Consider the following 60,948-nt stretch of genomic DNA (forward strand, 5'->3'; position numbering starts at 1 on the left):
GCAAAAAGCATTCGGTTGGGAATGTTTAAAGCATAATACGTACCAATATTTCTTACGCCTTGGAACAGGTCCCGTTCATTCCATATAGCAAAAGTTGCAATGAAATTGCAGCTGTGTTTTTCCCGCATGTCCAAAGGGACCCTCGTGCTTTCATGTTCAAAATAAACAAGCGTGTTTCTTTCTTTCGAGTCTAAGTCTGGAAAGTCCCGTGTAGAAAATAAACGTGCCACAAATTTACAGAAACCTCTGCGAATTCACGTAAAAGATAAGCAAACGCAACTTCTGCGACGTTCAAATCTAACTCAGGGAGCTGCCACCGCAAGTGAGAACCCCTGAGAAACAAACATTTTTTTCTGTAAGCCTCTTGCTAGAAGTTTCTTCCACGAAAATATCCAAAATAAATCTGTCTCTTTTCCCATGTCTTCCTTCGTTTCTCTTTCTATCTGCTTGCCTCTATTTTCTACATCTTTCAGTATAGGAACACTTTTTGAACACATTTAAAGCACTTTTAAACATTAAATATTGATTGATTTTCAAACGCAATAAATGTTTACTAAACTTTTTTCTTTCCATTTATTCTTGTTATGCAAAGCAAGACAAATGTCATTCTCATTTAAGTTAATTACTTTATACAGTAAATAAAAACAAGATTTAGTACAGATATCACGGGGAAATATATCGGGTATGTGTGTGTTTATAAAGCGTTCTTTACATGTCTAAAGTGTCCATTCTCCGGAAACACATCGCAATATGGTCACGGATTCTCAACAAATAGTTCAAAAATGTAATAACATATGTCTACATTACATTTAACAACATAATACTGTATCTACATAAAAATGAATATCAGCCATCTACAAACAACCAAAAATTGTTGGTCAGTACGCAATTCTCCAAACATGCTTCCAGAATACTAAACATCTTTCAAGTTTCCATTCAGTTATAAAGATTCGAGCAAATTCCGCAGTTAGTTTCTGCACTAAACAATCATAAATTTATTCAGGTTACATCTCGAAAACAATCTATGAACTCCGCCAAATCATTTTCCATCATTGGCGGCGTTGAGGGAAGTCACCATGCATTTCTAAAAAAAATTCTGACTTTTTTCGTAACTAGTCGGATATTTTCGTGTAAGAAAAAGGCACCTTGTTCAAGAAAGTATCGTATTTGGTTTGGATCCTACGTATCTATAGCTATAGTACCACAGTTCGCTGTTCCCCAATGTTTGAGATCCTATCGTAAAAACTGTTTGCTTCAAGCATAGAAATGTGTACACCCGTAATAATAATAATAATAATAATAATAATAATAATAATAATAATAATAATAATAATAATAATAATAATGTATGTATAATTAATGTGAAAACTTGTGTTGCCCACGAGACGAAACAGACACACACACATTTCAAACAATATAGAGTTTGGTTATCCATTAGACAATTCTCAATTCACTTTTCCCTTTACTGATAAATAAAGCATACCCAAACTTATGGTATGTCAATATATTTTTTCGATTCATAAACAACAAAATTATTCACAAAATTCAGGGGTGTTGCGGGTCGCTATACCCGTCAACCAATCTTTTCAAAAAGCAGATATCTCTATTGCGTGGGACACGGTGGCTCCATGTTAGTCTTCTCCGGTTTGAGACATATGGTGGCTCAGTGGTAGACCGCTTACCTCTGGTGCGTTGGGGTGCATAGTTCGATCGTAGCCCGCGTCAATTATTTTCATAACAAAATATATCCTGCCCTTACAACAATATTTTGAAAGTGTAAACTATTGTTATTAAAATATATGAAAGCACTTGTTAATTGTTATAATAATAATGTAAAAAACTTACGTTGGTTTTTATTTTCTCCTCTTGAAGTATACACACAGACACAAATGCAAATGTCACTATGTACACACAGGTAGGAGAAATAATATTAAAAAATAGGAAATATCTTGGTTTTATATTTATTTATTAAATATAAAAGGAGGCAGCAGGGAGTCTGGAACCATTTTCACATTAGTTTAAAAGAGAAAAGGAAAAGGAGCATCAATGTCATTGTGTTCAAAATTTCAATGCAAAAGCAGATTTATTAAGGGGGATGTCCGCGTTTTGGTAGCTTACGAGAAATTTACCAACTTACGCTTGGCTATTGCTTACAGGAGTTTAATTTTTAATCGGTAGATGTGTATAGAAGTTTGGCATCTCTGTATTAATTTTTCCTCTCTATATTGTCTTTTACGCATATGGCATGGGCTCAAATTTTTAGCACAGCTTTAATGGTTTTTGTATCTTTTTCATGGATACTACTGAAGGGATACTTTTAATTTTTATACCATGCAATCTACAGTAGCTGGTAAGGTCACCAAACTAGGATTATTTCTCTAGGTTGCATAAAAAGCGAATAATTATTCGAAGAATTTTAATGATGCATTTTTTTATATTCGCCAAACATTAGTTGAGAGAAATAAAGGAGCTATTCCGCAATTCTAGTTCAAAAAAAATGAAATGAAATCTTTGTTTTACGTCCCACGGTTATGCCGGTTAGGCTAAAGGAGACGGTGATAATGAGAGATGAGTGAAATGGTGGAATGAAGAAGGTGGGAGGAAACGGGAGAACCCCGAGAAAACCCACGAGCACGGTGTTTGTCCACCACAAAGTTCACTTGGCGGGGGCTGGGATCGAACCCGGGACCCCAAGCACCAGAGCAATTCTAGTTCAGTAAATAGAGGTACATATAAGTAAGATTTGTGCAAAATTTGGCTACGTTAGCGCTAATAGGTTTTGAGAAAATGCTACATGAATGTCCAAAAATTCAATTTTGAGAAATTTTAAGTTGAACATTTACAATGGATTTTCATCAATAAAGCCGATCTCAATATTCAGAAAGTACCATAACCATATTCTTAATCTTCGTCAGTGTCTTCTTCATGTTTCCTACACATTCTTATCATCATTCTTGATTCCTTGTTAAGTTCAGCATTGCCAACTCAGATTTTGTTATGCGTTTTCTGTCCATGTCTCATAGTAGTTTGGAGGTTATTCACCGGTTGAAATTTCTATCTTTTCCAGAACATCAGTTCTTATTTCACGGCCGCTATTAAAACACAGAAAAGCATCATATACTGCATTGTACGATTTTAGAACCTGCAAATGTGGATTAAGTGCATCGTTGCCATGTCAATGCATTGAAACTTTCATTGGAGATTTGTGTTTTCCCATGGAAACATTTTCCTAGAAGGGTGGGGTCCGCAAGAGCTCTGTAGATAAGTTTGATAGCATCCATCACTGCAGCAGGCAATGGATGCTTATACTCATAATGTTTTCCAGTCGCTTCTGGTCTGTTATACCCACACCAAAATGTTCTACTTTGGGACAATGAATAGTTATGAAAGTAAGTTGCCCACATAACTTTCTTCATCTCCTGAAGGTTACCAACGTGATCCCTGATTGCTTTCCTACAATTTACCTGTAAGCTATCAATTTTTTGCTCTAAGTTTACTAACTCAAACTAACAAGAAAAACAAAGAATTGTGAACGCAGAACAGTAAACAGTGGTGAGCAAAATGATGTGTAAATTCTTTTCGGAATGATAAAGCAAAAATTTATTTACTACATTACTGCAAAAGACTGGGATAATCAAACGAACTGGAATGGACTTCAAAAAGGAAATAGGTATATTTAAGCCTGAAAATAGAACGGAAGCACACAATAATTTGAATTTCTCGAAGAGAATCTGATATCTTATGAAAATGAAACTTCCCGCAATAAAACTTCAAAGACTGTAGATTCTGAAAATGATACTTTTCGAAAATCGAAAATTTTGACCCAAACATGTCCCCCTTAATGTCAGAAAATAACCATCAAACTTCAAAAAATAATGTGATTTCAATTGCACAGACGCAATTGTATACGTAGTTAAACACCTAGCGGATTTTTTATTGAAATAAGAATATAACCAACATAATTTCATATATGGGTTGTAAAAGTACCTTTTTACAATACAGTTCCAATTGCACAGACATTTCATTGTATTCGGAGGCTAATACCTAGCGGTTCTATTGGTCTAACATATTATTCAATGAATGGCAATTGGCAGTAAAGAGAGGGCGGGAGGAATATGGCATCTATCCATCCCGTCATCAACACTTAAGGATACAAGGGGACCAATAAATTCAAATCTCCGCCTTCTTCCAGCTGTCCTCACACAGCTCACAAGGAAAAGAGCAGGGGGCAGGAGGCAGAAACTTCAGTTCAGAGAAAGGATTATTGGCAGACAGAAAGGTGATCAATCGCGGGAAAAAAGAGAGAGAGGGTGCATTCGCCTGTTTACAAGGTGGAAAGTGTGGCCAGTGAGGGGAAAGAGCTAGGAAAAGAATGGAATCATCCATTCACTCACAGGTGAGGGGAAATGATTGATAAGTGCCTAGATGAACAATCCTGTGTATCGGTTAGTGGTGGGTGTGGCTAAGAAGGTTTCTCTGCGCTCCGGTGGATGATAGAATGGCCGGGCTCTGTACAGAGCCAATTCAGAGAGAGCTGGGCTATAAATAAGAGGACTGCATCGCAGTTTCTGCTAAAAGAACTTTTTTCACGTCTCGCAGCGAAAAACAAATAAATAAATATTCATTCCTTTTCCTTCCTTTCCTAATAGGATCCTGGAATCTCATATATCGGGGACATTTTATTCCTGTTTACACATTTTTTAATATTTTCAGAACAATTTGAACATATTTGCTATTCGACTTGCATAGGAATTTTTCAAAGTTCGCAATCTACGATTGTTCAGAGATTCCATAAGAAGCAAACTGTGAAAGATGGAATTTTTCTAAGTTCACAACATTTCAACATCAAGTTTGTGTAACAAACGAAAAATTCATAAGCACAACTTCCTATAGAAGCATTCCATTAAAAAATCATTGGGAACCATGGGAAATCCATCGATAATGCGGAATGCTGACAAGCAATGTTTCAGGGCCTTCTTGTATGATGTGATCATATTAATTATTTTTAATTTGATCATACTTTTTAAATTTGATCACAATTTTAGCACGCTCACACATAGTGTTCGAGTAATTAACAGAGATCGCGTTTCAAGGATTATAGCAGACTTCTGATGGTCTGAGACACATTTTCAATTTATTATATCATAACTAAAAATTATTTTTCGATTAAAAAATCTAGTAGAATCAAGTTTCACACAGCAAAGAGGACATTCGACCCTTGCAGGGTCCACCTCATCCCTTCTAACGGTCGGGTAATACATCTTTACGCCCCTAAGACCTCCTAAGGGTCTGTCCGAACACACCTATCTTATACAGAAGATCGTATAGACGGCAATAAATCAATTAATCAAGTTGTATTGTTGACGACTGTCACGTCTTACTCTACTGTACCACTGCACATTTGTCCAAGAATAAAGCGTGGTTACTAGATTTTTATGGAATAAAGGTGTGAAAACGATTGATATTTATCGGAGGATGAAGGCAAAGTATGCGAACGCAAACTAAAAGTCTACGAGTGCTGCAAGAAATTTACAGAAGATACGACTTCGTTGACTGAGGCTTCCTATCCGGGTCAGCCTCGTCGAATTGTGATAGAGGAGTCTATTGCCCAGCAGATTCGCTTATTCAAGAAAATTGACTTGTGACCCTAGCTTAAATGGCTTCCTTGCTAAATATGAGCTTCGGTTCAGTACAGCACATAGTACATGACGAACTTCGCTACAGAAAAGTGTACGCCACTTGGGTTTCTCAACAGCTGACAGAGGAACTAAAAGGTTGTCGGATTGACACATGTCAAGAGCTGCTGAGGCGTTATGAAGAGGAGGATGAGGACTTTCTAGCTCAAATTACCACTGGCAATGAAAGTTGAGTATACCATTTTCAACCGGAGATGAAACATGCAAGCAAAGAATGGCGACATTCTTCTTTGCCTAAATCGAAGCCCTCTGCAGGGAAATTCATGTTGACTTCATTCTGGGATAAAAATGGTTATATTCTGAAAGACTACATGCTCCCACATACCACAATAGCTAGCACCACCCACACCAATTTTGTTAAGAATCATTTGAATCCAGCAATAGAGCACAAAACGAAGAAGATTGCTCTGCAGGTATTTTCTGCAACATGATAATTTCTGCTCTTCCAACCATGAAAACCATCGACGACCTACGTTTCAACTACCTCCCTCATCCACTATACTTCCAAGATTTTGTACCATTAGATTTACACATCTTTTGTCCATTAAAGGAGGAAAGAAGTTTAAGTCTGATGAAGGTGTTCAATCGGTGATGCATGAGTGGGTACAGCATCAACCAAAAATATTTTTTCTTACTCGGTATTGAAGCACTTCCTATCTGATTTCGTAAGTGCAATAAAGTGAGAGGGGACTATGAAGAAAAATAATGTACAAGCAAATATTCTTCTTGCAATAAAATAGTGGGGAAAAATTACTTGTTTTTATTCGATTCTCCCTCGTAGAACTAAAGTTAGATTGTGCCATTTTAAATTAAAAATTGTACTTCCTTCAAAATTATCTTATGGACCCATCCGAAACTCTAAAATTCACATGTGGGCAGTCCTGTTCTTCTTATAACTAAGTTTTATTAGTGCTCAAGGAGTGAAGAGTGATTTTGGAAATACAGCTAGACTTTCTTCTAGAAAATTTTGTTACAAGGGAAAATTAAAAAAAAAAAGTGAGGGGGTTGCAATTGGACATTAATCGCAAAAGAACGTTCCCTGCACAAGAGTGACATGTAATCGCAACTTCAGTTACATTTGGTTCATGGGCTGGAGCAGTTGGCTATCTCTGAGAGGTTTTGACCTCCCTAAAAGTGTGCCTGAAAACACTAATATTGCATAGAGTAAGATAGACATACAGAAGGCATCGAGGAACGATAATCATGGAATGTCGACACACTATTAGACTAAATATGTTAAAAAGAAGTTTTCTTTTAAATTTGTAAGTGTTTTGTGCAAAATTGATACAAATGTTTCGTAACTTTAAAATACAGAGATTTGTTGCTAATTGAATTAATGATTATAGGATTTGCTTATTGTTTATTTTTGGTAGAAAGACAATACTACTTTAGATGCTTTTTGATTATTATTGAACAACTTACATAGAGAAGAAGGTTACAAAATAATAAATATAGCAATTATAAATTTTAACAATCTACGCCCGTCATGGAGGAAGATTTCCATGCACGAACTTCTTATGTGTTGCTTCTTAGCATAATTAATGAAGTACTTACAGGAAAGTATAATGGTATAGGCTGAGGTCCATTACTGACAAGGATTCAAGTTAAAAGTTGACTCACGACACCCGTTCTGACTGATTAATTAACTGATTCAATGACTGACCCAATGACTGACCCAATGACTGACCCAATGGGTTTCTCGTAAATTGCGTACGAAGATTTACACTTGCCTATATTACTTTGATCATGTGAATAAGATATATCAATTAGTATACTCTCATCTTTGGATTTTTTTGTTAAAAGCTAATAATATTGTAAAATTTATTTTCTTTTTTTTTAAAAAAAAAATGAATATAAATTTTAAAAGGAATATGACATATCTCTCCTGATTAGTTCCAATAAAAACGTTTTTGTTCTTCTAAAGAAGTTTCAATTACAATGAAAAACTACTACGCTGCTCAACATTTTCTATTAGTTAATTACCTCTGGTCACGTCAAATATTAGTACTTTTACTAATTTCAGTTATTATGCTAACCAGTATTTACAAGATACAACCAGAATTTGAGCTATTTACGTTAACGTACTTTTTTAAAATAGAAGATGCGACTGTTTTCTTTCAGTTCACTTCTTATTTTGTTCCTATGCTTCTTCGTAATGATTAGTAAAAAGAAGAAAAAAAGAAAAAAAGAGTGCATCCGTAGAGGGAATAAAAATTAGAAGTTGTTGCAAATGTCATTGAAGTAAATGATATGATGGCTTCCGTGACAAACATACATTTTCTATCTCTAATTCAAAAGAGTTTTTTTTTTTTTTTTTATCTACAATATACTACTACGTCCTCTTAACTTTTCATTCGTTCTAGAAAGAACTTTTAAAAAAATCAAATTAAATTCATCACGCTATCCGGAAGCATCAAAGAGACATCCATTTAATGGTTTATTAAGGACCAATTCTATGACCTTTTGATAAATTTTCAGTGTATTAACTGACAGATGTAACTATCAAAGCTTTTGTATCTGATATTATTAATTATCTATTATTATCACATAATGATAGAACATATCCACTAATAATTTCTCTTCAAATCTGTCTTTCATTAACTTGCCAGAACAACGTAGTAGAACTGTTAGAAACTGACCGCATAAATATGAAAACTACAATATCAGTTGCCATTTTTCAGTAATAGATAAACAAATCTTTAGAGTATAAATCTTAGAATTTGCCTACTCACTTACGGTATGTGGTTTGGGGACAAAACCTTGCGGCGACAATTTCGCGGACCAAAAACTCGCCTGGCCAGAACCTCGCCACCCAAAACCTCGCGGCCCAAAATCTTGCCAGGCCAAATCTCGCCTGACTAAAATCTTGCCGGGCCAGAACCTCACCTGGCCAAAACCCCGTTCCCCAAAACCTCGCGGGCCAATATCCCGCCTGACCAAAACATCGCCACCGAAAACCTTGCGTCCCAAAATCTGGCCTGGTCAAATCCTCGCGGTCCTGATTTCGCGACACAGTATCTCGCCTGCCCTAAACTGCGCGGGACGTAATCTCGCCTAGGAAGAAATGTCGTCAGTATAAAACCTCGTTACGACGATTTCTTCGATGTAAAATGTTCTATATATTGCTCTATATATACTGTATATTTAGGAATAAAGAAAGAGGAAGGAAACGGGAATACCCCGAGAAAACCCACACATACGGTGCTTTGTCTATTATTATTATTATTATTATTATTATTATTATTATTATTATTATTATTATAAAACCAACATTTTGTACTGCTCTCAAAAAATTATAATGTCGTACGTAAAGATAGAAATTTGACATTAGCAAAGGGTGGAGGTTGTATGGCCATAGTAAGAAACAAATACTCGTATGAAGTAATAAATCCTCCAGATGAAACACTTGATGCTATAGTAACTCAGGTTTTAATCCCGGAAAATAAACCATTATTATTGTGCTTGCACCATACCAGATTTACCGTTAACGAATTTTACTAATTATTCTGACTAGCTATGTACGTTTCTACTCACAAAAAACTGTAATGTTATAATTTTAACGTAGGTGGGCTACCCGAAATATAAGTAATTATTAAGAAAAAAGCTGAAAAAATTCCAGTTAAATCAATTGAATAGGTCATATGGCCCCTTTAAGAAGGATAGAGTATCAGACCTACTGTTAACCAATATGGGAAATAATTCAATAATATTTGAAATTCCACCGTTAACAAAAATGAATTATTTCCATCAACCTTTTTTATTTGAATGGAAAATAACAAAAAATGATAATTATAACTTTGGGAACATCTCAAATCAAACCAGAATTTATGATTTTAAAAATACTAATTTTCTAGGTGTATATAATGGAATTAAGGAAATGGATCAGATAGATACAAAAGAGTAGTGATATTAATGAATTGACCAATATATTGTATAACAATATATATGATGTACTAGATAATTGTGTACCTTAGAAACCAATTAGTAATAGGCCTAAATACAAAGACCCAACAAGGGACTGAAATCATTAATTAATAAGAAAATCAAATATTTTGTAAAAGCATGACAAAGAAAAGATAATGCATGGTATCAAAGATACTCCGACTTATGGAAAATTGTCAAAAAGAAATACTTAAGAGGTGAGAAAATCATATTATTTGAGTCTTAACAATATGTTTTTTTCTGGAAAACATTAAAAAAATTTGATGGCAAGCAAATACCAACTGAAATGAAACATAATGACAAATCAGTCACAGAATCAAATGATGATGTGGAATTATTTCAAGATGTTTTTAGTGAAAATTTTAATTTAGAATTAGGAAATTACGCAGATAGCCAGGTTAGGAACTCTCCATCACTCATTAGCAAACATGACGTTATAGATATACCGAATATCACTGAGTCTGGTGTAATTCAAGCAATTAAAGTTATTGAGGCGAGCACAGCTTCTCGTCCTGACAATATCCCCTATTATATAATTAAAGCCTGTAGCACCGAATTATCAACATTTTAAACAAATATATTTAATACATCCCTGAGAATGATGAGTTTCCTTCAATGTAGAAACAAGTATACATTGTACTAGTACATAAAACAGGTGATTGTAGAATTATAAAAAAAATATAGGCCAATAACACTAGTGAATGCATTTTGCAAGATTTTTGAAATTATAATACACAAACATTTATATTTTAATGTAAAAAACAAATTAAGTGAATTTCAGCATGGATTTTATAAAGGGAAATCGATTGTAACAAATCTTGTACATTTTACTGATTTTACACATTTAGGACTTAAGAACAGATTACAAGTAGACAGTATACAGTACGGCGCTAAGTTCGTTGTACGAAAGCAGAGGAGTGATTCCTGAGAGTAAAACAAACAAAAATGTTCCAATTCACATAGGGCAAAAACTTCATAGCTTACGTGTTATAGGCTGCCGAAAACATGAAAAAATGAATTTTAAAGGTTCATAGCTCCAAAACTATGGGACTTACTGTAGTCGGGTCAAGACTTCACTTAGGAACTAGTATGTGCTCTATCCAAAAATACATGTTCTAGAATCCTAAGGTACTCACGCAATAATTTTTATGGAGATAGTTGGAGAGTACTTTATATCATAGGCCCGTAGTCAAACTCCCAATGTGAAGTCTTGACCCGACTACGGTAGGTCTCATAGTTTTGGAGCTATGGACCTTTAGAATTCATTTTTTCATGTTTTCGGTAGCCTATACCCAGGGCCGTGCTGGGATACTAATCAGGGCGGTAGACAAATCTACTAAAAGGGCGCCCATACAAACGGGAATATATATATATATATATATATATATATATATATATATATATATATATATATATATATATATATATATAGATAGATAGATAGATAGATAGATAGATAGATAGATAGATAGATAGATAGATATGTCCAAAGCTTTTGACTCCATAGAGCACGAACTTCTTATTCATAAATTAAGAAACATAGGCCTATCTCCTTTGTACACTCATGTCCAAAATTATTGTTGCATGTCTTTAAATATGTTGTTGTAGAAATATAATTTGATAACGAATTCGCCCGGTATTTCTTATAATGTTAATATGTGTATAATCGGCAAAGACTTGTATGTGGCAAATTTCATGTCAAAAGAGCAGTAAACAAGAACAATAAAACGAAAATAAAACTTTCTTGTCCATTTAGCAACATTTTGTTTTACTCATTCTAATTTTCGTATTTATAATTCTTTTCTTATGAAATTTACCACAAATATACATTTCTCGATCATACACATAGTATCAGTATTAATAGTACTCTGCAAAATCATTATCAAATTGTATTCCTACAAGAAGACATTTATAGATATGCGACAATCATTTTGGACATGAGTGTACATTTGCTGGTTTGTGAGCTATCTAGCAAACAGAACATTTAAAGTAAAAAATGGTCAAATAAACTCTAGTTATGGTTGTATAAAGAATGGCATACCTCAGGGATATCCTTTGGAACCCCTTCTTTTTTCCATATTTATTAATGATCTGCCTGAGAAAATTAAATACTCAAATATTTTGTTGTATGCCGATGATTTAAAATTATTTAGAATAGTAAATAATGCGTATGATAACTACTTACTACAGGAAGATCTAGATACTGTTAGTACATGGTGTAAAAATTGTGAGAAAACTAAATACGTATCATATACTAACAAAACCGAATACTACGTGAGCAAATATCAGCTAATGAAGTAACATTTCATAAAGCTGAACAGATTAAAGATTTGGGTATAGTTTTTGACAGAAATATGAAATCCACCTATCATATTTACGATATAATCCAAGGAACAACAAGAAGAATAGGGTTTATTTTCAGACAATGCCTGAGTTTAAAAATGCCAGTTCATATGTATATTTATACAAGATGCTTGCAAGATCAAGATTAGAGTTTGGTACAGTTATTTGGAATAGTATAGGTATAACATTGGTAAACAAAATTGAGTCAGTACAAAAATGTTTTATTAGGCTACTATGCCAAAAAATAATGGAGATTACTACTCACGTAGTTATGAATACTGGAGTCAATTTTAGGGATTACAGGCATTGAGCGACAGGAGAAAACTTATTGAAAGATATTTTATTAAGAAAATACTACTCAATAGATATGATAGTGAATATTGATTGCATAATATAGGTATAAGGGTACCAATATATAATACAAGAAATAGATCAACATTAGTTTCTTTGAATCCAAAATCTGTAATTTTAAGAAGATTGACTAATTCTTTTAATTTAGTTTAATTTATTTTTATCAGTATAAAAGCATGAATTTAGAGTTTAGAGTATCCCTGAGAGTTATTATTTTTAGTATTTTTGAGATGTATTTATTTTGAGCCTAAAAATATTTAGTATTAATTTGACAAGGAATTAGTAATCCGATACTATTTTATTTTATCATTATTTTTTATTGTTACAGTAAGTAGGTTACATTATATACAACATGTATTTATTTTGTCTGATAAAGTGCTGTACTTTTGCCATTAGGCTGTTCATGGCACAGAAATAAATTATTATTATTATTATTATTATTATTATTATTATTATTATTATTATTATTATTATTATTATTATTATTATTATTATTATTATTTTGTAATATGCAATTGCATGTTAAGAAACTCATTGGGTAAATTTTAAGGAGAGGTTACATCCCATAACGGTTTTGGTCAAACGAGATTTTGGTCCGCGAGGTTTTGGGCGGTGAGGATTTGACCAGGCAAGATTTTGATCCACGAGGTTTTGGGCAGAGAGGTTTTGTCCACACGAGATTCTGGCGAGATTCTAGACACGCAAGGGTTTCGGCGGCGATGTTTCAGCCGCGAGATTTTGTCCGTATCGCAGGATATACATATCTAAATGTAACTGACGTTTCATTCAGGAAATACATTAATATGTTGTTACTTCGTCAAAACATTATAATGGCGTTATAAGATTGTTAATATTATTATTTTTTTCCATTATTTTCGTACCTAAAATACAAATACCATTTATTGTTTCATGTGCCTTTTGTACTAAGAAAATGAATAGTTTATTTAAATATATATATCTTACCTTCAAACTCCCCTCACCACCCGCCAATTTAAACACTCTCGGAGATTCTTAGTATGTTGTTTGAGTTACTATATACTGTATATATATATATATATATATATATATATATATATATATATATATATATATATATATATATATATATATAGGATGTTTCAAAACAATACCGACAACGTTTGGTAGGTGATTCCTGACAGCAAGATAAGACAAAAACTGTAGACCAACCTGGATGCCCAAATGCTTCCTTTCGGGGTTATAGCCTGCCGAAAACATTTTTTTTTTAAATGAACTTTAAAATGCCCAGGAAGCTCCAAAGCTATGAACATACTGTAGTCGAGTCAAGACTTCACTTAGGAACAAATATGTGCGCTATCCAAAAGCACGTGTTCAGAATCCTAAGGAACTAACACAAAAATACTTATAGAGGTAGATTGTGAATACTTCAACTTATATGCCCGTAGCCAAACTCCCTCTATAAAAATTCTTGTGTGAGTATCTTAGGATTCTGAGACATGTATTTTTGGATAGGGCACATATTAGTTCCTAAGTGAAGTCTTGACCCGACTACGGTAGGTCCCATACTTTTGGAGCTATGGACCTTTCGAGTTTATTTTATTTTATTTTATTTTTATGTTTATGTTTATTTTTTATTTTTATTTTGTTTTCGGCAGCCTATAGCTCCGAAAGGAAGCATTTGTGCACCCAGATTGGTCTGTACTTTTTGTCTTATCTTGGTGTAGGGAATCACCTCTCAAACGTTGTCGGTGTTGTTTTGAAACACCCTGTATATACCTAGATATAAGGCTCAAATAGCCCGGGTGCCAGGTAGCCATTATAACCGGAAATATGAGTCTGGTGCCTATATAATTTAAGGCCAAAATACGTCCCAGATAGCACGAATACTTATGGCAAATTTTTGCTTCGTTTAGTGGAGCAAGCAATCTGAAAGTTTGCGAAGGCAAAATTTCTTAATATTTATTAAAAGCTTTCAATATGATCTGCAAATTTTCGCTGATTTGTAAAAATAAATTCACCACTGCAATTAACTTGCATCGTTTTTGAAAATATAACGTTGAAAGTTTGCCGTCGCAAACAGTTTGCAACTCTGTAAAAAACTTGTTGAAAGCAAATATGTGATGATATTACCGAGTGCGCGCGCATCGTACCCAGAATTCACTGCACTACATCAACTGTGACAAAACAAGCGGGAAGTGAGAATCGAGAAAAAACCAATGCACCAGAGGACTCCAGAATAAACTCACTGGTCTCTTATCAGATGTTTTTATTGAGCCAGGCAGCCTGACGTTACTTTGTGAATGTGTGTGAGAGTAAGTACAGGGATATGATTGTTGAGTAAGTAGATAAATTGCGATATCCTTTGTCTGTGCGTTTATCGTTCGTAAGTTTCTTATCTTAGGCAAGTAGCTAAAGATGTTTAATGCTTGCCACTAAGAAAAGACGGATCCACATTATAAAAATTTTGATGTTTCATAAAGTTAGGTTTCACTTTATAAATTTGCAGCAAACATTACCTGATACATTTGCAGCAAACATGATCTTGCGATCTTGAAAACACTTTCTGCAATGTTGCTGCAAACTTTTTAATATTTTCACCAAATTTATCAGCTCATTTTCGGAAATTTTGTCAAAGAAAATTTGCGCAAAATATTTGCAGTAAAGTCCTGGCAAACTTTCTTGCTGTGCAGTCGCAAACATTTCGTTTGTATTGGCAGATGTTTTCATTTTCTGAGGCAACTTTGCTGCAAACTCAGCCAGCGTCAACCTCGTTATTTGCATTGAACTTTCGGCAAATTTTCTCATTTGTAAAGGCAAGTTTTTTGCAAACTTTTTAGTTTGCCTTTGCAAATTTTTAAACATTTTTAAAAATTTTTCTGTGCTATCTGGGGTAGGTCTATATATTAAATAGGATTTGTGTTATTATGGTGTCTAATTTCCAGAGCTGGTGCCTAAGTCAGAAGAATTTTTTTCGAGCGCTATTTATTCGTATAGAGACAACCACTGCTGAATGATCCTCCAACTCTTTTTTTCCTACTATGTATCTTCTGCAAATGTTTACATGTTACTTTGCAATGTTTCTTAATTTCGTCACATCACTTTGTGTGAAGACTGATCCAGCTCAAGAACTGCATTTCTCTATCGATCATAATTTTTCGATGGAATATGTCAGGCCCATTGCCACCACAATGCCTTTATTTTCATGATAATATCCGTCACACCTATCACTGTTTCATGCGTATCGTTCTTTTCTTATCTTAGTGGGTGATTCATAATACAGATTTTTTCATGCTTCGTTTCGTGATCTGGAGGCTGTGAATATCTACCTTCATTAGTGTCCACATCTCCAATTCGCACGTAAAATCGGGTCGAATACATTCATTAAAATGTTACTCTTTAAGACCCACTGTTGGATTTTTAGTATGAAGTTGTTCCTTCTAGATGCTCTCCAGCCTACTCTGTTAATTTCTTCTTGAATGTTACGCCACATGAACATTTTCTGTCTCATATAAACTTCACTTATTCTAATTCTGTATTTTGAACATCAATCCTTGATTTGCTTGCAAAGTCATTTTGTTCAACATCATTTTTGCCTTTTTCATATTCATATTCAACCTGGCTTCCTTGTTCTTCAAACTAACATACTTTACAGATCTCTGTTGTTGATTCCGAAGAGAATGATGCTTTGAGTGAGACAAAAATGGATCAGATGATTCCTATTTATATTTATACTTCCGTTCTCTCACTTCAAATATCAAAACACATACTGAAATTCGTATATGTACAAACTTTGGAGAAATGGTATCACTCTGACGTACAAACCTTCCTCTCTATCCTTATAGCACTTCCTCAGCCAAACAGTTGGATATCTGAATTTTCTTTCTAGGCATTATCTACAACTTTCTTCGAACTATATAAGCTTTTCCTACCTATTTGCTTTAACAGTGTGAATAACCACCGAGATCTTCACGGAATCAAAGCTTTTTCGTGGTCAATCAACGCAGTTTATAAAGGTAATTCATACTCCATTCTATCGTTTTCCTCATCACTTGAACATGATATACTGTGTTGTAACACTTCTAATTGTACGAGTAGCCTATTTCTTGCTTGGGCTAAGTTTAAATGTATCTAACAAGGATGTCAGTACTTTAGAGGAAATAAAATAAAAGCAACTTTGTAAATCTCAGGAAGAAGATTTATAGGTCTTTAAGTCCGTAGACGTAACTCTTGTCCTTTTTAATGTAGCATATGAGCATGGCACTTCTCCACTTATAAAAAGCTCATTTTGTATAAAGCTATGTTAGGATTTACGAAGTTTTTCGTCAGTTTACTTTCTATGTCTAATAACTTCATCTCCAAGTACTTTTTCTTCGTTTCATGCTTCTTATATCAAATTCAACTCCCTCTTGCAGTACTCAGGTATCTCTGAGTCTTTATCTTCACTTTCTTTCATTTCCGGTTCATCCCTTGAACATAATTTGTTTTCTTGAATAGTTAAACCTTCTTCGGTATTTGTTCGCGGTTTACAGTGATTGTGGCTTTTTTTTTTTTTTTTAAGCGTTTCGACCTACTTCTTTCCATTGCATAGGTTCTGCTTTGCCTTCTTAAGGTCCACGTTGTATTCAATTATTTTTCTCACGAGATTGTTGTTAAATTTTCTTATAAGTTCTGTAATGCATTTCCATATTGATTTGCAAAGTTCCACACAGGCCCGTAGCCAGCCCCAAAATTTAGGGGGGCCGGTAGAAATTAGGGGGGGCCGACCCAATCATATTATACTTCATCATCATATTATAGTTCATTTACAAGCCTACCGTGAAATTTTATGGGGGCCAGCCAAAATTTAGGGGGGGCCCGGCCCCCTCTTGCCTGGTTCCACATATTCTAACTTAGATGTCGCATTGTCACTATTGTCCTTCATTTCTCTTCTTTCTCAATCGGAAATCGTGTTTCTTTGAAGCTTCTTTTCTGATTCTTCTTACTCGTAATATTTTCTATTTTCGTTGCTATATCTATCAAAAAATGTTTGTGGCTTTCCAATTAGTTTCTGAAATATTCATGTCCTCTTCGAATGTGTCAAAGTAGTCTTTCAGTCGCAATTGAAACACCTTACGCTACTCTTGAAGAATTTCTCTTTCTGCATACGTTTCCGTCGCCCTACAAGTTTTGTGATTGTCAAAAAGTTTACACCAAACTATTCGATTGTTATTTTCTTGTTCAACCTTTCAGAATTTTTCAGTCTTCATCCATATATTTTCTGTTCGTCATGATGTAGTGCATTTCGGTTGTCCTTCCAGTTGGGTGTCACCATGTCCATTTTTTGTGGAACTTTTCCCAGAAACAAATCATAGTGAAAATCTTGTCAGTTTCTGCGAATTCCACTAAGAGCTTTCTACGTTTGTCTCCTTTTCTATATTCGATTTTTTTCTATTTTCCGTTTTGTGTCTTTCTCTCCTTTTCTGGCGCTGAAGTCTCCAATGATAATGTTTACGTGATTATTTTCTCTTTATTAAACTTTCTAATTTCTTAGTCGTTAAGTTCGTGCACCCTTTCTCCTGGTCGGAGTTATGTGAGCCTGCAAAGGGTATCTGATATCCGAGAGGAAGGAGACGCTACGAATCAGTTGATGATGTAAAACTGAAAGATTTCATTTTTACATCTCAAGGTTATGCCGTGTAGGCTTAAGGAGACGGTGATAATGTGGATGAATGAAATGGTGGAATGATGAAAGTGGTAGAACCTCGAGAAATCCATGATCTTTATCTATCTACAACAAATTTCGAGCATGAACTCCCCACACCAGAGATGAACCCTCTATCACAGAGCCACCGCAAACCCTCAGTTGAAGATATGTGGAACTGGCCAGATCTACATACTACCAAATGCCTTACTCTAGGATGGTCCTTAATTTTTGATTTCCGAATTTCTTTGGACGAGGCCCCTAAAATGGTCCCATGTGGGACTAAATTAAGCCAGGAGAAAAATTAGCTCCATTGAATAATATTAAATGCTGCCTCAAGCGACCTAAAGTTTTGAATCCGATTACAACACATAGTATATGGGGAAAATATGGAATAAACTCTTGTAATTCAGAAACGCTTTAAGGGAATGCAAAAATACCCTGGATAATGGGACTAGAGGAAGAGACACAGCTAATTTTGTATAGTATTGGCATGACGGCCATCTTGGATTCAGGTCAAAATTTTTAAATAGGAAGAGGGTCATGTGACATATTGTTTTGAGGTAGCGTTTCACCAGAAGCACAAATCTGGCAGTATTGTAAAGATAGCTTTAGTCGTGTAAGAATTATTATCTATGAAAAGATTTCTTCTTTTCATAGGTGATAGTTCTTACAAGACGAGAAGTATCTTTCGAATAGTGCTAGATTTGTGCTTCTGTCACTATTATTCAATCATATATTAACCTTAGTAAATACCGTAACGATGATAATTGTAGCTATTAATGCATTTAATTATTTGACTATCTTATTTATTTCTGTCATATTCAATACAATGTAATTACTTTCTAGTTAATTTGGTTTCTTAGTTGGTCAATATATGGCAGTAGCAAATGCTGTGTTTATACTTTGTAAGTTCTTTTTTAATTGTTTAAAGTGTAAATGCATAAATGTAGAAAATATTTTAATTATAATTTTGTAGGCAAAAAGTTTTGTTTGCTTGCAGTATTTTTGCTGCCTGACATTCCATTTTTAATATTAAATTGAAGCTCACCAAAATATTTTATATCTATTTGAGTATTTGTAAGCTACAGAGGAAAGAGTTAAACTGTGCCCACAGAAAAGGTATTGCCTTCTACGGCCCTCCCATCCTCGGATGGGAATGAAACTCTTGTTTTAAAAAAGTTATTTTAGTTCAAATGTCAGGGTTAACGTTTGAATATTTCAATTTTCTAGTTAGTTTTAATGGAAAAATGCAAGCTGCGGATACAACCATATGTCGAAACGGAATTTATTTAATTGGTAGTGCCAATGAACAGATTTTGGGAAGTAAATTACCATCAAAGAAGCAAGTGTTGAGTGTCTTTTTCTACAACTTGAGAATGGTAAGTAAATCTGACAGTGAGGGAAAGTGCACGATTAGCTGTTAAAGAAACAGGTATTTTGGCAAAAGGCAAGGATCCCGGTGAAGGATACCCAACGCAGTGTTGACAAGCTGATTGTATTGTATGAGAAATGGTGAGCATTACAGAAGAACAATAGAACGTCAAGTGAAGTGCAAAGGCAAAAAGAAGTAGTCTTCTCAAATATCTTGCCTGATTTATTTGATATAGCACACGCTAATGCTCTAGGTATAATTGAAATCAAGAAAGAGAGAGAGTTTCTTTTGTCTCAAAGACAGAAGGGACGAGGTCAACGGTTCTTGCATTCTGCTAAAGCAGAAGCTCCAAAAAATCTTCAATACCTTCCTTGTAGACACCACATTTATGAATTGTTTTAAAATGTGTATTTGATAAGTATTGTGTTTGATTTGCAGCTGGACCGGACGTTCTTCTATTTAAGCGTTTTCAGAACGAGTGGTTCAAAATAAGTTGCACTAACTTTATTCCAGGAATTAATGATGATGATGTAAAGAACAATATTTCCGATGTAAGAAATGAAGTGTTAGATTTTGCTATCAAACTTGTAGAAGCAGGACATCACAGGAAGATTACAGGGAATTTTTAGGACTGGTCATCATCATATTCTTGGGTGGTATACCTCCTCCTCGATGAGTTTTCTTTCGTTTGCCTGGAGCAACTTACCATGCAGGGTGGATGGGAAAAGCAATCTACTGTTTAAAAACATTTCTCTTTCGCTAACAATTTCGTTTAACGAAGCAAATAGAAAAGGATCTTCGGAGAGTATGCATTTTTCTGATACGACTATATGTGCAAGCTTGGTTTAAATGTGATTGAGCATCCCATTCACCATTACAAGACTTGCAATTTTTGAAAGGTTTGTACAGTTGTAGACAAATAGATGCTGAATTCTCTCTCTAAATTTTCTCGCCGTCTCTGGTACTTGGCGAAAGAACACGTAGTTTTTTTTTTTTTTTTTTTTTTTAGTAGTTAGCATTATGGAAAAACAAAAAATGATTGAAAGAACTAAAACTGTAAGGGAAAACAGTGAAACAGCAAAGAGGCTTGATTCAATAGGTGATACGATAAAAATTCTTGGGAAAAGAGAAATCAGTCGTTTTGTTATAATAAACACACAAATTTTCCTCGAGAGATTTAAAATACCTAAGGGGTTTCTTGAGTGTGATAAGATTTCATGGTCAAATAATAATGACTATTAAATTCATTCACATAAACGATGCAGCAGAAAGAGGAGTGAAACTAACAGATGATTACAACAACGTTCTTACGAAAAATGAGGAGCAAAAACATTTTTTTTTTTTCGGATAGTGAAGGTCCACAGATAATCTTTTCTTAGATGTGTCCAAAGTGAACTATGTAGCAAATAAGATTGAAAATTTACCATAAAGCTACTATACAAATAAGGGATATTTCAATTTCTTCCAAGTTATATTTTTCCTCTTTCCTCATAATAGTCTATGAATCATATTGATAAAAACTTATTTTTAGCTCATAGCGAAACAAAGATTGAGGTTTCTCTAGCAGTTTGTTTCACTTTATGTTTTAAAAAAATCTTACAAATCTGTTGTCTATAACTACAATAAGAAGCATTTAGTTTTTCACGTGTAATTACTCTTACATGATTACAGGTAACTTGAAAATAATACCAGATTCGTGCTTCTGATAAAACTCTACCTCAAAACGATATGTCACATGACCCTCTTCCTATCTAAAACTTTTTATCTGAATTCAAGAAGGCGGATTTCAAGATGGCCGCCATGATAATGCTATACAGAAATAGATTGGTCTGTTTTCCTAGTTCCATTATTCAAGATATCTCCCCATTTCCTTAAGCCGTTTCTAAATTACAAAGGTTTCTTCCAGATTTTCCCCATATACTACGTATTGTAATCGGATTCAAAATTTTAGGTCGCTTGAGGCACCATTTAAAATTTTTTCAATGGATCTAATTTTTCTCTTGGCTTAATTTAGTCCCATATGGAACCATTTTAGGGGGCTCGTCCAAGGAAATTCCTAAATTTATTTTTTCCCATATAAATAAGGACCACCCTAGCCTTACTCGTACCTTCCAGTAGTGTAGTTCGGAACTTTACCAAGGATATTATAAAAAAGAGGAGGAACAAAATCTTGAAGCCATAGGCCTACGTCACAGTTTCGCTACTCCTACTCTGCCATTGCCATAAAATCGCAATGTTTTGAGTTAACAACCACGACGGAAACGAAAGTAGCTAATTAGACAATGGCAGAAACGAGATTAGCCAATCAGATGTGCCGATGTTCGGCTGTTTTTGGCTTCATAGATTTAATAGGATGAAGATGCATATGGGAAATCTATTTTATAACATCCTTGCATTACTTAGTGATATTTAAAGTTTCAGCAAATGATGCAGTGGTCCACAAGGAGCACCATAATTTTTGTTCAAAAAGCTTAAACCTTTTTTCACCAATAGTAATAGGGTAAGCAATAGCTAGTTCATATTCTCCGGAAGTCGAAATGTGACTGGGCAAAGCTAGGGAGTAATCTACACTCCCCAACACTCCCCTAACATCCCTCAAATTTCTTTACACACACCCCTGGATGGAAAAGGAATCCTCTATCAAATCCAATTGTATCAATCAGTATCATATAGGTTATTTATTACATCAAGTTAAAAATGGTTTAGCGTTTAGGAAAGAAGGCAATATTCTTATTTATTTATTTATTTCACTTCAAAATAAGAAGTGACCTCGTTCTCATGTACGGCTTCGAGAACCACATGACCTCATTGTTTCGGGCGGTGTTTCGATCAAAACGATTGACAAAACAGACCAGGTCATACCTATCCTACTGGGCTCCGCAGTCGTTTCCGAGAAATGAGATTAATGGACAAATGCATATGACTGAAATTAGCAACGTTTTGAGCGGTCATTAGATTCTTCCTCCTCAATAAGGAAAAATGTGACAATATAATAATGATAAGCCTATACCAGATTCAGTTGGCAAGTGCTACTCTGCAAGTGGTGCATCAACGGACGGAAGTTAGAAAGGTGTAGTCAAAATGTTTTTAGAAATGAAGAGATCGATCTAAGGAACGCATTTGTCGCTAGTTTAATTTTTTGTAAAGTATATTTTTATTCACGTAAATTCATTGAGCGGATTATTAAAATTAGGCAACATTTAATTTTAGACAAAACAGAAAGATACAAAATATTTGTAAATTGAAAAACTGGATTTCTAAATCAATGAAATTTTTCTTATGAAAGATATTCAGAGCCAATAACGTAGCCAGGAAGGGGCAGGAGCGAAGATTAAGAGATCAGAGATCAGATAATATTACAACAACAGGGTTAGAACATTAAAATAATGAAATTGAAACTATATACAGTATTAATTACTAAACGAATCTGATTTCAGCATGGGACGAGGGAATTTTTTCCCAATTAATATTTTGAAAAAAAAAATCACCTACTAAAACTTACTGGGGGGTGAATAAATTAAAATAATGGTAGAATTTTGCAAAATGATTACAATAATTCGTTAATCAATTCATATGTAATTACTGGGTAAAATAGTGGTGGTTAACTCCTTATACAGTGAAACCTCTCTCAACGAGCATCTCTCAATAGTGGACACCTTCATAAGAAGACAAACTTTCTTATTCTTCCATCCGATAAATATGTGTGGTGTGGTCTTATGAGAGAGAACCCTTCCTTTTAGATACACCTCTCATTTACGGACAAATAATTCTTCCACCGATGTCCGTTTTGAGAGGTTCCACTGTATTACTTAGTTTAATAATAAATGCTCAAATGTGTGAACTTTCTTTATTGAACCTACCATTGCAAAGACCTGATATTATTATTATTATTATTATTATTATTATTATTATTATTAGTAGTAGTAGTAGTAGTAGTAGTAGTAGTAGTAGTAGTAGTAGTAGTAGCAGCAATACTGCAATAGCTGCGTAACAAAATATACTGTTTTCTTTGAGTTTGTTTACAAATGTATATCACTATTCTGAAAGCATCTCCCTTTTATGTTGAACACCCCCCTAAGTAAAAATTGCTGGCCTACTTACTGGGCAAAGCATTGTTGAGAATTAAATGTAAGCAGAGGATGCAAAGAATACGTTGGTGTTTAAAACTGACCGCTGCGATATTTCCGCCATGAGAAGCAAGAGGGCTTTAGAAGATCAACTTGGACATCATCGGATTAAGCAAAGTAAGAAGAAAGGGAGCAGGGACGGATCTAGAAAATAAAAACTAAGGGCAGCCAGCCCCCAGATTATGATAGGTATATCACGAGTGTACATGTTGATGCTAGTGGTCTACTAATCCACGCTTAATTGCATGCATGGAAAACATGCCCACGACCGTTCGGTCTATTTGATGGACGGGTACCGCGAGTATGTAACGCACTCCACCCGTGGTTGCTCGTGCTTGGACTTAAGTCCACGTGCACAAGTGCACCGCCAAGATTTGTCCCTTAATCTTGACACCTAAGTGTGTGACCCCCATTCACTGAAGGAGTGGGATACGCCCACTATGCGGCCAGACCGAAGTCCTGAGTGCCTATCAGTTAACCTACTGGTGGAGGTGGTCCTGCTAGCTAGTCAGGCACTACCATACTCTGCAGGCATGGTGCCCGAGCGTTAGGGTATATAAGGCGAGCTCACCTCCCGCAGAAGTTCACCGTTACCCAGGTTCCTGGGATTAGTTCCCACGTGCTACCGAATCCCACGGTATGACCACAACCCGGCAGAGTCCAACCCAATCCGGGAACCCCAGGCAATGCCCGAGGGGGCTCGTGTCCCGGCCCTGCCTACCTCTGTCGTTCAACTGGCAACCGCCATGTGTAGAGGTGCCACACACACGTCGAGATGCTGTGCATCTCATCCCGGATCCAATGGTACGTGTTAAGTCACCATTTGAGCTTGGAGCCAGCCCATATTCTACAGGGCTACCTGCCTTTCATGGAATTAGTACCGTTGCCCAGGTATCTGGGATTGGGCCTTTCCCGTTTCCGTTTGGTCCTCCTAGCAGGCAGGAATCCGACTCTCCCCTCCCGGTAGGATCGTCCAAGCAATACGGGACTACCTCTCTTTTACGTGTTGAGGTACCACGTACACGCTGAGATACTCAGTATCTCTTCCCGGACCCAACAGCACGTGTAGGTCGTCATTTGGGAGAAGGGCCGTAGCCACTGCTCTCCCCCGGCAGGGCCGTCCAAAGGACTACCTCACTTTTTCCCGTGTTGAGGTACCACGTACGCTACCAGACCCAATGGGACGCGTTAGTTTCCCATTTGGGAGTCAGCGGGAGACCCATAGGAATCCCTCGTCCCCTGGCAGGGTTATCACGAGTGTAGAACAAACTTTCAAAAATAATAGTTTAAAATATTTTTGTCACCCAAAAAACTGGGGAAGCCTAGGCTCCCCGGCCTCGGGCTAGATCCGCCACTGAAAGGGAGATGAATTAATAGAGGTGAGCCTAACCTATTATGAAAAAAATCAAAATATAGCAAGGTATGTGGTGTTGGGTTTCTTATCAATGAAAATCTGAAGAGAAATAACTTGGAGAAGATAATACAGTCAAATAGGAAGGCTTACCATCAAACTCTTGTGTATATAGATGCTCGAAAAATGTTTCTTCTGTTATTTCCGAAAACCAAAGGAATAATATATAGTACAAATTCAATTTCATATATAATCCTATATGTTTTGGCTTAAATAAGTGTCAGACTCGTACTTTCAGTTGGCATGGTGCCCTAGCACTAAAGAATTTTCGAGCTCTGTGTATGAAAATAAAAGTAGGACTATGTATCGCAAAATTAAATGAGCTTAGAGTACCCTTTTGGTTAACGGTCGCCTACCCCCGTGGATCCATCACTAAACCGCAACTGTTCCAAATCCCCAAAACTAAACAATTTATTTTTCCTAATCAATGTTTTTTTTATAAAGGGGGACTGGATTACAAGTGGAAAAAGCAATAATGTGTTGACATTACTGCAGTATCGCCGTACCAATTTGAAAATCGAAAAAAAGTACCAAAAATGTACTGCATTCGGCTTTATTTGGTTGGATTACATTAAGTTACATTAGATTACGTAATTAGGCGTGAAGTTTCACTATGCGGATCCATAATATGAGTAGTAGTAGTAGGAGTAGGAGGAGGAGTAGGAATAGGAGTAGTAGTAGTAGAAGGAACGGGTTAGAAGCCCGCAGGGGTTGATTGCATGGGTTCTGTTCTCGACATGAAATGGGCAAATTAAAGACTTGCACAAATTTCTCTGTGCATTTTACAATTTATGGATCCGTATAGTAAAACAAGTGTACCTCTCCGCGAAATAGTCCATCCGCCACCACATACAGTGCCGCTTACATCAAAAACAACCACTTTCTTAACTTTTACTATTCCTCTTACCTGACTTTCACTCATTTTTCTTCACAAACTTAAATAAATTATCCAATTGATCCGGTAAATTTTCTAGAATTGCTCCGACGATACAGCAGGGGTCTTCACTACAGCGAAATTAAACTACCGCTAATTTAAGAGATTTTCTGTAATATCTTCAAAACAAATAAAAATATTCGAAAAGCAGAAACGTAGTGAACTAGACAATACAATTTTGCATGTGATACCGTTATCACAACTCATCTATTTGCTTTCGATTTGCAACTGTAGATAGATTTAGCATTTTTTGCGGGTTCTGTAAACAGCGGCATACCAAAAGCAGATAGGTGAATTGTGGTAAAGGTATCACATTCAAAATCGTATTGTCTAGTTCACTACGTTTCCGCTTTTCGAATATTTTTACTTGTTTTGAAGATATTACAGAAAACCTCTAAAATTAGCGGTAGTTTAATTTCGCTGTAGTGAAGACTCTTAACCCGAATGTGTTGGCAGCGAGGTAGTCAATGGGGGAAATGGAACAATGCTTATGCTATATGGCCAAAAAGTACTATTAGGTCATTAGAATAAACAGTAAGGTACATGAAACCTTTACCTTTTCGCATCACAGCTTTTACAGTATTTGGATTGTTACCATGTATTATACAATATCGGGTACTATTGATGGTTAGATGTAGCATGATAATTGTTTGTAATACAGAAGACAAAAAGAATGTTAAGCTTACAGCGATAAGTTCAGTGACGGCAAGTTCACTGCGTGAGTTGGTGTAACAGATCTAGATTTATTCTCTTAATTAAAATTAAAGTTTAATACTGATTGTGTACCTACTGGCGTTTATATATCCCATAGTACTTCTGCGCATACAGCATCATTCCACTGGAAAATTCCCTGTGGGAATTCATGTTGTTCGGATCCCACGTTAACCCTCGGTTAGTCGCAACATTTAGATCCAAGGTTTTTGTCGCAATGTATCAGATTGATACATTCGCTTTTCCCTTTGATTTAATACTAGTAGTTATTTTTTATTATCTTTTTTAAAAAGAACATGAAAGCATAGGCTTATGCTATGGTGATTAATTACGTCGCATTGTGTTTTAAATGTTCTAATTTTAGGAAAAAAATAAATTTTGAAAACATTGTGAAATCACAGTAGCTCAAGAAAAAAATAGTCACGGAATAAGTCGCAAGGTATCAGACTGATACACAAACTTCTGGAAGCTTTCTTCTTTATATGCTTTTGTATCTAAAACACAAACATATTACATATTGCTTTTATTTATTCAAAATCTAAAGCACTAGACAACTAAAGCAAGATTATTATAACAACTCAATCCTCCGTGAATGATATTGTTAAGCACAAACACTGCTTAGGAATGTTGTAGTGTCTCTAAACAAAATAAGTATAGGAGAGTATATAGAAAAAATGAACTTATATTAAGTCGTTATACCCCTGATATGTTAGTTCGAATTCAAAAAACATAGAAATATAAACAATCACAAATCATTTACTCGTCACTCGATTCAACTGGTATTGTTTCTAATCGAGGAAAGCAATCGGTGCACACGGAATCCATATGCTGGAGACAAATTGGTCAGCTGCATTTCTTGCATTTAGTTCTGGTCAATCTTCGGTTTTTGTTCTTCCTACATAAATCGCAGCTCCGTCGCTTTGCTGAACGTTCAGTTCCTTCACCAACCGATTCTTCATCTGCTCCATTTGCTGGTCGATACTTTTCCAGACTCGCTTGCAAAGCAAAAGGAATCCCTTGACTTAGAAGACTTCTCTTGCAGAGCTGCTCATGCACAAGCTCATGACTTAGCTGTTTCAAAAAACGCCTCCTAATAATTTTAGCCTGACCATTACCAAGAAAGATTATTTGTGAATTTATACCAGCTATATTCAACATCGAGAAAAATACAACACACGGCCAGAGCTGCGTATTTCTGGCTACATTGAACGAGGCACACATTTTGTCCAAAATGTCAACACCTGATTTCGTCTAATTATAAAAGGTAATCATTTCTGGCTTTGCGGCAATTACACTTGTTTCGTCTATACGATCATCAAAATGCTGGCTTGATACTACTGAAACATTTCGGTTTTTCTTCGGTACATAGGAAACGAGAGTAACATCATTCGAAAATGCAAACATGCTTGACTTTTCAGGCCTATACTTTAGATTCAAAAGTTCCAGTGGCAACTGTCTTTTATTTTTCTTTATGGTTCCCACATAAGATAATTTCCGTATTTTCAAGTCAGCAATTAGGTTCAAATCGGTAAACCAATTATCCGCAGTTATATTTCGTCCTGTTCCAACTATGGGCTGCACTAATCTCTTGACAACACCAGCCTGCTTGTTACTAATGGAATAAGGCCCGTCAGGCATTTTTCCTGCATAAATTTCCATGTTGTAAGTGTAATATAATTTTGCATCAACCAATGCATAGATCTTAATTCCATACTTAGCAGGCTTTGCAGGGATGTACTGTTTGAAGCGGCAACGGCCACGGAAAGCATCCAGCTTTTCATCTATAGTAACATTAGCTACAAAGAATAGTTCTTTTGGAAGCTTTCAACAAAACATGTTAACAGTTCCCGAATAGCAGCAATATTGTACACCTGTTTTCTTTCGTCTCGTGTAGTACGGTCATCAAACCTGAGGCATCTGATCAGAAATCTAAATTTTCGGAGACTCATAACTTGTCTAAATATTTCCACACCATCCCCATCAGTTCCCCATAAATCATCCAGTGTCAGTCCATTTGCGTGCAAAGTTCCGGCGAAATAAAGAAGACCAATGAACCCCTTTACTTCACACAAATCGGTATCACCTGCATCACGTTCCCTTTTGAAACTACCCCGCACGATATTTATGTATTGATTAGTATATCGAACGATGTCTTCAAGCATTTCTTCAGTGAAAAAATTTTGCCAGCACTGTAATGGAGTCTTACTTTCTTTAGCAACACCAATCACACCGCGAAGCTTTACAACTATATTTTGGGGAGGCACTCGTCTATTCATTTGCCGCGGAACAATTTGCCACTTCGTAGTTTTATCTCTACCAAGGTACACTAACTTCTCATTTGGATCACGTTCTTCGTTTGGTTCACTTTCTTCTTTAGTGGCACTCTCTTCTGTTTCAGAATCTGTTTCACGTTTTTCTGGCGTACATTCTTCTGCATCAGTGTCGGCAACGTCACTAAAATATTCGATTTCAGCTAGATGAATTGACCCATCATCATCAAACAATATTTTCTGAATTTCTTGAACATCAATCGAATCAGTGAGATTAAAAACACGTTCACGTTCTGCCATAATATACAGTAGCAATTGTGGGCTTAAAACTTGAAATACTTGCATAAGAATAAATGAAGAAAAATTTAGCTAACTGAAACATAAAATACCTCTCTTATAACACGATTAGTCGCAACCGTTCTATCTGATACACAGCCATTACTACAGCGCCATATGCGAATGTCACCGTCAACTCTACTACTCATAGGTTTGTAGAGTGGAGTTTGAGGAATACACGGAACGGGCGCCGCGAGCGACATCGCAGTCAAAAATATGCGTAGAAAAACGTTCAGCTGTATCAATCAGAACTACATGCGACTAACCGAGTGTTAAACTGTAGGACTACATCTCATATAGCCTCACTGTTGCAAGGGACGCTAAACCCAAAATGAAATCAAATTACAAGTTTTCTCCGTTTTTCTTGAATACACTAAAATGTGTCATACAACGTTATTCGGGGGAATGCTTCAATTATTCAATTCAAATCGAGCACTCAAAGAAAAATACCCGCAACATCCCAAGAGACAGAGAAACTTCTTGTTATCCATGGCAGTGCCAAACCACATATTGCAGGCTTATTTTAGCGACTGGAAGCATTTCGATGTGATGCCTTACGCCACCCAACTCCCTATCTACCAGACGTCGCACGTTCAGTTTACTATTTGTTTCAGTCGATGCAACATGGCCTTTCTAAACAACACTTTAAATACAGTAATTGTTTCGATGAGTGGATCGTCTCAAAATTAAATGATTTTTTTTTTATTTTTTATTTTTTTTTAAATCGCGGAATCCACTTGTTCTACTAAGAGTGAGAAAAGGTTGTAGCTTTTGAAACATGATACTTCTAATCATGGATGTTATAAAATAGAGGATTTGTCCATGCAACAAAATCGTGAAGCCATACGTCACAGTTTCGCCACACCTACTCTGCGCACTGCGCGCCACTAAGATCGCAATGTTTCGAGCCAACAATCATAGCGGAAGCGGGAGTAGCCGATCAGACGATACTCGTTTTTTTTTTTTTTTTTTTGGCATCATTGAGTTCATATGATGAAGATACGTGTGGGCAGATCCTCTATTTTATAACATCCTTGCTTCTAATAAAATATAATGTATCTTAAAAAAATGACATGAGTTCTTGCTGTAAAGTAGTGGATGCGGTGGCTCCATGGTAGAGCGTTCACCTCCGGTGCTTGGGGTCCCTGGTTCGATCCCAGCTCGCGCCGTGTGGACTTTGTGGTGGACAAACACTGTGCTCGTGGGTTTTCTCGGGGTTCTCCCGTTTCCTCCCACTTTCTTCATTCCACCATTTCACGGTCTCCTTTAGCCTAACCGGCATATCCGTGGGACGTTAAACTTAAAGATTTCATTTGAAATTTTCTTGCTGTAAAAAAATGACGAGAATTAATTTTACCACTCAACGGAATAAAATGTAAGCGCATATTTTTGTGTAATAATGATGTATATAATCCTGCCATATTTCTTATATGATAGTAGAGATGAAATGTTCGTTGAAGTTCAGATATTAGTCTTACATCCTCCCCTCTTCACTCTGTGAAAACATAGACTCTACTATCATATAAGAAATATGGCGAAAGATTAGAAGAAAAACCCCTTTTCTTTCTTCCTCTTTTTTTTTTGTGTGTGTGTGTGTGTGTGTGCGGGTGCTGAGTATTTCCACAAGAATTCTAAGGGGTGCTTGAGCACGAAGCATCAACTGGAATCATCGTTCCTGGTTAATGTACATCACTGGCATACAAGTCACCATTAATGCATGAAAGGCAACACGGATCTAAGAAAAGAAGGTGTAGATTAAGAATAGTCTGCCAAATTAAAAATGTATTTTTAACCTTTATTGTTTTATTGCCTGAGTGCAGATTGATAATATGTGTGAAGACTGATGTACACTGGAAATAACTATGTGCTATCCATGAAATTCACTCTCAGTGTCTTAGAAGTTGTTCCTTAGGATAGGAGTTGCATTCATGGATGCAGATATACTTTACGAAGAGGACGATAAATATGCGTTCGGACATATGCCATAAGAACGACAGTGCTGAAGCATAAGTCAACTTGTGTTAGGTGGCCACTAAAAGCTACAATACTATCTAACCGAGTCAGGCAGGTACACAGGGGCGGGCCACACGAAAACGCAAAGCTGCGTGTACAGGAAGCAGGAGCGTCAGCAATGGAGAGTATGTCCATAACCGGGAATAGTGAAAAAGCAAGATATCTCATAAAATTTAAAGGGTCATAGCACTTGTAATGGTTGCAGCATTGGTAATTCAATACTTGTAAACATAAAATATACTTTTAAAACATGTGTAGAAATACTACGCCGGTGAAAATTAGTATTTTACACAGTCGTCCTTGATATCCACTCATTCATGTTAACACTAGTGTAGTTAGTCCTTATAATGGTTTCATGCGACATAGAATTTTATATCCCACGTAATACTCTTACATATGTATGCACTCATTGTAACCGCGTAATTACAATTATTTTTAACGGTCTATTCTTAATCAGTACTAAAAAAAATAGTTGATTGAAACAAATTTTATTTCACCGACATTTCCTACTAGTCTCATCTGGTATCAATATCATAGAAATGAATAAAAATTTTAAGGAGTAAGACTAAATACAACAGGAAAACATATGAAGATCGTTACGCGCTATGACAATTGAAAGTAAAGTAATGGCAACCTTTGATAATGGTACGACGATTTTCTTGGGTTCATAAAATGACTGGGAAATGGGACATTGCAATGAAAGATATAATTTGAATGAAATGGATTATTACTTGACAGGTAACGTTATCCTAAAATTAGTGTAAAATCATTAAATATATAATTGTAATATCATTGGATTTAGTTTCCCATTTTTTTGACACCATTAATGTTTATTTTGTTACAGAGGCTAACTTGTATATATGAAAACGGGTAAGATTTTAGTTTAAGTAATTCATATTCAGGGATTCGATTCTTCAGAAACTCTTCAGTAGAACAAGGATTATGGGCAAAGATCGTAACATTTTTCACGTTAAATGTATTAGTCCAGAAAGTGATACACATAATGCAATATACGCCTAAGACGGTAAGAGGGATACAAAGTTTTAACGTGAACATCGTAACTATTGCTCCTCTATGAGAAAAGCATAATAAAATAAGATAATTAGTTTCCGCTGGCGGATCATTTCTTCACAATGCAGGAGACCAGTATTAATTGGTGTAAAGCGCTGTGTAATCACAGATATTTTCACCATTCTTATAGACCTGTATGAGAAGAACACGATGGTATAAACAATTCACACTGCCGAGTTTAGGAACTTCAGATAATGACTTCTCAAGTGACAGTGAAATTACCGTAAAATTTCGATTATTTCAAGTTCCGAAAATCGGTCTAAATTTATTTCGTTAAGATCTGCCAGCTAATCAACGGTATTGGTAATTTTTGATAAGCAACTTACCAAAATTACCAATCTCCTGCCGAAAGCATGCAAGTTTTGGTTGATAGGTTACGTTTTGTTCACGATACTATCCGATTTTTTTTGGGAGTATACTTACATTCATGAAATATTATCTTCTCTGAACATAAAATGCCCTCTTACTACCTTAAATAATGTTTCTTAAGGCAAGCATTGCTTTACTGGGTGCAAAATTACTTTAGGAGGACTGAATATAGACCTCGAATGCTGAGTCAGGGCAAAAGCGCAGCAGAAAGGGCCTCGAGAGAACAGAGGGGTGCGTTCGTAGGGAACAGCCGCGTTAGCAAAAGTATGTGTACGCGTAAACGAGATGTCTCGTAGCATAAAACCATGCCTTGCGTGCGGTACAGGTTTGCGACACATCTATGATTATTTTGTAGACTCCTTTCACATAGTACTTCACTTCATCATGTCTTCCTTCGCAAAACACATCACCTTTTCTACTCACAATTGACAACGCTTGAAAAATGTTTCCTTCCTTGTCGCATTTTCCCAGTAACATTTCACGCCATTAACTCTTACCGGTACATTACATTTGAAAAGACAACTTTCTTTATTTTTCTTTATCTTACTGTAATATCTTTCCCGCCCTTTCGATGTCGCGTCCTTACATTCATTCATCTATGTCTACAGTTGCAGTATTTTTTCCTCTTTTTATTATTTAATTGCACAAAACTAAATGCTGTTAAATCACATGTCACAGATCTTCATCATTTCCTCAGTATACACTCTCCACAATGGAGTAACCCTCGACGTAACGTCTGCCATAGCAAAATATATCCATTTTCACTGTAACCAATATTCATAAATAAATACTAATTTCCACCTTTTACTTATTCTGTCACACTCACCAATTCTTCCCGGTAAATTTTGAAAAATTTTCAGTTACTACGGTGGGGCTTAGCGGAACTTCGGATTGTGTTTCCGAACACAATCCTTTTTCTTTCGGATTGTGTTTCTCTCATCGAGATCTATAACAGTGAAAAACATTTTTAATGCCATAACACTTCTCAAGTGAAAGTATCCAAAAATTGCTGGTATCTCAAGTTCCGAAACTAAGATTGCTGCTTTTGTTCCTTGAATCAAGATCTATAATGGTTGTGATAAACGTTTTTGATGTCACAAAGCTTCTGAAGTGAACGTGGAAGTGAGAGTGAAACTATCAAAGAATCGCGATTAGCTATCAGAAATTTCAAACGTCGGGTTCTAAAAATTTTTTCTTCATTATATTTCTCTCATAAAGATCTATAATCGTGAGAAACATTTGTGATGCCACAGCGCTTCACTCAAACCACAGTTCGAAGTGTCAAACCATTACAAGTGCTATACTACGGTTAAAAGTAGTGAGTGCATTTTGAAAGACGATTTTGTAAGACATTAATTTCTGCCGGCAAAGTGTCTGCACAATATAGGAAATGTGTATTTTGTTTTACAGGGTTACTAGGGTGAAACCATGACATTTGGTCTGAGCTGGGGGGCGCGGTGGCTCAGTGGTAGAGCGTTCACCTCTGGTGCTATGGGTCCCGGGTTCGATCCCAGCCCCCGCCAAGTGAACTTTGTGGTGGACAAAAACCGTGCTCGTGGGTTTTCTCGGGGTTCTCCCGTTTCCTCCCACTTTCTTCATTCCACCATTTCACTCATCTCTCATCATCACCGTCTCCTTTAGCCTAACCGGCATAACCGTGGGACGTAAAACTCAAAGATTTCATTGGTCTGAGCTATAGAAGTGCGCTGATTTATTGATACAAAGAGTTTGTTCAACTATCTTTGTCTCTGTGCATACCATCCGTCGCTGACGCACCTGCTCCCTACTGACGCTGACGCACCCCCCTCTCGCGTTCCTGCTGTGACGGTTAGATGGCATTCGTGCTTTTTAGTGGCCGCCTAGCACAGGTTGGAGTTTTTGCGCAATAGTTTATATATCATTCGTCAGGACACATAATTATGCCCAAAAGGAATCACATCAGTTCTGACGCATATTATAAATCTGTACACAATTACAGTGTAAGCGCCGAGGAAATGAGGGTTCAGAATGTCTTGTGGAATCATTTGAAGTAGAAAAGTTGAGGTAAAATGTTTTTGAAATTTGACGATGTGTTGTAAATACATACGAAAATGCACACCCTTCAGATTAGTTGCGTAGGCCTAATTTGTAAATTGTAAATGACTGGTAGCAAATAAGACCTCAAACTAATACACACTCTGATTCCTACAAATCATTAGATTAGGAAACAAACTCTCTCATAAGGACAATTACAGTTCATCGCAAAAAGGGTTCAGTGTTCTCATGAACTGCTTCTAGTACAAATAATGTGGATAATACATCCGCAACAGGAACGACACAAACTAATAAGGATGTACTTTTATATGTAGTAACCGCAAAAATATAAACGTTACCAAGCCTGATCTAACATATGTGTGCCTTACTTTTTTTGCGCTAAACTTTACATACGCGCATCAGCTGTGTATCGATAAATAAGACCGCTTTTAAATGGTATAGTGGAATAGAGAGAGTCGGATTGACTTACGGAAGTTTGAACCCATTTTGTTAATCAATCAAGTGTAAGTTCTCGTGTTGTTGTAAAGATATCAACTGGAGCGGACATTGTAAAGTTTATCCGTATTTTATTCCTTTCTACTTGTATAACTGTATGAATACCACCTGCGGAACATGTTCTTGGTTCAATCTCAGCTCGGCTCAAGTGGGCCTTGTGGTGGACAAACACCGTATGTGTGGATTTTCTCGAGGTTTTCTTACACTTTCTTCATTACACCATTTCAATCATTTCTAATCATCACCGTCTCCTTTAGTCTAGCCGGCGTTAAAGTGGGACATAAAACTTAAAGATTTCATATCATTTCCATTTACGGAAGAAGGCAGTAATAAAAAGAAAGCCAATAAGCAAATGGGAGACTAAATACAACAAAATATGTGAGACTAAATACAACAATAGGCTACCACTTGATTTATTTAAACGAAGCCTACATTTGATTCTTGTAAATGTATAAAGGCGTAAAAAGTGTTAAAATTTCATATGTATGATGACAGAGAATTTTTTCTCTCTTTATGTGACAGCCAGCAACTCAAGGTTTTCACTGTATCTTGTCAACACAGCAAAGAATTTTTTTAGATGATTTGGACCATGTGGCAACAGTGTTGAAAGCTACAAAATTCTTAAAATTCGGTTAGGGAATTTTTTGTAAATTTTCACTCCTACATTTCCCTCAATAATTTCCCTTTCGTTGCCAACACTGCAATTTAACACCAAAACATAGCCGCATCCCTCTTCTAAAAACCAAGACTTTAATCATATCTATCGGGTAAATAGCTTTTGAGCAATAAATCACTAACTGAAAATGTAGGAAAACGCCAAAAATGGCCTGAATCCGAAAGGGTTAAGCGAATTAATAACATACTAAGAGGGACCAATTATTTTCCCTGGATTTATCTGAATTAGAAATAAACAAACAGTTTAACGAATTATAAAGGGACATATGAAACTCAGTCAAGGACTACTTGATCTATTAAAAAAAAAAAGTGAATAAATGGAAAGTTAAAGTTTTTATTTTGTATCATGCACATCTATATATAATGAAAAGGAATAAAGTTTCCCATATGTTGCATAGTCGTCTTATTTGTATTAATTAGGCTGATCATTTCGACACGTTTAAAAGTATAAGTGTTTATATTCGAAATGCGAAAGAATAATTCAGGAAGCGTAATATAAGTGGACAATTTGATCTTGGTATTTTAAGAGACATGTGCTTCGATAAAGACACCAAAGATTTTTAAGTGTCGAAATCATCGGCTTAATTATTATAAATAAGAAGAGTGCGTAAGGTGTGTGGACTTTATTCTTTTTTTAATTATATTGAACAAATGGAATTGTGTTTGCCGTAAATTGTAATAGAACCCACTCGTGCAATCATGCCTAGTAAACAATGAAAAGTCGGCTGTCACCTATATTTTTCATCTTATATTATGGCACTTGTATTTTTCATCTATGTGAGCTTGGGTAATTAAAAATGGAAAGACGCATGTACAATTTAAAAACGTATGGCCACTACATAGAAAGTGGAAATTTACTGCTTTTATACAGAAATCATGAACCATCTTTTTAATTTTTTTTTTTTAGAAAAAACTATTGCTTTTTCATTCGTATTACACCGTGGTGGTACAGATAAAGAATGCGGGTGTAACCGTATAAAAACTACAAAATGTTGTTTCTTTAACAAATTAACTCGTGATGCCCCCAAGAAAATTTATTCCGTGAACGACTTTGTTTTCACAAGGTATGTTTGTGGTACGAGAATTTGTTCCGTGATACTTTGGATCAATAATTTTAAAAAATCCTGGTAACTTGCGTAAATTCGAGGAGATGTCAAAAGGTTCGTGCAGTCACCTAGAAGAAATCCACTCTGGAGAACTCTGACACTATGATCGTATGAGTCTTTCTCTACGTAGCCACCGTGCCTAGCGACACATTTTTGCCAGAAGTTCTTCACTTTCCGTAAGCTCGTTTTGTAAAAGTTTGCAATTTCGCTGTGAAATCATAGTTTGACCTGAGAAATGACGCCATCCTTACTGTCAAAATGACGTCCTCTGAGTGGCCGCTTTATTTCCATAAAGAGAAAGAAGTCAGTTGGTGGTAGGTCCGGTGAGTATGGAGTGGGACAATATTTCATATCCCAATTCCACTGTCTTCATCATGGATGCATGGCGGAATGAGCTGGTGCATTATCTGCCAGCAGCAGCACCCATTTTGTGACTAATCCACAACGATTCTTCTTCAGTTTCTCCCTAACTTAGTCAGGAGATGGCAATAATACTTGGGGCGTTCAGAAATGATTGGCACTACAGTTAATTTGTTTTCACAGGAACCATTTATTGAATAAACGATTATAGTTTATTTTAGAGGTATTCCTCGGCAATGTCTATGCACCTTTGCCACCGTTCTGGAAGCTTCCTTATTTGGGTAGCAAACCATTCTTTGGGGGTATCTCTGTGCCACTGGCGGACAATTGCGTGGAGTTCATCATTTGTGTTGAACTTTTTACCTCTCATGCCCTCTTTCATAGTGTCGAATAAAGCATAATCGCTAGGAGCCAGATGCGGCAGTACATTAAACCCTAGTTCATGCACTGTGACAATTGTCTGGCTACTGACATGTGGCCGTGCATTGTCATGTTGGAGAAGAATGCCACGGCCCCATGTTCCTTGTCGGTGGAGCTATGCAGCGAACTGTAGTAGCTCTCACTGTCGATGGACGTATTGGGAGGGAGCCATTCCACCAGCAGTATCCCTTCCTGATCCCAGAAAACGGTCGCCATTTGTTTCCGCACGAATAGTAACATCCGTGCCTTCTTGGGACGAGGGCTTCCAGTATGCCCCCATTCCATGAACTGGCGTTCCTTTTCTGGAATTTCGTAGAGGAAATAAGTTTCGTCGACGGTGACCACACGCTAAAAGAACTCGGTCGGATTTTCACTGTACTGTTGCATCAACTGCTGGCAAAGCTCCACACGCCTTTGTTTCTGTGCAACAGTGAGGTCATGAGGCACCCATTGTGCAAACACCTTGTGCAGCTTCAAATCCTCATGAATGATAGTGTAGAGGGAACCCTGTGATAGATCTGTTTCTTTCTCTAGTACATCAAACGTGATTCTCCTGTGCTCCATTATCAAATCATTCACTCGCGTAGCATTGCTTGGTCTGCGCGCAGTTACAGGACGCTCAGTGCTTTTGTTTTTTCAACACTGTCTTATCCTCCTTTGAATTCGGATCTGGGGCCGTGGTGGCTCAGTGGTAGAGCGTTCACCTCTGGTGCTTGAAGTCCCGGGTTCGATCCCAGCCCCCGCCAAATGAACTTTGTGGTAGACAAACACCGTGTGCGTGGGTTTTCTCGGGGTTCTCCCGTTTCCTCCCACTTTCTTCATTCCACCATTTTCATTCATTACTCATCATCACCGTCTCCTTTAGCCTAACCGGCATAACCGCGGGACGTAAAACTCAACGATTTCATTTCATTTTTTTACGAAACACGGATCTGCGACTTGGTGCTGTGTCCCCACATACAGCTAATAACCTGTTGTGGATGTCTGAAGTATTCCCTCCAGAGAAACCACACTGTCCACGGTTACCCATATGTGTCTGCTTCCATGCTGCTTTTGGCTGTCCACCAGCGTGCTGGCAAGTTGGAACAACTGCTGTTATAATGTGCTACTTACGGAAAGAAAGAAAACCATTTAATGGAGTTTGATAGTACTATAGTCTATCTTAATGCATACATCAACAAACATTTCAAACCCCTACTTGGCACCAGTTATAGGGAGAGTGTCATTATTAAACGAACTAAATAGATACTAGTAATAGTTTGTCCCTGTGGTAGGTAATCTGTCATGGTGTCTCCCTCACAGTCCCAGAAAACGGAAAGCATCACCTTGGCGGCAGACTTCTGCACTCATGTCTTTTTAGGGGAGGGGTGGATAGGTGTTTCCATTGTTTGCTCATTTCCTTTGTTTCTGGGTCATAAAGATAAACCATTATCACTAATCAGAGAGAAAAAGACCTCTTCATCCACCTCACAGCGATGCAACATTTCTCTTGCAGCGTCCTCGCGATTTCTCTTCTGGAAAGGTGTGAGTAGTAGTGATATCCACCGTGCTTGACACTTTCTGAAGATGCAGCTGGTTATGAATGATATTCCAGGCAGACGCATAACTCATACCACTTTCAATGGCTATCCTTCTGTCTTACATTATGATCTTCTCAACTTTCCCTGTCAAGGGGGCGTCATCAATGAAAGATGGTCTTTCAGATCTAGAGGTGTCCGCAGTAGCCATGTGTCCAATTTAGAATTATCATTTCCACTTAGATACCATCTCATAGAATTAGGCTTTCATCCCCATGAACTTCTTTCATCTCTTCTTGAATCTGCTTTGCTGATTTCCCCTGAAGATGGAGGAACTTAATGACGCTCCGTTCCTCAAGCTTGTCAATCATCGCACCTTCAGTGATTTACTTGAAAAGAAAAAAAAAATGTTTTAACGAGTCCAGAGGTTGTATGGTTAATATACAAGGACTTAAGTATAAAATACATGAGCGAGGGGGTCCATCATTCCAATGAACGCGTCTGTACCTCGACAGTCGAATATAGTATAGTGATTTGAAGTAGTAAACTGTTTTTGCACTGATGAGTTTTAGTTTGTTTCTTTATATTTTACTTTATTCCACAGAATGGCAGAACAGTTGTCTGGTGTCACAGTGGTTGTGTTCATCGCTTGTGGCGTCCTTACGTTTTTGTTACTGTTTATATTTGCCAAACGGCAGATTATGAGATTTGCCCTTCGCTCAAGAAGAGGACCTCACATACCAATTGGACATGACGCAAAGAAGGTGAGTGTTGAATGTACAAATAGAACATAATGTAAGTGCCTTCGCACATTACTAGTGTAAATTACATAATATAGAGGGAAGCATATGAAAAATAATTGCCTCAGATTATCTTAGGGCTGAATAATTGAATGAATGAAATGAACGAGTCTTCGACGACTTGAATAGTTCAGTTCTTATGATAGGTTGTGCTTTTGAATTGTGCTGATTTTTGTGTTCGTCATTTAATTGGCATTTTTGTGTTTGTGACTTATTTTTGTATGTTCTTATCGATCGTTTCATGAATTCTGCCGCCTTCGTCATTAACAGAACATGTAACCTACAGAGTACACACATGAGAAACTCATACTATTCACTTGCAATAATTAACTCTCGACATGAAAGAATATTTAAGAGTTGTGATGTACATATTATGGTGCATTCTTCAGTTTGTTTGTACGTGTTTAGTATTTGGTTGGCGCCTACACCAAGTTTTTATATTGTCAAAAGGTAAATAAAAAAAATGATTAGTGTTAATTATCAATTTTGAAATATTTCATAATACGACATACGAACATCTATTACTAAGTTTTCCAATACTGTGTTGCATGAGATTGATCAGTTGCATCTTTAATGCATGCTTTTAAAGAAGAGAAGACAGAAAGCAAGGAAGCACTCACTTTTATTTTCTGTGGTGTTAAGTAGCATTTAAGCAGATGTTCATTTCTTCAACATCATTATACTTTACGCTTGTTGTACTTAAATTCTTCATGCAATATTTTTTTTCCTTGTCATTTGTATTAATTTGTGGCTGTGCTTTCTTCTAGTCACTTAGGAAGGAAATAGAAAGGAGGATCGACGTGATACCAAGAATAGTGTATGAACCACAGCTTATTCCTGAAAATGGTGCGCAGTCACTTCAGAGAGCCAATGGCGAATTGCCATCTCATTACTACAGATTGAAAGCAATGGATGACGTTAAGTTATTAGGTGAGTACTGTACAAATGCTATTTTGTCATGGCATTTGGGAGAATATTTAAGAGAGAGAGAAAGTGCAGAGGGATCATTTCAGTGTCTGTGTTTCTGTAAGTGACCACAACGCTCTCTGGCGCGCGTCTTTCCACCTGACTTGTGTTACTGAAATCACTTTTTGAGTTTTAAGTACAGAGTAGACGTAGGTTATGTACCAGAATGGCGGTAATACTGTCTGTTCGGAGTAAATATTTGAAATACATTTTCCGAAGTACTCCGGAGCAAAACGAAAAGGGTGACAAATAAAAGTATTCTGGATATTTTCCTATTGCCATAAGAAAATAGTCTACATATAATAATGATAAAACTACAAGCAAGCACTGAAATCATACAACCTATGAACGATTGTAATCGACCAGGTGGCGTACTTCTACTTGGGTGATGTGTGGTCAGCACTACTATTTCATTTTTTCTAGACTGGAGTTCGCAATCTCTTAATTTATTCATCTCTAGCAACTTAGAACTATCAGAGCAAATATGTTGCAACTCAACCCTGAGGCAGGGACCAAATTAACTAGGAATTCGTTAAGCTATGAAAAAATTGGGAACAGATACACTATCTGTACGTGTGATTGTAATGTACCATAGACTAGCAATCATATTACCTGGCACCTCCCTTTATAAATCCTACAAATTCCATGTCTCGCTCTTTTGTTGGTTTAATATAGTGGTTTCAGGGTGACTATCGGACACGAAAGTCATGAAACAGTCACGAAATCAAGAAACGGCCATGAAAGTCACAAAATTTAGCTTTATAGTCACGATTTTTTTTTATCTGTACGAATATAAGTACAGGCTGGAAAATTTTATTGTATAAAACATCAAAATTCACCGCCAAAAATACCTATTGTCGGCTTTACATGCTACCAAATCGCAAGCAAAGCACGCTTCTATCGCATGCATGAAAATTCGGCCTAATTTACATTCAAATTTGCTCTTGAGACTGTCCGTTAGCTGGCATCATTGAGCAGTGGCTATGTGAATCGCATCGCATCGCATCGCCGAAACCACCTATGCATCTAACCAATTTTTTCAACTATGAGAAGACACCAAGTTTTTATCGCTCCAGGGAACAGCCTTGAAAGCAGAGATAAGATAAAGATAAGTGCTGAAGAATATAGATGATGTTTTTGAATGTCACGAAATTTTATGGTTTGGTAAAGAAAAGGTCACGAAATTTCATTTTGGAATTTTAGTACGCATCCTGGGTTTCCAAACACGGAAGGTGTGTGTAGCGAGCGAAGAGGGACGAGCTACTGGGAGAAATAAACTTCATTCATAATTACAAATTTTACGAATATTCTAATAAATAGACAAAATTAAATACCGTACAAACACAAAGTAATTATTCGCAATAAGTGATTCCATTTCAAATCGTCCAGGGTGGTCCACACGACTGTCTCAGATTTAGTTTATTTTTTAAAATAAGAAACTACATACAAAATTCTTAGACTTTTTTTTTCTTTCTTCGATATACAGCCTTCCAAAATGGCTGCCCTCCTCTCGGATTGCTCGAAAAACTGAAAAACATGTCAAATTAAAAATGTTATTGTAGAGAAAAGAGTGTACTTAGTAACATAATCGCAATCGCAGGAAGAGTATAAAGTTGTATGTTTCGGTGGAGGGCCAAAATTCGTCTATTAGTCCAATAGGAATTGTGCAAATCACTCGCAATGTTGCCAACTTCGATGAAAGTTTTGCTAACTTCAAACATTTTTTTTTCTGTCCTCATGAGCAATATCAACCATCTGCTTCCAGCATCGAAATCTACTCCATAAGGTCTCTTGAAAATGTAAAGGACTTACGTTTCTGATTATTATATCCCACGTTATAGCATGATGAAAAGCTGAAAATTTCGTTAAGACGCCATGTTTGGACACCATTTTCTCAAAAACCCCACCTTTTAAAAATTTGAATTTTTTACATGTATTCGAGAAGTACCTAAGTATTTAATACCCGTTAACCGTTCATGCGGCTGCAGCCCCTAACATTTGCAATTAATTATTGAAATTTCGATTTTTGTACTTGAAATGTAAGTATTTCCTATGGGCACTTAGATCCTATACACAAGGCGAATTGAAAGGGAGTATGAAAATTTTGAGAGATGAATCCTTACATCAAATCCAGTACAAAAGTTCCTATAAACATGAGTCGAATTCCGCTTCGATTTCGAGTTACAGTGTTTCCAACAATTTTCCCTACATCACCAGTTTCCGAAAACTTACATGTATTTCATTAAAACGTCCATCTATTAACTTCAGTCACGTCCATCTATTAGCGCAAAGAGGAAACCTTAATATTATAAAGTATAACTTTTCGTAAAAATTTCTTTACAGAAGATCCATTTCACGGTTGTCATTCCATTATTTTCATCTCTGAATATTACTCGAACTGCCTAGTGGAATGCCCATTTATAATGCTTCCCCACTAACTGGATAATCAGTTTCTTAGGCGTTATTCATTGAATTTCGCATGCGACTTCAAAAAAACTTCGGAACGTAGTTGTACATTTCTGTTATGAAAACAAAAGATAACCTTATTTTACGTGGAACGTCCCTGACTTCGCGAATGACTAACAGAGGAGTCGAAACTAAGCTCTTCTAATTCAAATCATGCTGTATAAAACAAAATATTGGAGTCCTTGTGAGGCAAGAGCAAAAGAACAAATTGAAATTGACAGTAGTTGTATTTCTGTTGTTCTGTAGCGAAGAAATAACTATGTTTGTATTGGCAAATAAGGTTAAAGTGAATGGTGTATTTTTGTTAATTTTAAATCTACCTTAAAAGCATTATTTTTTACTTTATTTTTACGCCTCACGATTGTGTTCTTTAGGCTAAATGAGATGCTTGGAAATGGATGTTTAAAGAACAATACATAGCGTCTCCCTGAGCAGGATTGGAACCTGCGACGAACGTCTTTCGATTTTCTGTCTGATATCTAAGAGAATATTTAAACGAATAGTTTTGTAAACATTGTATTGTCTCTGTTCATTTATCTTCAGAAGTTGAGTATTCACGCTAGCCGATTTCTTCTTTTCTGTATTATGTAACTTAACTTTTCTTCGTGTGTATTTGTTATTGTACAATATTCAAAATTTGATTCATACTGTTGAAACTTTCATTAATGTAGGCATTAATGTTTTTTTCAGAGACAGAGATTTCAAAGCAGGATAATACCCTCCATCGCCATCACACTGAAAGTTTAAGAGCTTACCTCATAACTACTTTAGGTGGTCCCCTTAACGGAGTGGGCCAGAAAATTGTACACCAGTTCTGTGATATGTATGAACATGCTCGTCATGATCCAGGTGAATTTGGTCCAGAAGAGTATGAAGTATATGCAAGGCTTCTGGCAAAATTGATAGAAATGTAAGTATATACGTTCTGTATTAAACAAAAGTAAACTAGAGGGGTATCAGTACTTTTTTTCCTAACTATGAAGTTAAGTTTCACGAATTCAGTTAATCAAAATGTTACATCTACTCTGTATACACTATCCTTACATAAGTAAATAGATAAACGCGGAAAGGTAACATGGTCTCGCAAGATCACCGAACGAATGCGAGAGGCCGACGAGTATGACGTAGCTTGTGGTATGAGCATACAGTACAACAAGTGCACCATAGCGCTTGTGTGGAGTGTGAGGAGCTGATGGAGTTTCCATTGACATTTAAAATGTGGTAGAAGTCAGAACTGGTGTATTACGAGTACCGTTAGCACCTGTTAATAAGATTGTAGTGGAGGTCAAACGGGACGGAAGCAAATGCGTCCCCAGATTGGGACGCTGTCATACAGAGTAGAGACCTATTTATCCAAATCTGCCAGTGACATTGCAGCCGAAGTTGACAAATAAGCACCTACCGTCCAAGCGGTATTTGTACGGTGAGGGAAAGTACCTACAGGTCGCCGAAAAGAAACTCTACATACGAAACCACAGAGACACAATTGGACCACCGTCGTGTGCAACAAGCCACTATAGTATGTTGGAGTCATGTTATATTCTCCAGTGAAAGCCGATTGTACGAATTCTCGGGCAGCGATAGACAATGATTCCGGAAAAATATCAATATACAATGATTCACTATAATTCAGTCATCCTACAATGAAATACAGCCTCGTAATTGTCATGATATAAGTATAATTTGGAAAAGTGGTCGTTGTAACTATTGTGTGTGTGTGTTGGAGATATTAATGCTGCAAAATACATCTATTGTATTGCTATCCTTCTTTGAAATAGGAGAACTGTGATGGGACGCCACGCAATTCATAGATATCATTGTGCAAATCTGATCACCCGCTTAAAAAAGTAAAATAGGGTTCAAACTCTTATGTGGCCTGGACATGAAACTTATAGAAAGTGTTTGGCATCTCCATCAACTGAAATTAAACTACCACACAGATCCACAAATAACAATTATTTGAGGTGCCATCTGTGATTTATTAGATATGACACATAGGATTGAAGCTTGATGTAGTGCCAGAAGCTTCAGCAAATACTAGAACGTGGTCAGGGTCAGGAATTGTTTCTTCTGTGCGCTGGTACTTAATAATGGGAAACTGGTCGACTTTTCGGGTGTTTATTTACTTATATCAGAATACTGTAGTCACTTTCCACAAAATACCACACATTTAAAACCTTGTTGCAGAAGTCGTAGGTGTTAGCTTGAGAGCCACTCTCATCCGAAGAAATGTTACTCTTTCACATTAGTTCCTTTACTGTGAGAAAGAGGGTAAACGTGGCAGTTGGTTTTAACACACTTTTGTGCAATTCAGAGCAGGTACACTCATGTCCAAAATTATTGATGTCGCATGTCTATAAATGTGTTGTTGTAGGAATATACTTTGATAACGAATTCACCCAGTATATCTTATAACGTTAGTATATGTATAATCGGCGAAGACATGTATGTGACAAATTTCATGTCAAAAGAGCAGTAAATAAGAACAATGAAAGGAAAATAAAATTTTCTTGTCCATTTAGTTACATTTTATTTTACTCATTATGAGTTTCGTATTTATAATTCTTTTTGTATGAAATTTACCACAAATATACATTTCCCGATTATACATATAGTATCAGTATTAAAAGTACCCTGCAAAATCATTATCAAATTATATTCTTATAAGAAGACAGTTGATATGCGGCAGTCATTTTGGACATGAGTGTACCTTTGCTTAAAGAGGAAGCACATTGTTACCCAAGAGAATACTTGTTGTTAAGTTTCCCCGTCTTTTTTGTGCTTTCCCGTAGAATCATTTTGCGAGTTTCGATTATAGTCTCCAGTAATATTGTAACTAGATTTCAGATAGTATGTCAGACTAATCTTTTTGTAATACTGAAACACTGTCAGCATTAATATTGCTTTCCTTTGATTTTCTTCTCATTGTCTTCATTTTCAAGCTCAGAATGATGCAGTCAACACTAATTGTCAACAGTCTTCTTTAAAAGCATCATTGTTTCCTCGACATATATATATACGTGACCGTTCCACTTTGTTTCCTTTGAAATATAGTCAGTATAAGCGAAACCCATTGCGCTGATACTTCGCAGATATACATATGTTTATGTAGTTGATTGAAATTAAACAAGCAAATTTAGGTATTGCAGCATGGCTAATGACATTGTTTAAGTGGCTGATTCTTCTCACTGTTTCAATCGTGCCACGATCACTGGCTGAGTGGGATTGCCCGCCCTTCCCTTGGCTACACTCAATGTTTGTGCGTCTTTACTTGGCTTTCCTTTTCCAGATTTCAGTTTTGCTTCAATGTGAACATTTATTGCCATAAACAGCCTTTATTTGATCATAAATCTGGGTAGCAGTTTCACATTTCAGTATTCGAGTTTTACTGAGAAGTCTCCGTCAGTTGAGACATCCGCTCTCCCTGCAGCATAAGACCAATGTATATATATATATATATATATATATATATAAAGGAATAGTACTTGTTCAAAAATCCTCGCTACCTACTTACATAAGTACTCTTATCTATAACACTGCCCAACAAATAAAAACTTTTCTTATATCTCCACGGTCATAATTGATAATTCTTAAGGAAACGGGCACGCTGATTTCGAAAATCACGATAAAAATGCCCTATCACGTCAGGTTCAAAAGATATGAACAAATTTAGTATTTGGATTATAGGCAGTACAACCACGATTATCCGACACAATTTTCGGGATATTTCTCAGCCCTTATTCAACCGATTTACAGCAAATTTGAAAGGTATGCTTCTAAGGATATCTAGTTATATTCCCCAAAATTTGAAACAGATCGATTGAATAGGAGCTGAGAAATAGCCCGGAAATTGTGTCGGATAATCGAGTTCCTACTGTATTATTCGTACAATAAAACGTTTCGATACAGATTGTTACATGGTCAAGCCTATAAGATTTTAACATTCTTATAAAGTCACGCAACTCTTTTTTTTAAATTAGCTTACTGAATCATTCGTAACAATGGCGTAGAGAAGAATTGAAAAAATTTGGGGTTCACGGAGGTAAAATGTTTATAAAAGGCCTTGGAAATATCTATTTAAGCTTTTGATGATGATTTCATTATTAAGTGTCCCCTTTTGTCAGGCTATATCTACACCATTGATACCTTATATTGTAACGAGATGCGCCTCTTACTTTCCTTACAAACGCTTGTGTTTGTGCTGCCTCTTATAATCCTGTTTACTCGCGCAGAAGGAACCAACAATAGTCTATTATTGCAGGATCCTTACGATCTTGGTATCTCTTCTCCATCACGGAAATGTCTTGGTAAAACCTTTCCCCTTGTTTATCACTAACACTTCCTAGATTGTCAAGGGAAAAGTCTAGATGTCAATGAAAGAAGTGAATTACCAAGGACATACTGCAACCCATGTTTTTGTAGCATTCTTTAAAAAAAAAAAAAAAAAAAAAAAAAAAAAAAAAAAAAAAAAAAAAAAAAAAAAACTGACTAATGTTTCGTAATTTTCTTCTTTTCTATTTCCAAGAAACCCGCGTACGAAGCTTATAAAGAACTCCCAAGCTGCTAACTCAGCTCCTTGTAAAAGATTTTCAAACGTTTCGTCCAAAATGACTTTTCTAATTTGGAACCCAATAATAATTCCTTCCTTCAATTTAGTGTACATGACCTCAAGAAACATTTTTCAGATACATAAAACCGTCACTATCATTGTTGAGTTCTTTCACAAAGTTGTTCATCAACCCAAGTTTTATATGCAAGGGTGGAAGAAGAATTTTATGATAAACCATACACGCACGAAGAGATCTTGTCAAGAACTCTGAATTCTAATACTTCACATAGGGATTTTTTGCAAGGTAAGCTGAACGCTATAAGACGATGGTGCATAGGTTTTCTCACTTTGAATCAGCGATGGGCTATAGAAACGAAAAATATAATAATATGTGGCGCGAGTGACCGAATAAGTGAAATGTTTATAACCTAAAGGGCTTACTGTTGGTGTTGCTAATTAGGGATTTTGTCGCTAAATCTAGCGATTTGATAACATATTTTAGAGACGATATTTGTTTCGTTTACCATTGTTAAACTAGGGATTTAACAACTTTTAAAATGTACAGCGAATAAACTAGCATTATTTCCATTACAATCACTTTATAATTGTTATATACTTGAAAAAAGAGATAAGAGGACTTTGAGAGGCACAATGTCCTTATGGCAAAGTGTTTTAAACTTCCGCTGTTCCATTATTGACGGTTAACTGGGCTTACTTTACGTTCCTCATTTCAATAAATTACATGTATATGCGAAATATATATGTCATGCATTAACTCAAAACTGTGACGTGATGTGCAAAAATGCGATGTTATCATTTTCGTTTTCTACTCACCAAAATCATTCAGAATCACCTATTATTTTGCCGGAGGTAAAAATCATGTGGGGCAGTGTAAGCGGAAGTAACCCACCAAATATAGTTGAGACAAAGGAATTCCGAAGCGATAATGGGAAACAAGGTACTTACCAGAAAATAGTGAAGAGATAATCACACAGCACTAAAAGTTGCATTTGTGAACACTTTTGCTACGTGCTTTATTGGATAGAAAAGGAAGGTGTAGAAAAGGGGGGAGGAGTAGCTTAATGTACACGGTCAGCAACGCTTTGGAGATGAATCTCCTGATAGAAATAAGAGAAAAATTTCCTCGGAATCGCTTAGTTCCAGAGTTACAGACTACAGAAAGTATGGGAAAATGAACTTTAGAGGTGAGTATCTCCCAGACTACTGGTCACTGAGCTAAAGAGGTATGTTATCGTTGTAGACTTATGATGGACTTTATCCAAAAATGCATGATTCAAAGTCTTTTAGTGGGAGCGTAAGGGATTCCCCGACAGGAAGTGAAGGATTCCCGAATATTCCGTTAGGATAGATGGGTTCTATTCATGACGTATGTAACGAGGTCCCAGCAAGTAACAAAAGTTCGTTGACAAAATATCGATATCTTGATCAGAATCAAGATGGCGAAGGGTTTTTGATGTGTTATGTGTGATTGCATAACTGGAGAGGATAATCATTTTAGTTAATTAAATTAAATTAAATCTTCAGTTTATTGTCTCGCGATCATATTCTGTGGGGTAAAGGGAATAGATATTTATGATATTTAATGATTTTGGAAGAATTAGCGCAACGAGGATCTGCAAGAAAATGGGAGTATCCCCCGGAAAAAAAAAAAAAAGATACGAACACTATATTCCCCTACCACAAACTCACTTGATCTGGCATTGTAAATGGGACCCCTTGTTGTAGAGGTGAACGCTCTATCACTAATTTACCATGTACCCTTCTTCCCTCTTCTCCGTAACGGACAAGATGCGTAGTCATTTCAAACATATATTACTAGATGGCAGTAAAATTATATGTGATGCTTGCTGTCAAACTCTTTTTACTTGTTTCTCTTCTCTGCCTATAATATCTAGAACCATGTGATTAAGTTTTACCAATGCCATGTATGAAGGTAATGTTTTAATTGGTATCATCAATCGAAATAGTGTGTTTCAGAGAAAACAAATACATAACATATATGCATACATAACATAATATACATGCCTCTTTTAAAAGAAAGTTGGTTTCAGTGCACACTCTCAAGACCAGATTTAATAAAGGAAAGAGCTATAGCTCAACTACCAATAGACCTGACTTTCGAAAATATGTTGAACAGTCATTCAGTATTCAAGTTAATTTATATAATTTTTTCGAGTTTAAGTTTTTTATCTGTTTTATTTTATTTTATTTTTAGAAATGATTTTCTGAAAAGAAATAAAGAAGTTAATATCTTGGCCACTATTTAAAGTGCAATAGAACAACTCCCTCTTTCATACAACCCGACAAGCTACTATGGAACTTCAACATTACTACGAAGTAACAAACAATTATTCTTTTAGTTTCTACAGTTCTGGTGTATTCAATTGAGTATAATCCATTTTTATATGCATGACTTTCGTCCTAGTTCCAGTACATAATTAAATCGAAATTTCAACTGAAGTTTGCGAACGAAAATAGAAGTCAGCACAAGCGTAAGGATGGGTCGTGTTTGTAAATGAGATAAAAGTGATATATAGAGGTACTAAAAGAAATTTATACACGCTTCAAAGAAGAGAGAAAGTAAACAAACTTTTCATACAAATATCAAAAAATGAGTGCAAGTCACATTTGCGTTTTACAATTGCAAAAAGAGCTCAAACTAGTGAGCATCAGCGTCCAGACACTTTTGAACACCGCGAACTTCTGCTTCAGGCACGATTAACCGAAGTTGCCACTGGGATTGCTACGCATGCTATGTTAACCCTTTCGAAATGGGCGTGACATATAAACACAAACCGCTATCGTGTCGCTAAACCCGTCCGTAAAGTGTTTATTTCTAGACGAACTTCTGTCAGTGTAACTGGTACACTAGATTCTTGAGAATTTTCCATAGGTACAAATCGAGAAGTATTAAATCAGGAGAATGTATGAGAAACTCAGTCGTACCTTTTCGTTCTATTCATACAAAAATATGCAATGAAGTAAGTACGGACGTCGTAGTTAATGTGGTTACATATAAAATTGATCGTTTCTGAACACCGTACGAGTAGAAGTTTAAAAATGTGTAGCCTCCAGTATAAGTATTTTCAGAAAAGAAAGGTCCAGTTGCCGGCTTAATGATATCCACATCAAACATTGAGCCCCAGAAAATTTACCGATTTTGTGCAGTCCAATACGCGCAAATATGTCTGTTTATTGTTGTAGTGATGATTTTAGAGGTGGCCCGGGAGAAATCCTCTCCTCCTCAGGGGCCACGTTTCCGATTGACCTCAAAGCGGGTTACTAGTATTTTCGTTGTGCTACTTTTAACCCCTCTTACTCAAATTCTTCCCGCAGGAAATCTTCTGACATCATCACTGTACTGTTTTATTTAACTTAAATATTGCCTTATTTGTCTATGCAATTTTTCTCACAAAATCCTTATCTTCTCGTACAATGTACAGCAATCATTCGCAATACTACATTCGTCTATCAGGGTTGTATTCCTTGAATGCGTGGCTAGCTAATCTCGCCTTTCGCTCAAGAGTCAATACGAGCAATTGGTAGGTGTGTCACTGGTTCAGTGGCATACTACGCTTTCCATTCCCGTCATACTTCAACAACATTCACAGATTTCCAGTACTACTTGAGAATATTTTCGAACGACAGTCTTGTATGTGATTGTACTACTTCAACTCCGATATGATGGTTACACCGCCACATCTTTTTCATGTCATCTGTGGAGTAACCATCATACTACATGTTGCTACCGTCATCCGCTTCGATCTTGAAAAGTACCAAGTGACACAGCGCTCTGTTACCCGTTTCATGCATTGCACAGAACTTCGCTCAGAAGATATTTGATGTGGACTGTGAAAATAGTCTTACAACAGTTCTTCGACTCCAAACGTCAGAACTTTTATAGGCGTAGAGTATATCTCCTATCCAATCATCGATTGCGGTTGTGATTCTAGGTGAGTGACATATTGTATTGTTCGCACTTCTCTTTGCACAACAGTAACGATATGACTTCTGTTCGCACGTATTCAATATTTTATCTGTATATTTTATAACTATTACTTCTGTATACACTATTATTAGTTCTGTATAACCTGAATTTCTCGCTTTGAGCCTACTCTAGCTTAAACCTGGTAGCCATATATCCAATTTTTCGTTATTCCAACGTAGTGTGAATAGTATAGAGGTTGTAGAATTTAAAAGCGAAGATTCGTGAGTTTCTGTAAAAAATAATGGCCGGGATGATTCTGAGTGAGGATATTTGGGATAGCGGGTTTCATGATAGTGAATTTCTTCTTTTTATCAGTGGACAGTTTGTGGGTGAATTTGGAGGGGTAGCTTTTTCTCGAAAACGCAACTGAAAGAATATTCATGTGTACGTTACTTTCAAAATGTTTGTTCCCAAATCTGACGTTCACATGGAGGATGACGTCTTGGTTGAAAGCACTTCTTTATATTGGGACTGTATGGATATTCCCAGTACTGGTTAGCCGTGAGCCCATATTGAATGTTGTCTGTGAATTGAAGCGAGATGGAAGTTTGGAATATTGATGAGGAAGTTGGTGTGTAATGGTAGCATGTGAGTGTCCATGGCAGTTACCTTGATTTTCAGGCAGTGATTTTCAAGTGAAATTCATGATTAGGACAAAATTAGCTAATTAAATTAGGGATTAGGAAATAGTGATTCTACGTGGGTTGCCGGGTTTGTGAATTTCATGTAGAGGATGGAATTTAGAAATTTTCGGAGTAAAGTGGTTTGAGATAACCGTGTAGTGAACCATGCTTTGTAAGTGGGATTGAATTTTAATGAGGATATTGCAGATGATAAAACTTCTCTAGAAATGTATAATAGCTGGGGTTGGAAAATTAATGCAGAGCTTCGGACCAGTAGTATTTAAGTAATTCATGATAAATGTGTAGCAGCCTTATCTGCTAAGGGGATGATAATCGTGGGGTCAGAATGCAACGCAGAGATCGCCTTGCGTTCAACAAGGTAATGGTAATGGTTCGTAATGGTGTGGTGTACTTTGAGTGAGTTCGAGAAATAGTCAGTCAGCAATTCTTTTGAAATAACGAGATGAAACAGTTATTAGGAAGGAGAGAGGGTTCTTAAAGGAAGGTGAGAAATATTTGGGTGCTTTCATATTTTCAGTAGTAATGCATTGACTTAACATCAAATTGTTTGCTTTGCAGAGCAAAAACTTTGAAGACGTATCCACCAAGCAGAAAATCTAGTCCTAACAGAACACCACTGAAGAAAAGTGACAGAGTTGCTCGGAAAGCTTTTATAGATTCGAAATTGAAACAAGAAGAAAAGTGCAACTTGGAATCAGGAGATGAAAGTTTCTGTCCAGGTGGTAAAAGTGGTAACAATTTTGAACGGCCAGTAAGTTTACCTGTCGAACTTACCAAAAGCAATGAATTGAAGCATGAAACTACAGTATAGCTGCGAAATATGTACCTGTGTAAATGTACGTGTTTTCCAAACATGTAGATTTTACAAGATCTCAGTGGACTATATAATGTAAATTATATGTAGCAAAATTTGTAAATAATTTAATTATTAAGAGACTGCCTGTATAATAGTTTCTGAGAAATTGTAAATAAGTTTGTGCATATTATTTTATGCGAGCTGTTTTAACACTTATTTTCTGATTGTTTTTAAGCTTCAAAAGGAAGTTTTAGGGCTTTTTTTCTGGTGGTGCTTGAAATAATTATTAAAACTATGAAATCTGTGAAAAAAGCTATTTATTTGTATATATGTATATTTTAAAGAATGTCAGTTGATTTATTAGAAGACACATAGTTCTTATTTTGATCTGAATATATTAAATAATATCATATCTAATATACTTCTTCATAAAGGGTAATGGTTACTAATTAAAAGTTGCAAGCAAATTATAAATAAACGGAGCTTTTGTTTGAGGTATCCAGTGCACAACTCAAAAGATTTACTTAAATACGGTATCAGTAAAAGATGTAGATGTTTGTAGGCTGTGAAATGTTCATTCCATATTCTGATTACCGCAGAACTTAATAGTCGCACAGTAAGATTTTTTTTTTTAATACTATGTCAGATATAAAAAATACGAGTTATTTGTTACAAATAATTTTGTTGTGTATGAATTCAGCTTTCGCCTAAATTAATTGATAAATATTTATATGTATGATGGTGTATAAAGAGTCACCGCTAGTAGAGTATGTTTTCTCCAGGATTTGTCCACCCTCTTAGCTGTGTGCAATAAAGTAATACTGAGCTAATGTTAATGTTCCTAATGAACAACAGTTGCTTCAAGAAATATGGCCGATAATAAAAATGTCTGATAGATTTTTTAAACTCAAAGTATTATTAACCTAATGCTTACTTACTCATTGAAAATTATAGTATTATGTGTGTACTTAATAGAAATTTACTAGCCTAAATTAATTTGATATTTCAGTGGAAGGGTATTTAAAAAAAAAGTGATGTCTTACATTGAAATACAGTAAGTGCATGTCCAGGAGGACACACCTGTAAACGCAACTTTCAAAGAAGTTTTTTTTATATATAGTAGATACATACCTAAGTGCAGCAATAGTACTTTTCCGGCTATTACGATCTCATTTTGTAGATATAAGAGCACATTTTTATACAAAATAGTTTTTTAAAAAAATAGTGGCATCACGTGTATAGTCTTGAAAAAATACTTTGATTGGGAGGTTTTACCCCACCCGCCCTATTCCCCTGACTTGGCCCCTACAGGTTTCCACCTTTTTCGCGCTTTGCAAACCTTCGTCACTAGAAAGACCCTTTGTTAATGTGAAGGTTGTGAAAGTTGCCGTATCTGAGTTCTTCAGTCCCAAACGTGCGGAGTTTTATCGGCGTAGGATTCATCTTCTACCGAATAGATGGCAAGAGGTAATTGATCGTGCTGGTCATTATACACTGTCCTAGGTGAGTTAAATTTTGTGTACTTCGCACTTACATATCCATACCAAAGACGAGTAGATCTTTTGCACGTATCCAATATCAGTCTGTGTGGGGAGAAAATTTGATTTTAAACATACTGAAAAGTTAAGTGTCAAACTACTAGTTATCATCGGTTGTAATATCTGTTGATTTAATCAGAAAATCTATTTCATGTGCTATTTGTAAGGTTTGCTACTTTGTTTTTATACCTAGCTTGCATACTATTCTGTATGGTATGTGCATATTTTCGCCTTAAGTAACCACCACTTTTTGCTTTATATTTGTCCTGAGTTCTAAGCTAATCTGCTGGCAAAAAAGGGAAGATAAATCCAAGCCCGAGGAGATAAACTGAAAAGAAGTGCTGCTGCTTCTGAGCTAGGTAAAATTTTAAGTTCCATTGATAGACTTATAATACTCCTCACAAAACGTTAGATAAATAGAATATTTTCCTTAACTTATTTAACAGCCTCCAGCATATCAAGTATGTATAAGAGTTTCTGGAAGAGCTCTGTTGACAAGAAGTACATTACGTACCAAAGTCTAAACAGCATCTACTCGAAATAGTCACTTTGCGCAATAATGCACCGTCTTAGCATCCTGCCTCTGCTGAAGTGCGGTATGGAAGTCATATTGTTAAGCGAGCTCATAATTTTGTGTGATTCACATGAAAAACTGCGATCTTTCAGCTGCATCTGTACTTCGGGAAAAGGAAAGTCGGCATGAACTAGATCTGGCTAGTAGGACAGGTGCGAAAGCGACATGTTAGGGTTGACGGGTAGACAATTCAATTTTTTCGTGCGCCATAGATTCGGTTGCTCTCACCGAATGTTCTTTCTCAAATGCCATAGAACATTTCAGTAAAACTGTGTTGATCATCTGGCCCTAAAAGTGAATTTGCAATGAACAATGCTGTAAATGTCAAAAACACAATGACCTGCCTTCGTTGAATGCGGATATTTCTTGCCTTTTCGGTCTTGGAAATGATGGGCTTTTTCGTTACGACGATTGTCGCTTTGTCTAAGTGTCATACTTGTGATTAGGGGTGCCACAGGTGGGTTTTAGGACGCAGGCTGTAAGAATATTTGGAGGATGTAACTTTTCATTGAAAAACATGGAAAATGGTAAATTTGTTTGAGACAAGTATATTTCAGGGGTAGAATGTAAATTTGAGAAGTAAAAATAAATTTGGGGTTGCGTTCAAGTCCATTGGGGGGCGGGGATGGGCACACCTACCGGTGATGATCTTGGTCGTGAAGAATGGATCATCCGCAGCACACTTACGGAGATCTTGCCACATTCCGACACGAGGTTTCTTCGGCTCAGATATCGAGAGACAGACTTCACTGCGACACGCCGTATGTTCAATTCCAACATCAGAATTGACATGTACGGCACATCAACAATGTTTGCGTTGATTGTCCTCCGTCGGAACTCATGCACAAGTTTCCTAATTCATTCCACATTTTCAAGGTTGGTTCACGTGAAAGGTCGTCCAGATCTCTTGTCGTCTTCAAGGGACGTTCTTTCACATTTGAGCGCCTGTCTTACTACTATAATGAGTCATACACACAACTAAAGCAGTTCTAAGGCAACACGAGGAAGAGTTTGCATGTAATCATGACTGATGATGATACGAAACTGTTTTTAGTATAATGAAAACATTGTACATTGGTAGTACAAGCAAAATTAATTGTGTATTTTACTTATAGTTAATCACCTCTCATTCTACAGATGGTTACCCAAAAATGGAACCAACTGTAACATCCAACATGTAAGATGTGTAATACTGTAACACTGAGGATGTGTGTTCACCACCTGGCCTTTATTGGTGTATTAGGTGATCGCCTGCAGTACCTCAAGCGTAGTGGAACGGAGGCGTATGTGGAAGCAGGAAGACGGTAGTGATGCAAAATAGGAGGGAGAACTCTCTGAGTTTCGAACAGGCTAAATTTTTTGGTGCCGGTTAGTCGGGCACGTGTATGTAAGGTGTCTAGTGTATTAGGTATATCGCAAGGAACAATGTACAAGGTAATGCGGCGTACATAAGTCATGGCAAAACAATATCGGCAAACAGTAATAGTGGACGGAAGACAAGACTGGGTAATAACGATCACGAACATTGAAGCAGAATGTCACCAAAGGATGTAAAGAGAATGCAGCAAAACTGGTTGCAGGACAGAACCCTGCTAACACTTTAGAAGCTGATGCTGAGAACATGCCGTGGATCGCCGGTGATTGAAAATGGTTCTTAAGTCCCTTTTCATCTTATATCGAACAACAGGCCATGTTTATGTATATGTATGGCAGACATCTAAAGAAGCTGAAACTATCTTCGTGATGCTGTGGGCCGCAGTTTGCTGGTATTCCGAGTATTCTTTGATTGCGGTCACAGAACGCATTACTACCAGTGATTATGTAAATATTTTAGGTAAGCTTGTGTATTCTATGGTCCAGATGATGTTTCCTAGCAATGGTGCAATTTTCCAAGATGACAATTAGCCAACTCATACTGACAGAGCTGTTGAGGCATGGTTTCACGAACATCGGGATGAACTTCAACATTCCTGCCTGCCCAATTCTTCGGCTTCAGTATTTTTGGACATGTGTAGTAATTTCTCGAGCTCAGAGTCCGGAAAATAGCCTTTTGTATCTTTGGTAACGGAACTTAATGCTGCACTGAATGAGAAATGGTATAATATTCATGTGGAAACTATTCATGACTCAGCATTCACCCTTTTCACGACAAATTAGAGCTGTTTTGCAAGCTAAGATAATTCCTTAGCTGTATTAATTAGGTGAATTACACTTTTTCAAGGGTTTCCATTATTTTAATAATATGTTAATATTTCTTCTAAAGATACAAATTTTATGTTTCAAAAAGTATCTTTAAGACAGCTGACTCTAAGGAAACAAGCACAATGCATCGGGTACTTATCACAGAAAATGATTTAAAGTTTTGTTAGTGATGTAAAGTGGAAAATGTTCCGTTCTTAATGAAAGATACCTAAATAAGAATATCTTTTAAATAAACACCCAAGTTTTAACGTCTTCTATTTAACTCACAAGTTTAAATGCATTTAATAACTTGGAATAATGTTTATATTATCTAAAAGTTAATGTGTTGTATTTATTAGTTAAAAGAAAAAAAAAACTCAAACAAAAGGAATCTTATATTTGTATAGTGCCAACTCTCTTTTAAGAGAAAACAGACAATATCGTGCTACATATACCAATGAACTTGAGTATAGAACTTTTCTCTGTAAGTAATGTCATCGAGGAAGATATGTAAAAATGTCTTTCCGAATTAAAATTTTCAGACTTCTTCATTAAAAATAATTATATCACTTATATCAAAGAATCTTGTGACGCATGTTGTGGATTAACCATATGACTGAAGGTATCAAAGAATTAGATTAGCCTTTACCTGAAAGTATTCGGATGTTCTTTTCCAGTCTTTAAAATTTTTCGTAAAATCGTTATTACGAGGGTTGTTCAGTAAGTTTTGCCTCCAACTCTGTATTTTTGTACTAATTCTTGTACATGCATAAGTGTACCATCAAACGAAAGCTTGAACCTTTTGCTTTACAAATGTGTTGCTTTTTTCAGGTCATTCTACTGACAGCGATACAGTCGTAGGATTAAAGATGGGCTATGTTAACATCTAGTTAAAACAGTGTGCTGTAGAGATACAAAATAAGACTACAGAAATGTCCAGAGGCACAATTGAGGTATGGGATAATTTTGAGAGTTGTGATTTAAATAAAATGTTGATTCAAATAATAACTATTGGTAGCAATAGGGAATGATAGTAGGGCTTGGAAAGCAACTTAATTTCAGAACAGTATCACCAAAGTAGATGTTGTTTCATGTTCTTCCCTCTCTGGTAGGAATGATGTACATCGTCCTAGAAGTCTTGAAGAGCTGGGCATCTCAGAATGTTCCCATCGGAAATGACCAGATCGCGAAATATCGAAGAAGTGACCAAGATCAAGAAATAAGAAATAAATAAATAAAAAAGACATGCTTACCTTATCGATCCATATCACGTTCCTAACAACACATTAGGTATATTTAACTTATAACTGTATTTCTAATATCGTAACCCAAGATAATACAAAGAAACAAAACGGGACACTGCACTAAAGGATATATACTGGCATTACGGTTACTCAAACAAAATATAATGCACCAAAACTCTAAATGGAACGAACTTCTAAAACAAGCAAAAATTTAGGCTCAAAAATAGCGCATCGGAATAAACTCAAACGGTGCTTCAACAAGCAATTCGCCACTGTCTAGCCAAAATTTCAAAACATTAGGGTCAACTAAAAATCGTCGCCAGGAACAATTTTTTAAAAACAGGTTACCAAAATAATAATAATAGTACTACTATGATTTTCAAATTACCAATCTATACGAGCCTGATTAATGAGGTCATTAAAAAGTCTCATACTGGCTAATCTAGTGGAAGGGAAAAATAGTGAAAAGTCAAAATCGTCGACAGAATTATTATAATTTATTTTATTTTCTTTCTCAATGGGAGTTAAAACAGTGTCTTAAAAATACACAATCGCTACAGTAAGAGAGCGAAAATGATCAACGACATTCTTAAGATTGAGACGGATGTACAATACTGATCTACGGTAATTTTTACAAGAAACCCCTTTGCAACAGAATACGAAAGATATAGAAACTAATAAAAGCGAGAATAATAAAAAAAATACATAACTAAAATTTTCACTGAATATTAAAAACAAATAAGAAATAATATATAAACCTATACCAAACTCCAATACTATGAATAATTAATAAAAAAAATCCAATAATAATAAACTATATACGAGGGTGAACGAAAATACACACTTGAATTGCTTAAGAAACAATACTAATCAACAGAAAAACAAAACATTACCAGTAATTGAAAAAAAAAAGCAAAAAATAACCAATCTCATGAACTAAGAATGTCCTGACAATGCTAAATACAATATATACAACTGACTATAGGAAATACCATCTATCGTATTTAAAAAAAAAAAAAATCATAGGCTGTAAACCGTAATAAGAAAGAGTCTGAAGACATTACCCCATGCGAAAGTTGAACATTCTGAGTAAATATCCGAACTAAAGATAAAGGCAGCGCCATGATTGAACAACAAAATAAACCAATCATTGCAAAAATCTAGCGAAGAGGGGAAATTACCAAGATAGAATTTCAACAGAATTTCAGAGGCGGTCGGAAAAAGACGAACCAACTTAAACAAAAGGTACTACAAGAAGCAAACATTCAAGAAAATGAAAGTAAAGGAGAGGTATTGCAAAGCATCTAGATCTGAAGCATACTCCGCCATGTAAAGACACAATAAGGGTGTGCGGTCTTCGAGATGAGAATTATAATTTAAACGGAAGACATGATTCAAATAATAGATAATGGTGGCAATTAGGATGTGAAGGATAGTAGAGCTTTTATTTAATTTCAGAACACTCTCATGTTCCTCCCTCCCTGGTAGGTGATGTACGTTGTCCTAGAAGTCTCGAAGAGATGGGCGTCTCCGAATGTTCCCATCGGTAATGACCAAATCGAAAAATATCAAAAAAGTGACCAAGATCATACTTTGTCAATTGCTTTTGACCCGACTGCCCCTCTGAAATATGATGCGGTGATGACATTTGACTGCGACGGCCAGTAAGATATAAATTCATTGAGAAAGCGCCCGATCTAATCATAATTAAACTTAAAGGCGGCACGTGTGAAATTTGACAAAATGGAAGGTGGAGGACAGGGGTAAAGGTACGGAAAACTGCTACCACAGTTTTATTACAAAAGCTTTACAAGTACAAGAATTTCCTTGTAGACAGCAAAACAATAAATAGGAAATAAACGCATTTCCTAAATGTTAAAATTAGCTGTCAGCTGGCGACGTCCGGGCTAACCATCCAGGCGATGAACTCCAACTTGAAAATGCAGAAGGCTGCTTGGCTCTTGGT

At 36.3% G+C, this 60,948-nt stretch overlaps 1 protein-coding gene across 1 annotated transcript; it reads left to right on the forward strand.

Annotated features, from left to right (window-relative positions):
- The first annotated feature begins 31,748 nt into the window (after positions 1-31,748).
- On the forward strand, positions 31,749-54,348 carry LOC145677127 (lipid transport auxiliary protein 1). The gene is made up of 5 exons (XM_081747774.1): positions 31,749-31,906; positions 39,820-39,979; positions 40,783-40,945; positions 44,138-44,357; positions 53,208-54,348. The coding sequence occupies exons 2-5, from the start codon at positions 39,821-39,823 to the stop codon at positions 53,458-53,460; spliced, it is 795 nt and encodes a 264-aa protein (XP_081603900.1). The 5' UTR covers positions 31,749-31,906; position 39,820; the 3' UTR covers positions 53,461-54,348.
- The last annotated feature ends 6,600 nt before the right edge of the window (positions 54,349-60,948 follow it).

This window comes from Thermobia domestica, chromosome 2 (genome assembly GCF_964235325.1).
Source record: "Thermobia domestica chromosome 2, izTheDome1.hap1.1, whole genome shotgun sequence".
Taxonomy (NCBI): domain Eukaryota; kingdom Metazoa; phylum Arthropoda; class Insecta; order Zygentoma; family Lepismatidae; genus Thermobia; species Thermobia domestica.

Bases quoted from the DNA above. Each gene is read 5' to 3' on its own strand.
- LOC145677127 (XM_081747774.1), top strand. From the start codon at position 39,821: ATGGCAGAACAGTTGTCTGGTGTCACAGTGGTTGTGTTCATCGCTTGT. The intron at 39,980-40,782 runs GTGAGTGTTGAA...GCTTTCTTCTAG, and splicing joins TTGGACATGACGCAAAGAAG to TCACTTAGGAAGGAAATAGA. The intron at 40,946-44,137 runs GTGAGTACTGTA...TGTTTTTTTCAG, and splicing joins GGATGACGTTAAGTTATTAG to AGACAGAGATTTCAAAGCAG.